The sequence below is a fragment of the Salvelinus namaycush genome, chromosome 39 (assembly GCF_016432855.1).
Source record: "Salvelinus namaycush isolate Seneca chromosome 39, SaNama_1.0, whole genome shotgun sequence".
Lineage (NCBI taxonomy): Eukaryota > Metazoa > Chordata > Actinopteri > Salmoniformes > Salmonidae > Salvelinus > Salvelinus namaycush.
Genome location: NC_052345.1, coordinates 3,954,424 through 4,024,337, shown reverse-complemented (window position 1 = coordinate 4,024,337; position 69,914 = coordinate 3,954,424). Strand labels below are relative to the sequence as shown.

At 40.6% G+C, this 69,914-nt stretch overlaps 2 protein-coding genes and 1 long non-coding RNA gene across 7 annotated transcripts; 1 reads left to right on the top strand and 2 right to left on the bottom strand.

Annotated features, from left to right (window-relative positions):
- Positions 1-9,264: 9,264 nt before the first annotated feature.
- LOC120032418 (zinc finger protein 3-like) lies at positions 9,265-17,296 on the bottom strand. Its single transcript, XM_038978522.1, has 3 exons — positions 17,192-17,296; positions 11,514-11,670; positions 9,265-10,278 (listed from the first exon to the last, which is right to left on the bottom strand). Exons 1-3 carry the CDS (start codon positions 17,198-17,200, stop codon positions 9,506-9,508), a joined length of 939 nt encoding a protein of 312 aa, XP_038834450.1. The 5' UTR covers positions 17,201-17,296; the 3' UTR covers positions 9,265-9,505.
- A 13,675-nt stretch (positions 17,297-30,971) lies between these two features.
- LOC120032412 (zinc finger protein 883-like) lies at positions 30,972-53,717 on the top strand. Of its 4 annotated transcripts, none has more exons than XM_038978496.1 (4): positions 30,972-31,282; positions 32,171-32,330; positions 32,755-34,206; positions 52,534-53,717. In XM_038978496.1, the coding sequence occupies exons 1-4, from the start codon at positions 31,244-31,246 to the stop codon at positions 53,541-53,543; spliced, it is 2,661 nt and encodes an 886-aa protein (XP_038834424.1). In that variant the 5' UTR covers positions 30,972-31,243; the 3' UTR covers positions 53,544-53,717. The 4 variants fall into 4 exon arrangements, with proteins under 4 accessions (XP_038834424.1, XP_038834423.1, XP_038834426.1 ...); XM_038978495.1 differs by having other exon boundaries at positions 32,171-32,342; XM_038978498.1 differs by lacking the exon at positions 52,534-53,717 and adding an exon at positions 41,880-43,401 and having other exon boundaries at positions 32,171-32,342; positions 32,755-34,896.
- LOC120032419 lies at positions 45,943-49,038 on the bottom strand. 2 transcript variants are annotated; one of them, XR_005473823.1, is made up of 4 exons: positions 48,970-49,038; positions 47,794-47,879; positions 47,489-47,565; positions 45,943-47,215 (listed from the first exon to the last, which is right to left on the bottom strand). It is a non-coding gene; the product is annotated as an uncharacterized LOC120032419 (long non-coding RNA). The 2 variants fall into 2 exon arrangements; XR_005473822.1 differs by having other exon boundaries at positions 45,943-47,565.
- Positions 53,718-69,914: the final 16,197 nt, after the last annotated feature.

Genomic DNA, 69,914 nt, shown 5'->3' with positions numbered 1-69,914 from the left:
CTCTCTCCTGTCCAGTTGTTATTATTAGTTGTTCTATAGGTGATAAAACCTAAAATACTACAAATGGATTCAAAAGAACAAACGTATGGATTGTAAATGGAGCAGCCATCCACTGTCAGGAAGAACATACAGAACTACAGCAGAGGATATTAGCCCAGAGAACAGTAGCGATGGAAAATGGCTACTATGCAAGGCGGACAAGTGGACGAGTACAAAGAATCGCGGGAGGATTTTGAAAGCGATCTTGAGCTTTTGGAGCTATGGATGTTTGCAAATGACATTAAAGACGACAAGAATGTCAGTGTGTTTCTTTCTGTGATCGGTGCAGAGACATATGGACTATTAATAAATCCTCTTGAGAATACAGGGGGTGCTGTTTCAACTTCGACATTTTGCCTCTCCAAATTAAACTGCCTCGTTATCAATTCTTGCTCGTATAATATGCATATTATTATTACTATTGGATAGAAGACAAATTCTAGTTTCTAAAACCGTTGAAATTATGTCTGTGGGTGGACCAGAACTCAATCTACATCGAAAATCCTGACATGACTTGCGAAGCTTTGAAACCTAAGCTCTGATCTGGGTTCAGTTTTAAAGCCTGTGTATATGCTATGGCTGGAAATGAACTGCTCCCGCCTTCCCCTGGATGTCAGTAACCAATGAGAAGTGGAATGGGGTCTCTCCGTGCTTCTCAGAGTTTATAAAAGGAGATGGAGTGACGTGACCGTTCCTTTCGACAGCGCGCCAGAACGCAAGATGGACATCAGATTTGCATGCTCAAAAGCACTAGTTATCGAACAAAGATATATCCGTCTGTGATTTAATTCGTTATAGGTGTTAGAAACATCATAACGAAGTTATTTGAAACCGATTTATATCAGTTTATGCGAGTATATTGCTATTTTTCTGAATTTCCTTAGTATTTCGTTTGAAGATTTGGACATGTGTGTGCGACATAGCTACTGTTAGCAGCTCATTCAAAAGGTGAAGGGGACGTTTTAAAACAAAGCAACCATTCTATTGGAGAAAGGACACTTTGCCCAAGATACTGATGGAAGCTCGACCAAAAGTAAGAACTATTTATCATGTTATTCCGTTTTTATGTGGAAAAATGTAATCGTGTTTGATTAGCATGTTTGCAGGCACTGGTCTGGCTGCAACGCACACTATATGTCTAGTAACGTTAATTTTAAAAATCTAACACAGCGTTTGCATTAAGAACTAATTTATCTTTCAATTGGTGTCCAACTTATATTTTTTAGTCAAGTTTATGAATAGTTTTTTTATTATAGTAGGCGCTAATCCAAGATGGCGCCGGCTGGAATGCATGCAATGTTTTGATAGATTACATCGATTTATGCTGCTAAATATGCACATTTTCGAACAAAAGCTATATGCATTGTGTAATATGATGTTACAGGACTGTCATCTGAAGAATTCTGAGAAGGTTAGTGAAAAAATTAATATATTTTGGTGGCGATAACGATATCGCCCCTTTTGCCTGGATTCAATGCTGGGGTGATGTTAGCTCATGTGGTATGCTAATATAACGATTTATTGTGTTTTCGCTGTAAAACACTTAGAAAATCTGAAATATTGTCTGGATTCACAAGATGTTGGGCTTTCATTTGCTGTAGGCTGTGTATTTTTCAGAAATGTTTTAAGATGAGTAATTATTTATTTGACGTTGGTCTCTGTAATTATTCTGGCAGCTTCGGCACTATTTCAGATTGTAGCTGCAATGTAGAACTGTGATTTATACCTGAAAAATGCACATTTTTCTAAAAAAAACTATGCTATACCATAAATATGTTATCAGACTGTCATCTTATGAAGTTGTTTCTTGGTTAGTGGCTATATATATCTTTATTTAGTCGAATTAGTGATAGCTTCTGATGGAGTAAAAAAATGGTGGTGTAAGAAAAGTGGTGTCTTTTGCTAACGTGGTTAGCTAATAGATTTACATATTGTGTCTTCCCTGTAAAACATTTTAAAAATCAGAAATGATGGCTGGATTCACAAGATCTGTATCTTTCATCTGGTGTCTTGGACTTGTGATTTAATGATATTTAGATGCTTGTATTTACTTGCGACGCTATGCTAGGCCATGCTAGTCAGCTTTTTTACTGTGGGGGGTGCTCCCGGATCCGGGATGAGTACCAAGTAAAAGCTAAAAGAGACTGATCACACCTGATACACCAAGTACTTTGCAGTACTTGGTGTATGGCCAGGCACGACTCCATGGCCAGGCACGACTCTAACACCATCATTAAGTTTGCAGACGACAACAGTGGTATTCCTGATCAACGACGAGACAGCCTATAGGGAGGAGGTCTGAGACCTGACCGGGTGGTGCCAGAATAACAACCTATCCCTCAATGTAACCGAGACTAAGGAGATGATTGTGGACTACAGGAAAAGAAGGACCGAGCACGCCCCCATTCTCATCGACGGGGCTGTAGTGGAGCAGGTTGAGAGCTTCAAGTTCCTTAATGTCCACATCACCAACAAACTAGAATGGTCCAAACACACCAAGACAGTCGTGAAGAGGGCACGACAAAGCCTATTCAGAGGAAGGCCCTAAAAATTGACAAAGACCCCAGCCACCCCGGTCTCAGACTGTTCTCTCTACTACCGCATGGCAAGCGGTACCGGAGTGCCAAGTCTAGGACAAAAAGGCTTCTCAACAGTTTTTACCCCCAAGCCGTAAGACTCCTGAACAGGTAATCAAATGGCTACCCGGACTACATACTACCTCAATTGGCCCGACCAACCAGTGCTCCCGCACATTGGCTAACCGGGCTATCTGAATTGTGTCCTGGCATCCACCACCCGCCTATCCCTCTTTTTACGCTACTGCTACTCTCTGTTCATCATATATGCATAGTCACTTTAACCATATCTACATGTACATACTACCTAAATCAGCCTGACTAACCGGTGTACAGTATATAGCATCGCTACTGTTATTTTTCACTGTCTTTTTACTGTTGTTCTAATTTCTTTACTTACCTATTGTTCACCTAATACCTTTTTGCACTATTAGTTAGAGTCTGTAAGTAAGCATTTCACTGTAGGGTTGTAAAGAACCTGTTGTATTCGGCACACGTGACAAATACACTTTGATTTGATTTGGAGTATGAGGAACTGAAGCTAGTGTTGCTAGCTCACTACAAACCAAAACCTCTGGTGATTGCAGAGAAATTTCATTTGAAAAAACGTAACCAGAAGGAAGGAGAGTATGTGTCTGATTATGCGTTAGCTTTGCGATAGCTGTCAGCTAATTGTGTTTTTGGTCCATATCTAGGAAAGGCATTGAGAGATCAGTTGGTAAGTGGACTGTGCTCTGAAGCTTTGCAGCACAAGATGCTAGCAGAGAAGGATCTAACATTCAGAAAGGCATGTGAGATGGCATTGTCAACGGAGTTAGCTTCCAAGAACACCAGGGATATTTCAGAGTAAGCAAAAGAGTAAATGCAGTGAATAAAAATGCTAAAACATTTCCCAGGAGAGGAAAAGGACAGTTCAAGGGCAGAAATGACAATGGAAAGAAACAGTATCAAAACAATGACACAAGGCAAGAGAATTCTGGTCAGCAACTGTCGGGTTAGGTTCCTTGTTCCTTGTCAATCATTGGCTTATTGGTGAAATCAGCAGTCAGATAAATGTATTCTTTAAGTGAACCAATCGAACCTTTATTAATGCAATTGAAGACAGATGTTAACAATGGGAACTCAGCATGTGTGTCTGAGTAAGTTCTGCAACCAATCAAAGGGTGCAGCTGATTATATACCTGTGATCACTCCCTGGTGGTGTGATCACCTACATCAATGTATATGTGCAGCAATAAGCTGAGGTTACCTGATAAGGTAACCTAGTACAGTAGCTTCTCGGAATTCTAAGTATCATTAGAATTTTCCACTGTCAGACGAGATCAAAGTGTCAAAACCAGACATTGTTTACATCTCAGCTCTGTACGTTGTTCCGGTCTGACTCAAGCCTAGCCTGCAGGCACATTCTTTCAACAGCGAGAGCATAACCACAAAGACTAATATAGATGCTTGTGCAACGTATAGTGTCAGAGTTTTAGACACACAGCAACAGTATCTATTATAAGGCCTGCAGCAGAACATATGAATATTAAGGTCCCCTTAATCACTAATGGGGAGGGTCTCGGAGACCCTTCCCCTACACAACCATGCTACAGTTGCAGAGGAAAACATTCTGCTCGTGGTTGCAGATTCAAAAATGAGAAATGCATGTCTGTTCTAAAGTTGGACACATTGCCTCTGCATGTAGGAACCGCAGAGCAGGACAGACACAGTATGTTGATGCTGCTGAGAGCAATGCAAGAGTAAGGAGGATGATTCAAATCAAATCAAATTGTATTTGTCACGTGCTGAAAACCACAGGTGTAGTAAACCTTACAGTGAAATGCTGAATACAACAAGTGTAGACCTTACAGTGAAATGCTGAATACAACAGGTGTAGTAAACCTTACAGTGAAATACTGAATACAACAGGTGTAGTAAACCTTACAGTGAAATGCTGAATACAACAGGTGTAGTAAACCTTACAGTGAAATACTGAATACAACAGGTGTAGTAAACCTTACAGTGAAATACTGACTTACAAGCCCTTAACCAACAGTGAAGTTGTAAGAAAAATGAATGTTAAGTAAAAAAAATAGAACAAATAATGAAGGAGTAGCAGTAAAATAACATTAGTGAGGCTATATACAGGGGGTACCGGTACAGAGAATCAATGTGCAGGGGCACCGGTTGGTTGAGGTAATTGAGGTAATATGTAAATGTAGGTAGAGTTAAAGTGACTATGCATAGATAGTAAACAGAGTAGCAGCAGCGTAAAGGGGGTCAATAGTCTGGGTAGCCATTTGATTAGCTTTTCAGGAGTCTTATGGCTTGAGGGTAGAAGCTGTTAAAAAGCCTTTTGGACCTAGACATGGCGCTCCGGTACCGCTTGCCGTGCGGTAGCAGAGAGAACAGTCTAAGACTAGTGTAGCTGGAGTCTTTGACCATTTTTAGGGCCTTCCTCTGACACCGCCTGGTATAGAGGTCCTGGATGGCAGGAAGCTTGGACCCAGTGATGTACTGGACTGTACGCACTACCCTCTGTAGTGCCTTGCGGTCGGAGGCCGATGGTGCAGCTATAGAACATTTTGAGGTTCAGAGGACCCATGCCGAATCTTTTCAGTCTCCTGAGGGGGAATAAGATTCAAAGTTGTTTGAATTGTATACAGTTTACACTACTTCCAATGGGAAAAAGGGCGTTACAATGAATGTGACATTGGATGTAAAGGATTTGGACATGCAGTTAGACACAGAGGCCGCTGTCTCTCTGGTCTCGGAACTGTGTTACCATGATGCTCTGACTCACCTGCCGTTAATTAAAGAAAACGCAGTGAGAAAATTCCTTTGCTGGGTGAGACGATTCCTTTGCGAGGTGAGAACATTCCTTTGCTAGGTGAGAACATTCCTTTACGAGGTGATAATCGACGGTGAATCAAAGTGGTTGGAAGTTTTTCACATAACTTCAATGACATCAACAAACTTCATCGAAAACCTGCGAAGGCTGTTTGCAGCCTATGGATTGTGATAAATTGTCTCTGATAATGGACCCCAGCTGGTCTTTTCTGATTTCAAACAATTCCTAAAAAACAATGGAATCAAGCAGACCCTTCCTGCTTACCATCCTGCCTTGAATGGTGCAGCAGAAAGTTCAGTCCAGATAGTAAAGCGAGCTCGGACCCCTGCTGAGCTCTTCCTGAAGCGCCAGATCCGAACACGCTTCAACCTACTCCAACCTGACTTAGCTAAAACAGTGGAAGAAAAACATGCCAAACAAAAGAAACACCATGACCATGGTAGACTACACCTTTGAGTTTTCCAGGAGGAAGAACAAGTGTGACAGGGAAAGAGAAATGGATTCAGGCGACAGTAATCTGGAGACTGCGACCTGTGATTTACCTCATTCAGGACGGAAAGAGAAAAGGTTTTAATCACTGTGTAGATTTATTGTTAGGCCTCATTAAATAAAGCTGATTATAATGTGTTATTTAATACATGGAGCTTACTAAGTGAAATCAAGCCCAGCATATACTTTTAAAAGTTATGGTTTAACCCAAAATTATTCTCATTATAAATTATACTGCATTTTACAAAACATTTTACTTAAAATCAGAACAATTACAAGGTAAATGCATGATGTGCATGATGCATGATGTGTATGAAGGGCCCGATTCAGACTTGAGATATGTAGACGTAACATGGACTTAAGTCAATAAAACGTGGACATTAGGCAATATTTTGGGTCTTAAGTCGATGTTAAGTCCTTTACTATAGGGTGTATAGTCTTGTGCATTAATGAAGCTACAGTAATGATTCCCCAATTTGTTGTGCCATCACCTATGACGACCTAAAACATTATGGGCAACATTTTCCTCTCGCTAAAACACACGCAAAGAGCTAAAACAAAACCTGCACAATGACGAGTTGGTATATTATCTTGCTCCCATTCAGATATACAAAGCAAAGCTTTAAGCCATAGCTCAGTCTCAAGCCATGAGCCTGCGACCCATGTAGAAATTGTCCAAGACCTATATTATATATAATATATATATTATATCAAACCCTATAGTAGACTCTATAGTATACTATATTAAACGCTACAGTATACCCTATAGTACATGCTATGGAGGTTGGCTTAAAACTTCTTATGGCTGCATCCTGCTACCGGGATCGATATGACAGCAGCCAGAGAAAGTGCCGGGCGCCAAATTCAAACAACAGAAATCTCATAATTAAAATTCCTCAAACATACATGTGTCTTATATAATTTTAAAGGTATTCTTGTTGTTAATCCCACCAAAGTGTCCGATTTCAAATATGCTTTTCAGCGAAAGCACTACAAACGATTATGTTAGGTCACCATCAAACCACAATAAGCACAGCCATTTTTCCAGCGAAAGATAGCAGTCAGAAAAAGCAGAAATAGAGATAAAATGAATCACTAACCTTTGATTATCTTCATCAGATGACACTCATATGACTTCATGTTACACAATACATGCATGTTTTGTTTGATAAAGTTCATATTTATAACAAAAAATCTGAGTTTACACTGGCGCGTTACATTCACTAGTTCCAAAAACATCAAATGATTTTGCATAGCCACATCGTTTCAACAGAAATTCTCATCATAAATGTAGATGATAATACAAGTTATACACATGGAATTATAGATATACCTCTCAATGCAACCGCTGTCAGATTTAAAAAAAACTTTACGGAAAAAGCAAATCATGCAATAATCTGAAACGGAGCTCAGAACAATAGCCAAATTAGCCGCCATGTTGGGGTCAACAGAAACCAGAAAATACATGATAAATGTTTCCTTACCTTTGATGAACTTCATCAGAATGCAGTCCTATGAATCCCAGGTCCACAATAAATGCTTGATTTGTTCGATAATGTCCGTTATTTATGTCCAATTAGCTACTTTGGTTAGCGCTTTTGGTAAACAATTCCAAAGTCACAAAGCGCCTCCACTATAACGTGACGAAATGTCCAAAAGTTCCGTAACAGTCAGTAGAAACATGTCAAACGATGTACTGAATCAATCTTTAGAATGTTGTTAACATACATCTTGAATAACGTTCCAACCGGAGAATTAGATTGACTTCAGAAGAGCGGTGGAACGGACGTCCTCCTCATGTGAAGGTGCATGGTGAATGCGTGATCAGCTCGTGGCAGTGATTACTCATTCCTGTCTCCTTCGGCCCCCCTTCACATTAGTCTTCAGACAAAGTTCTGTTGACTGTTGACATCTAGTGGAAGCCGTAGGAAGTGAAAACTCATCCATATCTCGCTGTAATTTCATTGAGAGCTTGGTTGAAAATCTGCCACCTCAGAAAAAATTCAAACAGGAAGTGGAACTTCTCAGGTTTTTGCCTGCCATATGAGTTCTGTTATACTCACAGACATAATTCAAACAGTTTTAGAAACTTCAGAGTGTTTTCTATCCAATATGAATAATAATATGCATATATTAGCAACTGGGACTGGGGAGCAGGCCGTTTAATATGGGCACCTCTGTGCACCTTTCATCCAAGCTACTCAATACTGCCCCTGCAGCCATAAGAAGTTAATTAAGTGTTATTACCTTAAAAATTCAAGTGCAGTATGCCTGTCCATAATGCAACTTTGCTTGAAACTTCTTGTGTTCAGAGTGCATCCAAAATGGCACTTATTCCTTACATAGTGCACTAGAGGGAACAAGGTACCATTTGGAACATTTCTACATCTGGTGAAATGTCTAATTGTTCTGTTGTAGTATCACAGAACAATGACACAGATATTTCACCGGATGTAGAAATGTGAAGCATCCGCTTGGCGTTTCCAAATATGGTAGTGAGAGGAAGCCCATCCTGAATTCAGGTCTTGTTGTGTTCAGGTCTGTTGATTGTGGTCTTTTTGGTTCTGGGTTTGTTGACTGTGGCAGCAGTGGGGCGGTTGAATTTCACATCATCAAACTGGACATCGTCATCCTCTTTCTTGGGTTGGTGCAGTTGGACAGGGGAGTACAGAGGCACTTCCTGGTTATTAAGAGAGGTGGACATTGGTGTAGTGAACGTCACCCTGCTCGTCTGTGCTGCAGTACGGGCCATGGCCATGCCTGAGACGTTGTCATAAACTGGACTGAGTCTCCCTGGAGGAGAAAAGACAGATCAACATACCTTGGGACTATTCATTGGTTCCACTGTGCCAGGCAAGATTAATCAAGCACTGATAAAAAAGATCTGAAAGAAAATAAATACATTTTGACCTCAACTCACCTGTCCATTCCCTGCTGTGACCCTTGTCAGATTTGGAGGCTTTCTTCATGTTTTTTTACACAAATGAATGAATCAGTCATTGAATAACAATCACGTTGATAAATCAAAATGATAAAGTGGAAGATAAGTCTTAGAAAGATGCTCACCTGAACCACATGAAGCCAGAGAGACAGAGGATGAGAACCACAACTACATTTCCTATAGCTGCATTCTTCTGTATGGCCCATCAGCTGCACTAAAACCTGGTAAAGGGTTTTACAATAAATATGTCTAGATCTTTTTGGAGCATACTTATTCCAGAAGAGACCTCTGTTCCAAATAAAAAACAACATATAAAAGAAGTGAGAAGCAGATAATGGATTTAATTTATTGATCTACTGAATACATGAATAGACACCTTGTATTGTTGAAACATTATTCTACATTATTTAATGGATAATATGAGTTATTTAAATAAGATACAGCTCTGAACACCCCCACCCCACCACACACACACACACACACACACAGCACTCCTACACCAATACGCTTGATACATACAGAGCTGCATATTATGCTATACAGGTTACCATGGTAATCAGACTTAGTTAACTGATAGAGAATGGGAGTTGGATGACTCTTCACAAGATGTTTTCTATTGAACTTTATTTAGGGATCTGGAACCGGTGCCGGAGAGGAGGGAGATGAAAGACGACATGTTTGTGCTTTCTGGTGGTTTTTCAGTGATGCTGAATGAGCAAACCTCTTTCCACATAGACAGGAGTAAGGCTTCTCTCCAGTGTGCATTCGCTGGTGTGTTGTCAGGTTGAAATCTAGAGCAAAACTCTTTCCACACTGATCACAGCTATAAGATTTCTCTCCTGTGTGTATTCGCTGGTGTCTAGTCAGGTGTATTGATTGATTGAAGCTCTTCCCACACTGATCACAGCTATAAGGCTTCTCTCCTGTGTGTATGCGTTGGTGTGTAGTCAGGTGGTCTGATTTCCTGAAGCGCTTCCCACACTGATCACAGCTATAAGACTTTTCTCGAGTATGTATGCATTGGTGTGTAGTCTGGGCTCCTAATTGATTGAAGTGTTTCCCACAATCAAAGCAGGGGTAAGGGCTCTCCCCTGTATGAATTCTCTGATGAGATTTTAAGGTTTTAGATGCAGCGAAACTCTTCCCACACTGAGAGCAGTGGTACGGTTTCACACCGGTGTGAATCCACTGGTGAAATATCAATTCCTTCTGTTTAGCAAAACTCTTCCCACAGTCAGAGCAGCAGTGGTGAGGTTTCTTCCCTATACCTCTATGCTGGTGTTTCTTGAGGTGTTCTGATCTGGAGAGACTCTTCTCTTTCTTGTCAGCATCATGATGTTGTTGAGGCTCCCCAGATGATAAGCCCCTCCCACTAAGAGAGCAACAATTAGGGATGTCCCCTGTGAAACAAAGACATTGAATAGTTAGGTTTTGCAAATATGGGTCCATAAACAGATGGGTCCTTCCATGAAATGAATACCCTTTGCATTCCTTTTGATTTTTTTTCCAGTAGAAATTGTGCACCAATATTGATTTTTAAATCTCTGTAATATTAAATAGTGCTCTTTAATAATGAACACATGGAGAATTCGACTAATCAGATTTTTATTATGAATAAAGACTTGCTAAAGTGACAAGTTTCTGCATTGTGACAAGTCCCTCCGTCAACCCTGTGTCACTTCTAGAAAGATTTTAACCCAACTAATACAATAATTTATCCAAGTTTTACCATTGTTGAGTACAGTTACAAGCGCAGAATAATATGATTATTGTAAGTCAATTAGTATAAGAGTTTGATTTAAATGTTGACATGCCTTGAAAGAACAATTTCCTTAATAAACCTGTTTACATGGACACATCTGAAATCAGGCTACCTGATGGGACTTGAAAAGGGCCAATCAGAATAAACATTCTACCACAGCGACCATGTTATTTTTTTGAAGCATATTTAATTCTGAGTTATGACAAATTTAGTTTGTATGTGAAAACTATTTCTAAGCTGCATACTTTCAGTTTTTCCTGAACTCACTGCACTCGGTCAAAAGAAGTTAGCTGGCGCTGCTTGTGTTAGAACATGCAGATTAAATACACCTCTATAACTCTGATTAAAGTGTTTACATGTCCTAATCATTCTAAAGATTGATCAGAAAACCAGGTGTTTTTAAAGGCGTATGCTTCCTTCTGTTATGACCTTACACCAATTAAGATCAGCAGAGTAAGGTGTTTACATGACTAATGCCAAACTCAGCCTACTGCCATAATCAGTTTAATAGGAAATGATTAGTGTGCATGTAAAGCCCTAGTTATTTGGTTACTTTGACAGTCATTTCTGAACATTATTCATTTCATGTAATTAGTGATTAATTTACATCTGTCCCTCATTTTAAGGTCAACCCTGTCACATGAACTGAACTCTTGTTTTAATTTGGTGAAACTGTTCCTACCTTTTTTGTAGCAAAATGCTTTTTTATGAAGTTGAACATGTGCTCTTTATAACAGAATGTTACAATTAGTTGAAATAAAAAAAACTTCTCAAAATTGGGTGGAACAAACAGATATTTTAATCAATATATAATCAATCAATTCATTGTTACAGAAGCAGACTGTAGTCAAATCCACACAACATGGTTCTTACTTAATGATATCAAATCTCCATGTTCCTCTTCTCCTCTCTCAGTTCCACTCTGCCCCGGTGTTTTCCTGCAGTCGACCAGACCCAGCAGTAAAGCGGTACCGGGAGACGTTTGACCTGATGACTCCAGGAGGGTAGAGGGGAACGGACTAGCTTTGTCCTGTTGGAACAAGAAATATTAAACATAGTTAATCATTAAACTAAATATTGTATTTATTTAGTCTACACTTCTGATTGATTTGGGTGCATCCCTAGAATACCTCCTTTTACCTAAAATGTCCAATCGTTCACTACTTCCCACAAATCTAATAGCATTGGGCTGGTGGAGGCATGGGCTAGTTTCCACCATATTTCTTATACCAGTCATTTCCTTTCAAACAGCGAGGAAGTGTCACAAATCCCGCTTCCTGAGTCTGTTTTTGCCTGTGTTCTGTCCTGGAGTGTTTTTCCGGTGTCCTGGAACGCACCCTGTCTGGTTGCCGGGCGACGGAGCTAGTTGGGAGATCTCTGATTACCCGCACCTGTATCCCATCAGCTATCTGCACACCTGGTCCTGATCATCACCCCTCCACTTCATAAGCTCTGACCTGACATCCATTCCATAGGCGGAAATCCTGGGGGGGACGGGGGGGACACGACCCCCCCCATCCTGGGAAATAATGATTTGTCCCCCCCAATATATCACTGTAAACATAACTATGTAATTTCAATAATATTAATAATACGCAATGAAAGCACTTGTGCTGATTATAGACACTTAATAGCGCGTTTCTAAGTTTCAAAAGATTGCGACCCCCCTCCCTTTGCCTCACAATGGTTTGATCCACTGCCAGTTCCTTATCTGGCAGGTAACAGAGGGTTCGTATCTACTGTCTGAAAGGCACTCAATGCACGTAACTGATGTGAGGTTAGTCCAGTCAATCGCGCCATAGCAATGTATTTTTTTTTAGATGTTGGCAGGGTTTACACACACACTAGCTGAATTTGCAGAGCTAGTGGGCAAACATAAACTATTAAGCTAGCTAGTACCTATTCCATTTATGTGGCGTCGTCAAAGATGGAATCTTTGCTATGGTCAGTTTATTCCAAGATCAGCATGCAGCTGTAGTGCTTCGAAGTCCCCGTGATAAGGTTAGCGATAAACTGAAGTCCAAACTGAACAGAACAGAACTACACTCTCTTATACCATTGTCTTAAATATATTTAATGGTCTCGTTGCAAAAGTTAAATTGTCGCTATGGGACTTTGAAGTACATGTGTGCCGATCTTGGAGTAAACTGACGATAGCAAAAATTATAGCAAACACCACAGAAACGGAATTGGTGCTCGCTAGCTTTGCAAATTCAGCTATTGTTGGAAGCCAGCCAATATGAAACAAACTATATTAAAATCACCAAAGGTTGCAGCATATGTTGTGTAAATGGTGAACTCATACAGCTGTCAACTCTTGTCACTGCAATCCGTTTCACATTTGCTAGTTACCTTTTAGATCGAAGCACATATAGAATGATAGAAGATAAGATGATAGAAGCCCATCTCCTACTGTAAATAACCTACACACTGTGTGTGTGTTTGTGCAGCTAGCCAGCCTGCCAGATAGAAAAATGTCAGAAAAAAGTTAAAATACAGACATCAGAGTATTTTTCAGTACACCAAAACGCAAAGTAAGAACTCTAGTAGCCTAATATCTCAAAGACTAGTTGATAAGATGTTCATTAGAAAGAAGTGAAATGCTAATGGAAATGTTTCACAATGATGTCATTAGGCAGAGCAGGCAACAGATGGCACACAGACAGCAGAGCTGGGGACAGACTGGCAGAGACAGGGAGTCTCAGGTAAGTTTGTTGAGTCTTTGTTTGGCAACATTATGAAATGATCTCTCTTTTTTAGACTTGTAAAATAGGGACATAATTGGAAAATGCCATGGATACCCCCGCTCTCAACTTAAACTGGTGACTAAACTAAGATTTGTTTACGGCAATGGTATTGCTGTTGTGATTAATTGTGTAGTTTTGGGTACCGGTAGTTACGAGTACGGCAAACACCTTATTTATTTTCTAGGAGACAGACTGTGAGTCAGTGAGGGTGGTGAAAGGGAAAGAGCCAAGGAGAGAGACTTCAGAGGACAGTGTCACAGCCACGGCAGGACCAGGTGTCCCTTGTTGCCAGCAGCACCAGTATAGGGGACAGTGGCACAGCATTGTCCAGTTACCTCAGTGATGGCACAAAACCATATCAGCCACACCCACAATTTATAGAACTGCAAACTATTGCCAACAGAGTGTTGATGTTTCAAGAGAGATGGTTTCGCGATTTCCCCTGGCTACATTATAATCCATCAATAAAAGGAGTGTTGTGTTTTCACTGTAGCCAAGGGTTTTCAAGCCAGCCATCTTTTGGCCAAAGAGCAGATGCTGCCTTCATTAGTGCAGGATTTAGGAACTGGAGAAAAGCCATTGACAAATTCACAGCACATCAAAACTGCCAAACCCACCGCCACTTTGTAACTGTAACAGCACACCAACTAAATCCAATCAGTGTCCAGTTATCCAGCGCGTGGGGTAAACAGCAGGAGGATGAAAGCTACTTTGCACTGTATGAGAAAGCAACAACATTGATTGAATCCATTGAGTCACACTCAAGATGATTTGCTGGCAAAGCAGTGGATCACTATAGGGCAGAATGTTTTTAAGTGTTGGATGGTGTGGAGGTTCAGTTTGGCGACCGTTTTGACCAGGACAGTCTAAATGTCCTGCAAAAGTTGGAAAGAGCGCTTCTCATGGGGGAGTTGGATGAGTCTCTAGATCAGTACCCTGAGCTAAACATAGATTCTCTTTCAGTGCAGATCCCTCTCTTTCACAACAAATACCCCTGTAGCAGCAGTGGAGAGGCAGCAGAGGTCCTCAGGAGGCTTCCAGTGGAGGTGCGGGGGTTGGTTGACCAAGTTGAGGTGCAGATCAGAATTTTGTCTGTAATGTACATAAAGACAGGCTGGACAGTCTTGAGGGAAAATATCTGCCAGCAATTTGTTGGATCCATTGAAACCCTCAAACATATGTTTTGTTATTTTGTTCAGTAGTGTGTATAGCAGTGGTTCTCAACCTTTTTTGAGTACTGGAACCCCTGCATATTTTGAGGAAAGCCAGACAGGGTTTTGAGTGGTCCTCAGGGACCTCCACCCCCTCTATATTATATGTAAAGTCACTGGAATCCTTGTGCTGAATACGTTCATACACACCTTGACATTACACCAGGGACCCCTAGGGGTCCACCTACCCTGTTTGAGAACCCCTGGTGTATAGTATGATATTTGTTATTATGTTTAGTAGTTTTTAGTACATGACAGTACACTTACTAATTATTTATTTTATTTAAAATTGCATACGTTGTGTGACATACTTGTCCATAGCTGTTGTTTGAAGAGTTGAGACACTGACTGAACAATAACTAAGTATTTCTGAAGGATATTTTGGTTGATTTGTTTGGGTTTTTCATTGAAGTAGTTATTTTGCTTAGAACTGTACTTATTCTGAGCGTTTTGTTCTTGTAAAGATGTTGTAATAGACTCAAACCACATATTTAATGACTATATAAATGAATCAGAAAAGGTTAAATAAAAAGGTCAGTTCAGTGCGGAGACCAACTTTGTTCTCAATGGAGATTATTTTAGACGAGATCACACCATGTTCATTGTATTTATGAAAACTGCACCCATACAGTGTACAGTACCATTACCACCTACTGACCTTGCTTGGTATTGTTGGTTGTAAATACAAATACCTGCATACATACTGGACTGATAAGGAACACTGCTATAACTATTATTAGAAGTAGTATTATAATGATTTAAACATTTTAACAAGTTGTGACAACCCTTCAGTTAACTACTGTACCTATCAATTATCCAGTAGTAGTAATTATGGTTCCTCAATATACATTTAACATATTACAACGTAGGCTATGTGTTACAGCACTACTTTTGGTGTCCCCCTCAGGAATTGCTCTTGAGAAAATTTAATGTAATTGTCCCCTCCAAAGTTGATATCAGATTTTCGCCCCTGATCCATTCCCTGCCGGATCATTAGCCATGAACAGTATGTTGTGCCAGCGTATCAGCCTCCAGTTTGATAGAGTTTGTTTTGTTGTTTTGTACGTCTTGCTTGCCTTGAACTTACCTCTGTTTGTTCTGTCTACAGTCATTCACCCGGAACACTCACCCCATCCCTGCCTGGTCGTCGGTGGTTTCTGTTACTCCCTTGGATCTGCCTATTCACTCCCATCAACTCACCTCCGCTGCCCGCTCCGCCACCTGGATCTTTCTACCTCTACGTTTAAACTTGTAAATAAATACTCACCTTCTTCCTACTCTCCTTGTCCTGGTCTGCTTCTGGGTTCTATTTTAGAAAACCGTGACAGGAAGAGGCAAAGAGAGAGGGATAACTGGGCCTAAAATCTGTCTTCTGCCATATTTGATCGAATTTAAATTTCTTAACGATTAGGTTGTAAGGAGTGTATTGATAAAAGTAAGACACTTTATATGGGAGTCGTGCCTGGTCGTCACTAGTAACTGCAAACAAAGTCAAACCACGCCCAATTCTACCATTGATCTTATTAACAACACTTCTAACTTTATGTCTAACCCTGAATAAATAAAAATACGATATAAAAGTTTGACTCTTTGGCAACTAGTCGAAACACGCAAATCTGCCCTCATTGGCTATAATGGTCCCACCTGATCATATTGTGAATTTTCCAGTACTTATTTCAGAAGGAGCCAGCAAAACTAGTGCACTCTATATGTGTTCTGGGTCATTAGACACCATTAGACATGCACCCATCTAGGGGTTTGACACAACTGGTTATTCCTGTAACTGTTATGGCCAACTATGTACTGTTGCTATGGTTACACCTCTTGGGTATTTTCCAGAATAGGGGTGTCCCTTTCAGAGGAGTTAGCAGGATGACATGTATGGTTATTCCCGTAGAGTGCCAAGGTCTGTTACTATGGTCCTACATGCATGAACCTGGCTTAAGGCGAGTGAAGGTCTATTTTTGTCTATTTCTGTGGCTCTACGGGTTCCATGCCCTAATATGAAGGCAATATGATAACGGTGGCTAAATGCCAGAGGTGATGAGCCATTAAGAGGAGTAACTGAGTGTGACCTGAGGAGAACAAATGTATAAAACGTGTGTGCCAAGACTGGAAGGCAGTTGTATTCATGAACCAGCTCTGCTTTTTTTATGAAGTAATAAGAAGTCTATTTGAACTCACATGCTTCGGTATTTGTGAAATATGATTGACCGAATATTTCCACGACAATCTTGCCTCTCTTCCGATTGCCTTCTATTTTTGAAGACATTTATTTTCTTTGTTAGAGCGGTCACTTGAGTATTTGGTCAAATAATGGATAATGTGTTAGAAATCATTGAAGGAATGTGAATATGTGCACACTGTGAGGAAGGAGAAATAATTAGGTGATAGTCACAGATTCCTAAACATGATATAGTAGTAGGCTACTTTGTTGAAGAAAAAAAAAAATCCCATCAACTTTTACCGTCATGTTTTTTTTGTCCAGCAGTTTAAACCCAAACACAGGAATGTGGAATATCAAAGATGATGAAAACTAGGCCTAGACATTTTATACAACACAGCAGGCATATAATGTTAAAACCAGACTTACCCAATCCATCGTGGAAGCTATTGTTTCTTTGTATGATATGAAATGTTGTAGGCTACAGTACAGTTTCACTACTTTGTTGTAGTGTTCAGATAATGACTAGGGAGTTTCCGAGAGAAAATTAGATTCTCAAGGCTGCAATTTATGCGCCCCTAGACCAGAGCAATCACACATCTATTTAAATATCGTAATTAAAAATAAAAATAAACGTCTCACGTAGCCTAACATTACTTCAGAAAGTTCCTGGATAACGTTTTGCGTGATCTATAAAAGTCGAGTAATGTCAAGGTAAACGTTAAACACAGCCCCTTTCACTAAGAATCCGGTTGTCTGCTATCGTCTACTTTTACCTGGCAGCCACATGGAACACATGCGCAAAGAGGGAGTTTCTGAATAGGCCTCTCATGAGGGAGTGTCTGAGAATTACTACTTCTGGTCTTTCGCTGCTGCTATAATGGTAGCTGCTGTACACTACTAGCACAGATAGGACAAGGAGCTATATATGCAAGTCATTGCAATAGGTGCATCAAACCTAATTCACAAGTAATTCTCAGGTCAAAAATAAACGTAACATGCTGACCAGACCGGACACGTCGCGTGCGCGAGCGCGAGCGTCGCAAAATAAATGTAGAAATCCATGTTATTCAATTATTGCACCCACACTGCCCCCGCCCGCCAACGAGCGTCTGCGATGCCAAGGGCTAAATGCAGATCGTGCTGCAAGTCCTGCCTCTCCCATCTCCTCATTGGTTTATAGAAGCAGGTACCCACGTGCCATCTCCTCATTGGTTATATCTACGTGGGTGATTGAAAGACGAAATGTTTTGCAAGTTGTTGTGGTAATACTATGAAAGTGTAGATGCCAATCATCTTCTAAATTCAAAGATGAAAAAGCCTGGAAGGAGGAGAGATGACTAGAAACGATTCGGTTGGCCGTTTTATGTGGGGATTAATTGTCGGGGTAGAGGACCTTGTGCATTTCAGGTAAAATAACAACTCAATGTTTATATCCCAGGGCAAATTAGCTAGCAAGTGCAAGCTAACTAGCTAAATTGCCATACATGTTTAATGCTTTTAGAACTGTCCCCAAATGAATGTCATTGGTTCAGAGTTTGTTTTGATATTTTAACCTGCGTGTCGTGATCGCGTTTGGTGTAGGGGGACAAAATAAATGTATGCACGATAGCGCACGTGCGCAGCCGGTTTGGTTTCCTTGTAAGTCCAGTGGTGGAAAAAGTACCCAAGTGTCATACTTGAGTAAAAGTAAAGATAACATAATAGAAAAATAAGTGAAAGTCACCCAATAAAATTCTACTTGAGTAGTATTTGATTTTAAATATACTTAAGTAAGAAAGGTAAATGTAATTGCTCAAATATACTTAAGAATTAAAATGTCCTTATACTAAGCAAACCAGACATCACAGTTTTCTTGTTTTTTAAATTTACGGATGGCCAGACACACTCCAAAACTCAGACATCATTTACAAACAAAGCATTTGTGTTTAATGAGTCCGCAAGATCAGAGGCAGTAGGGATGTCCAGGGATGTTCTCTTGATAAGTGTGTGAATTTAACAATTTTTGGTCCTGATAAGCATTCAAAATGTAACAAGTACTTTTGGGTGTCAGGGAAAATGTATGGAGTAAAAAGTACATCATTTTCTTTAGGAATGTAGTGAAGTAAAAGATGTCAAATATATAAATAGTAAAGTACAGATACCTCCAAAAAACTACTTAAGTAGTACTTTAAAGTATTTTTACTTAAGTACTTTACACTTTACAAGTCTTTCTTCTAAACTAAACTACAGCTAAATGTACTGTATTTTTAACTAACTCCCTTCTGTCTATAAAATAAATATGTTATTTCAAAATAACAATAAACATAATGCTTTATAGCTACAATATAGCGAACGTTAGCTAGCTAATGACAAGCTCATCTCTGCTGCGCGGATGCTTTTTTCGTTTCTCTCGTCTGGGTTTTTTGCTGTTAGCTATCACATGGACAAGCAGTAGCTTACTGCAGTAGTAAGACTACACAAATTACCAACATTTTATTTTTACACTGCACAAATCATTGAGAACAGTCAGCACTCGAATGCTAGCTAACGAACGGTCTGTGTGCTGACTACAGGTTTAACTAACGTTAGTTGATTGTAACATTGACACTGTGTGTATGCGGACAACAGGTTTAACTAGCGTTAGTTGATTGTAACATTGACACGGGCTGTGTGCGGGCTGCAGGTTTGGAGGCCAAACTAAAGATGAACCCTCTATCCTGACACCTCTGGAGCAATGCTGCAGGTAAAACATGCATGATTAAGAATTCAAGCCCAATAAGTTGTGTTGTCATGAATATATATACTCAGCTTGAGTAAAGAAAATGATAAATAATCATGAGGGACTCTCTTTTCCATGATCCTCTATTCTCCATGGCCCCTCTCCGCCCTGGACTGTCGCATAGCGACCATGCTCAGAACCGTGAGCCATTGCTATGGAGGAGGCGAGAATGATGTCACTCATTATAAGACCTTGGTTACACCTGTGACACATGCAGGGTACACTCTTAGAAAAAACGATTCCAAAAGGGTTCTTTGGCTGTCCCCATAGGAGAACCCTTTTGGGTTCCATGTAGAACCCTCTGTAGAAAGTGGAACCAAAGAGGTTCTACCTGGAACCCAAAAGGTTTCTTCAAAGTGTTCTCTTATGGAGAAAGCTGAAGAACCCTTTAAAGGCTTAGATAGCATCGTGCAGTGTTGCCATGCCCACTCGACAACAACACTTCAACCGTCAAAATAAATTGTCACGGTGCATCACCATGGCGATGATGATGATTTGTGTCAATGTGACGTCATTGCATTGGCAACCCTCAAGACTGACATAATGACATTTGGAGTTCCTGACATCATTTGTTTGGCTTCTAACTGTTAGAGAGGATGGCTGCATCTGAAATGTCACCTGACAGTATATAGGGAATATGATGCCATTTCAGACAGACTATTTGTAGGTCTATTCTAGTGTATGGATGGGAAGTTTAAATCACTGTGTACATTTATTGTTAGGCCTCAGTAAATAAAGCTGATTATATTGTGTTATTTAATACATGGAGCGTACTTAGTGAAATCAAGCCTTGCATATACTTTTGTTTAAAAAGGGATAGTTAAACCCAAAATCATTCTCATGATAAATTTTACTGCATTTTACAAAAGCAATTACAATGTTAATTGCAAGATGTGTATGAAGGGCCCGATTCAGACTTGAGATATGTAGCCTTAATATGGACTGAAGTCAATAAAACATGGACATTAGGCAATATTTTGGGACTTTAGTCCTCAAGTCTGAATAGGGTCCTACGTGAACAACAGTGTGTGTTTATAGTCTTGTACATTAATGTAGTTACAGAAATTATTTCCCAGTTTGTTTTGCGATGACCATGACACTCTACAACATTAATTGCAACAGTTTCCTCTCGATAAAACACACGCATAGCTAAAGAAAACAGTGCAATGACGAGTTTGGTATATTATCTTGCTCCCTTTCAGATATACAAAGCAAATCTGTATTACCTGTAGATATGATATATTACATGTAGATATGATATATTACCTGTAGATATGATATGTTACCTGTAGATATGATATGTTACCTGTATATTTTATATATTACCTGTAGATAATATATATTAAATGTAGATATGACATATTACCTGTAGATATTATATATTACCTGTAGATTTACATATTACCTGTATATAGGACATATTACCTGTAGATATTATGTATTACCTGTAGATATGATATATTACCTGTATATAGGACATATTACCTGTATATAGGACATATTACCTGTAGATATTATATATTACCTGTAGATATTATGTATTACCTGTAGATATGATATATTACCTGTAGATATGATATATTACCTGTATATAGGACATATTACCTGTAGATATTATGTATTACCTGTAGATATGATATATTACCTGTAGATATGATATATTACCTGTAGATATGATATATTACCTGTAGATATGATATATTACCTGTAGATGTGTCAGAGATGTTCCAAGGAAGCTGTACCCCAATTCTAAAAACTGTGTTTTAAATCCGAACTTGTACCCAGCTGAATCTCTCTCAGGTCTGTGATTCTCAGGGTGCAGTCTTTCTCTTTAGTCCCAAGGTACTCAGCACGACCTGCATACTCTGGACCGAGCTCAGGATTTTAGGTGCCTCATTACATTTCTCTTGGATATACCAGTTTGGTTCTGAGACTACATGATAACTTGGATGTTGATATGTGCAGGGCAGTTCCACTGTTGAGCCCTTCACAGCACAGATACTCTGATGGGTGTAAGTCACGTTGAAACAGTTCTGACCCAGAACACCTGAAACAGCAGGAGGCCTATTATTTATTTAATACTATGTATTCAATTATTATTATTACGCTGAACAACAATAGAATCACAACAATCAACAATAGTTACAGTTGATATAAAAAAAATCAGTCAATTGTTATAAATTAATAAGGCCCTAATCTATGGATGTCACATGACTGGGAATACAGATATGCATCTGTTGGTCACAGATACCTTAAAATAGGTAGTCGGTATCTGGTGTGACCACCATTTGCCTCATGCAGTGCAACACAGCTTCACGTTAGACAATGGATTTAATGTATTTTTGTATTGAAAATGTGTCGTAGAAATTACCAGCAGGGCCTCAAAGTCAAACTTAAATGAATAATTATTTATTATCAGCAAGCTGGAGAGGTTCCAACAAACTTAATGCACTACAGTACATGTCGGTCGGGAGCTCTTTCGGGGCAGTCCCGTTAGTTCTCTTATATACTGCTTACACAGACAAGTTATATTTGCATGATTTACATTTTTCATTATTCATAATTAACTTTTGGTTCCTGCATGTGACTGGCACCGTCTCCTATCTTAACTCATAGAACATATTCTGGGCATTCTGCCAAAAGGTCTGAGGGGGTCATGACTGTCTCCCCCTCACATCTCTACCCAGCACCTACAGGAACCAATGATTGTATGAGACAAGATGTACAATCCATCTCTCCAGACAACATTTCCATCACACATGAATATACACCTTGTATTGTTGAAACATTATTCTACATTATTTAATGGATAACAGGAGTTCTTGAAATAGATACAGCTCTGAACACCTCCACCCCACTACACACTTTCTGGTGTTTTTTCAGTGACCCTGAATGAGCAAATCTCTTTCCATATAGACAGGAGTAAGGCTTCTCTCCTGTGTGTATTCGCTGGTGTGTTGTCAGGTTGAAATCTAGAGCAAAACTCTTCCCACACTAATCAGAGCTATGAGGCTTCTCTCCTGTGTGTATGCGTTGGTGTTCAGTCAGGTCTCCTGATTGATTGAAGCTCTTCCCACACTAATCACAGCTATAAGGCTTCTCTCCAGTGTGAATCCGCTGGTGGATCATCAATTCTGTATGTTTAGCTAAACTCTTCTCATAGTCAGAGCAGCATTGGTGAGGTTTCTTCCCTATAAGTCTCTGCTGGTGTTTATTGAGACGTTCTGATCTGGAGAGACTCTTCTGGAGAGACGTCTTGTCAGCATCATGTTGTTGAGGATCCCCAGATAAGCCCCTCCCACTGAGAGAGCAACGGTTAGGGCTGTCCCCTGTGAAACAAAGATATTGAATAACATGGACATCTGAAATCAGGCTACCTGATGGGACTTTGATAAATGTAGAAAATTGTCTATCAAAATAAACGTACTACCACAGCAACCATGTTATTTTTGATAAGCATATTTGATTCCGAATTTGGACATATTAAGTTTGTATGTGAAAACTATTTCTAAGATGCATTATTTCAGTTTTCCCCTCACTGCACTTGCACAAAATAAGGATGCTTGCGCTGCTATATGAATCTGATTAAGGCTGTCATTCCCTGATCTGTTTCACCTGTCCTTGTGGTTGTCTCCACCCCCCTCCAGGTGTCGCCCAGTTTCCCAATTATTCCCTGTGTATTTATTATACCTGTGTTCTCTGTCTGTTCGTTGCCAGTTTGTCTTGTTGGTTCAAGCTTACCAGCAGTTTTCCTGTCAGCGCCTATCGTTTCCCAGCCTATTTCCTCGTCCTCCTGGTTTTTGACCTTTGCCTGTCCTGACCCTAGACCCGCCCGTCTGACCTCTATGCCTTAACCTGCCTGCCATCCTGTACCTTTGCTCAACCTCTGGATAACTGAACTCTGCCTGTCCCTGACCCTGAGTCCACCTGCTGTCCTGTACCTTTGCCTTGCCCTGGATTTCCGACCCCTGGCTGCCTTGACCTGTCTTTGCCTGCCCCTGTTGCTACCAACATTGTTACTTCGACAGTCTGCATCTGGGTCTTACCTTGATCCCATAAAGGCGTTTACGTGTCCTAATATTTCGAAATATTGCTCAGAAAACCAGGTGTTTTTAAAGGCATTGCTTCAATTGTCACCTTAAGCCAATTAAGATAAGCAGAGTAACGTGTTTACATGACTAATGTCTTGCTCGGCCTACTGCCATAACTAGTTTAATATCAAATAATGTGTGCATGTAAACATACTCGTTGTAGGAGCACTAGTTATTTTGTTGCTTTGACAAAGTCCTTTCTGAAGATTATTATCAATGTGATTAGTGACCTTCATTTTAAGGTCAACCCTGTTACATGAACTGAACTCTCGTTTTAATATGGTGAAATATTCCTTAAATATGTTTTCAAAAGAAGCATTGAACATCTAGTAAAAGCAGGTGAGCTGGTTCTATTCTTTTTGTCAATTTACTGCTGTTTTATGGTGTAAAACTGAGCATCTCAACCCTCTCCCCATACATAGACATGCTAGAAATGTTTTACAATTACATTTTTTTGTGAAGATTGCATTCAATTGCCACTCCTTGTTTCACAAAGCAACCTTCCATTCCCCTGTCATAAGCGGTTTTATGGTTCATTTTAATTTACTATTTTACCAATGTAAGATCGTGGTTATGTTTCACTATATTGGATCACGCCAATATATTGGTATCACTCCGCGGCGGAGGGATACATCCGAGGTGAGGATTTACAGATTCACTCCCGTGTACACCTGTGTCACGGCTGGGGTCCACCCCTATATATAGACCCAATGGCTGCGACACACGGCCATGGGTCTTTCATTTTCTCGGCGGAAGTCCATATGGTTTGAGGTACAAACTTTCTGAAGTTCGCTTGGTAAGTCACTGGTAAGCGTAATATCCTGCGTGGAAGTATACTCACTGGCTGTTTGCAGCCTGGAGCAGCTGGCCACATGGAAGCCTCTCCTCTTGAGTGCTACACTCGCTGCGCGCGGTTGATCAGTATCTTCCGCCCCTGGTTTGTGGTACTTGTGTTTCATTAGCGTTACACTACGACTCCGTGTGCATCCATTAGTATGGTGGCTCTTGCTGACACAAACTGTATTTACCTTACACAACCTGCCCACTGGCTTGTACTATGTGTGTGTTGTGAATTGCTTTAACATGCTGCTCCCCGCGCCAGGTTCTCTGCTAATTACCCTGCTGGGTTTTTTTCTTGTTCTTTCCCCTGCAGAGTGTAAGAGTATCATGCTGGGCTTTCCACTACGTTGAGACATTAACTTTGGAGTTCCTTAACGAAGTTACTCCATATGGTGCTGTTTTTACTGCTTGGATAATAAACCGGCTAGGTAATATTGCAGTTGGCCTAAAACAAAAAAATCAAATCCATTACTTGGTTTCTGTTTTTTTGTCTGCCTGTTTTTCACACACGGGTCTTCCCCGTTTCTTTACAGAGGTACTGGGTAATTATCCCTCATCGGGTTCCTATTCCTCCATGCGGGTCACGACATAGCTCTCCCAGGGCGTTGGACCTCTGCTCCATGGCCTTGCTGGCTTGGCTGAGCTTATGGCTTCCCTTTGTGACAGGTGTGATAGTGGCGTCCCCCCTGGGCATCCGCATACCTCGTGTATGCACTACCTGGGTTTGAGCCACGCGGAGAGGGCGGTGGAGCGCCCTACTGGATGCCTGTTTTGTGTGGTGTTCTCAGCAATCGCGCCAGGCACAGGCATTGAGTCCATGCGCGAGTGGGTCGGCCAGGTTCGGGCTCAGGCTGGGGACGAGCTCCCTCCCTCAGGAGTGGTGCGCCAGCGAGCTGTTAGTCCATCTACTGGGTCCAGTACCCCTCTCAGGAAGTGTAGCCGGAGCCACCTCAGGCAGAGCCCATCTGCTGCCAGGCCTGGACGGGGGCAGGAGTCGGACTGCTGTGGCCACCTTGAGAGGGCGCATGCCCTGCGTCAGGAGGTTGATTGCGTCGATGGCGATGACAGCTTTTACCTTTTGGCCAGTGATAGGCTGTTCCTGGAGGACGATGCTGGCACTGCTCACCACCGTGAGCGGGGCTACCAGGCTGACAGGTCATCAGAAGCTGGCAGCGGGGCTTCATCGCCTCCAGCGGCCCGAGAGACTATGAGGAGCCTACTCACTCGGGTAGCCACTGCACTGGACATCAAACTGGTGGACAGTGATGACTTTCCATCTGTCCCCATCTCTGCTGAGTTCCGCGAGGCCTTGCAGGAGAGCTGGGTCTCTGCCAGGGGGCTCACCGACTCAAAGCAGAGACTGGACCATGGAGTTATGTTGCGGGCGTGGTGTATCTCGGCCTCCGGGAGTTCCCGACCATGGACACCATGATAACTGCCATGGTCCTCCCGGACCAGGAGATTATAGAGCGGAACCCGCGACTGAATTCAGGACCCTCCAGGGTCTTTAATGTGGACTTGTAAGCTACATATGGGTCCCTCTGTTCTCTTGACCGCCTTACCAACGCGGCTATGCTACTGCAGTCATGCGGGGTGCAGTATGTCCTCCAATACCTGCAGTCTCTCTTGGATGAGGGCTTGGCAGCCTCTACACTGTGGGTATTTGGCCTCTATATCTGCCTGCCATGTGGGGTGAATAGACAGGCCAGTGGGGCGCCATCCCTTGGTCTCCAGGTTTATGAAGGGGGTTCGTCGCCTGCGTCCAGCTAGGACGCGCTCAATGGCGAGCTGAGATCTGGATGTGGTCTTGGCAGCTTTGGCAAAGCCGTTTTCGAACCGTTGGAGTCTGCCTCCCTGAAACACCTCTCTACGAAGGTGGCTTTCAAGGAAGCAATTACTTCCATGAAGAGGGTGGGTGAGCTCCATGCTCTTTCAGTAAGTTCTGAGTGCTACCGGATGGACCCCGATGGGAGGAGTATATCTCTTCGCCCCAACTCTTCATTCTTCCCGAAAGTTCTGTCAGACAGGCATGTAAGCATCCCTTTTATCCTGTCTGCTTACGACACCCAGGAGTGGCAGAAGAGTCTGGGAAAGTAGATGCACAAAGTAGATGTCCTTAACCGACTTACCAAAACTATAGTTTGTTCTTGACGCTAGGGGTCAGATTTCTTTAAAAAAAAATAACGTTCCCAAGGTAAACAGACTATTTCTCAGGTCCAGATCGTAGAATATGCATATAATTTACAGATTAGGATAGAAAACACTCCAAAGTTTCCAAAACTGTCTGCCCAACGCCATCTGAGCTGTCCGTCTGCCAAGCGCCGCCTGCGCTGCCTGTCTGTCCTGAGCCTTCAAAGCCGCCCGTCTGTCCTGAGCCTTCAAAGCCGCCCGTCTGTCCTGAGCATTCAAAGCCGCCCGTCTGTCCTGAGCCTTCAAAGCCGCCCGTCTGTCCTGAGCCTTCAGAGCCGTCCGTCAGTCAGGAGCCGCCAGAGCCGTCCGCCAGACAGGAGCCGCCAGAGCCGTCCGCCAGACAGGAGCCGCCAGACAGGAGCAGCCAGAGCCTTCCGCCAGACAGGAGCAGCCAGAGCCTTCCGCCAGACAGGAGCAGCCAGAGCCTTCCGCCAGACAGGAGCAGCCAGAGCCTTCCGCCAGACAGGAGCAGCCAGAGCCTTCCGCCAAACAGGAGCAGCCAGAGCCTTCCGCCAGACAGGAGCAGCCAGAGCCTTCCGCCAGACAGGAGCAGCCAGAGCCGCCCGCCAGACAGGAGCAGCCAGAGCCGCCCGCCAGACAGGAGCAGCCAGAGCCGCCCGCCAGACAGGAGCAGCCAGAGCCGCCCGCCAGACAGGAGCAGCCAGAGCCGCCCGCCAGACAGGAGCAGCCAGAGCCGCCCGCCAGCCAGAGCCGCCCGCCAACCGTGACCAGCCAGAGCCGCCAGCCAGCCGTGACCAGCCAGAGCCGCCAGCCAGCCGTGACCAGCCAGAGCCGTCAGCCAGCCGTGACCAGCCAGAGCCGTCAGCCAGCCGTGACCAGCCAGAGCCGTCAGCCAGCCGTGACCAGCCAGAGCCGTCAGCCAGCCGTGACCAGCCAGAGCCGTCAGCCAGCCGTGACCAGCCAGAGCCGTCAGCCAGCCATGACCAGCCAGAGTCATTAGACAGTCCGGAGCTGCCCCTCAGTCCAGAGCTGCCCCTCAGTCCGGTGCTGTCCCTTAATCCAGGTGGGTTAATTTGGAGGGTCGCCATTGGGAGGAGGCTACGGAAGCGGGGATTGACTATGGTGAGGTGGGGACAACGTCCAGAGCCAGAGCCGCCACCGTGGACAGATGCCCACCCAGACCCTCCCCTATAGGTTTAGTTTTGCGGCCGGAGTCCGCATCTTGGGGGGGGGGGGGGGGGTACTGTCACGTTCCTGACTTTATTTTCCTTTGTTTAGCTTTGTTTAGTTGGTCAGGACGTGAGCTGGGTGGGCAGTCTATGTTATTTGTTTCTTGTGTAGGTTCATTTGTTAATTAGCCTTATATGGTTCTCAATCAGGGGCAGGTGTTTGACGTTTCCTCTGATTGAGAACCATATTAAGGTAGGCTGTTCACACCGTTTGTTGGTGGGTGATTGTCTTCCGTGTCTGTGTATGTACCACACGGGACTGTTTCGTTTGTTTAGTCTGTTCCTGTTCGTGCGTTCTTCGTGTTTTTGTAAGTTCTCATGTTCAGGTCGGTCTACGTCGTTTTGTTGTTTTTGTAATTTATCAAGTGTGCTTCGTGTTCGTCTTGTTTCAATAAATTCATGTATTCCACAAAAGCTGCGTTTTGGTCCGATCCCTGCTCCTCCTCAGACGAGGAGGAGAACAATCGTTACAGATACGATAGGTGTATTAACAACAAGCTAAGCAGTGTTTTGGTATATTTAACTTGTGATTGCATGATTATAAATATTTTTTGTAATATTTTTGCATTTGGCGCCCTGCAATTCTAGCGGTTGTTTAGGAAAGTGATCCCGTAAAAGGGATCCGTAGCACAGAGAAGTTAATTGAAATGCATTCCAGGTGACTACCTCATGAAACTGGTTGAGAGAATGCCAATAGTGTGCAGAGGGTGGCTACTTTGAACAATCTGAAACATAACATATATTTTGGTTTGTGTAACACTTTTTTGGTTACTACATGATTTCATAGTTTTTATGTCTTCACTATTATTATACAATGTATCAGTAGGTGTGTCCAAACCTTTCACTGGTACTGAATGTCGGTTGACATTTGGGATGCAGCTATCCTCTCTAACAGTTAGAAGCCAAACAAATTATGCCAGAAACTCCAAATGTCTTTGTCAGTCTTGTGGCTTGCCGATACAATGACGTCACACAATTCATCAACACCATGGTGATGCGCCAGGACAATTTCTTTTGACGGTTGAAGTGTTGTCGTCGAGTGGGCGTGGCAACACTACACTTTTAGAAAATAAAGGTGCTATCTAGAACCTTAAAGGGTTCTTTGACTTTCTCCATAAGATAACGCTTTGAAGAACCCTTTTCACTTCCATATAGAACCTTTTTGGTTCCAGGTAGAACCCTTTTGGGTTCCATGTAGAACCCTTTCTACAAAGGTGTTCTACGTGGAACTCAAAAGGGTTCTCCTATGGGGACAGCCGAAGAACCCTTTTGGGATCCTTTTTTCTAAGAGTGTACCCTGCATGTGTCACAGGTGTTAACAAGGTCTTATAATGAGTGACATCATCCTCGCCTCCTCCATGGTGGCTACACTGTCGCTCCTGGCAACGGTTCAAGGTTCTGAGCATGGTCGCTAGGCGACAGTCCAGGGAGGAGAGATGCAGCTCGGAGAGGGGCCTCAGAGAATAGGGGATCATGGAAAAAAGAGTCCCTCATGACATCACAGACTGTACCAGGGCAGGGAGAGGAGACGCAGACAGAGACAGTAGGGTGGAGCGAAGGATCCTAGAGAAGGTGAGAGAAATGGAGTGAAAGTTGAGGAATAAATGATATTTTTTCATTTATCATGTTGTCTCCTCTAGCTGAGTATATATATTCATGATAACACAACTTATTGCGCCTTAATGTTTAATCATGTACCCATGTTTTACCTGCAGCACTGCTCCAGAGGTGTCAGGATAGAGGGTTCATCTGTAGAGTGGCCTCCAAACCTGTAGTCCGCACACACAGTGTCAATGTTACAATCAACTGACGTTAGTTAAACATGTAGTCAGCACACAGACAATGTCAATGTTACAATCAACTAACGTTAGTTAAACATGTAGTCAGCACACAGACAATGTCAATGTTACAATCAACTAACGTTCGTTAGCTAGCATTCGAGGGCTGACTGTTCTCAAATATTTGTGCAGTGTAAAAATAACATTTGGGTAATTTGTGTAGTCTGACTACTGCAGTAGGCTACTGCTTGTCCATTTGCTTGCTAACAACAAGAAACCCAAACGAGAGAAACGTGAAAGCATCCAGGCAGCAGAGATGAGCTTGTCATTAGCTAGCTAATGTTAGCTATATTGTAGCTATAAAGCATTATGTTTATTGTTATTTTGAAATAACATCTTTATTTTATTGTATACAAGTTATATACAAGTTATATACATAGACAGAAGGGAGTAAGTTATAAATACAGTATATTTGGCTGTAGTTGGGTTTAGAAGAAAGACTTACGCAGTTGTGTAAAGTACTTAAGTAGCACTTTAAAGTATTTTTACTTAAGTAGTTTTTTGGTGGGAATTTGTACTTTACTTAAGTATTTATATATTTCACAACTTTTACTTTTACTTCACTACATTCCTAAAGAAAAGTATATACTTTTTACTCCATACATTTTCCCTGACACTCAAAAGTACTCATTACATTTTGAATGCTTAGCAGTACAGAAAATGGTAAAATAAACACACTTATCAAGAGAACATCCCTGGTCCTCCCTACTTCCTCTGATCTGGCAGACTCACTAAACACAAATGTCTTGTTTGTTAATTATTTCTGAGTGTTGGAGTGTGCCCCTGCCTATCCGTACATTAAAAAAAAACAATAAAATTGTGCCATCTGGTTTGCTTAGTATAAGGACATTTTAATTATTCATACTTTTACTTTTAATACTTAAGTATATTTGAGCAATTACATTTATTTTGATACATAAGTATATTTAAAACCAAATACTTTTAGACTTAAACTCACTGCTACTTTTACTGACTATCACTTGTACTTGTCATTTTCTATTACTATATCTTTACTTTGACTCAAGTATGAGAATTGGGTACTTTTTCCACCATTGGACTAACGTTTATTTTTGACAGGAGAATTACTTGTGAATTAGGTTTGATGCACCCATTGCAAAGACTTGCATTAACAGCTCTTTGTCCTATGTGTGCTGGTAGTGTAGAGCAGCTGCCATTATAGCAGCAGCCAAAGACCGGAAGTAGTAATTCTCAGACCCCTCAGGAGAGGCCTATTCAGAAACTCCCTCTTTGCGCATGTGTTCCAAGTGACTGCCAGGCAAGGGTAGACGACAACAGACAACAAGATTCTTAACGTTTTCTTGACTTTACTCGACTTTTCTAGATCACGGAAAATGTTATCCAGGAACTTTCTGAAGTAATGTTAGGCTACATATGACGTTTATTTGCTCGAACTTAATTCCGTTTTGATATTTAAATAGATGTTTGATTGCTCTGGTCTAGGGACGCATCATTTGCAGCCTTGCGAATCGAATTTTCTCTCCGCAAATCCCTAGTCATTATCTTTACACTACAACAAAGTAGTCAAACTGTACTGTAGCCTACAACATTTCATGTCATACAAAGAAACAATAGCTTCCACAATGGATCGGGTAAGTCTGGCTTTAACAGTATAGGCCTGCTGTGTTGTATAAAATGTCTAGGCCTAGTTTTAATCGTCTTTGATCTTTCACATTCCTGTGTTTGGTTTAAACGTCTCGACCAAAAAAACATCACGGTAAAACTTGTTGGGATTTTTTTCTTCTTCTTCAAAGTAGCCTACTACTATATCATGTTTAGGAATCTGTGACTATGAACTAATTATCTCTCCTTCCTCCCAAAGTGTTCACATTCCTTTCGAACACATTATCCATTATTTGGCCATATACTCAAGTGGCCGTTCTAACAAAGAAAATAAATGTCTTCAAAAATGGAAGTCAATCGGTAAAGAGGCAAGATCAGGTGGGACCATTATAGCCAATGAGAGGGCAGACATGCGTGTTTCCACAGCCACAAACGTCTTTATTGCATTTTATTTTATTTAAGGTTAGGCATAAAGCTAGAAGTGTCGTTAAGGTTAGGGTGAAAATCACATTTTAATAAGATCAATTGTAGAAATGGGCGTGGTTTATGGCCTTGTTTGCGGTAACTATTGAAGTCCTGGCACTACTCCCATATAAAGTGTCCTACTTTTATCAACAGCCTAATCGTTACGAAATGCATATTAGATCAAATAAGGCAGAAGCCAGATTTTGGGCCCAGTTATCCCTCTCGCTACACCTCTTCATCGCTGTTTGAAAGGAAATGACTGGTATGAGATATATGGTGGAAACTAGCCCATTCCTCCACCAATCCAATGCTCTTAGATTTGTGGGTTGTAGTGAACGATTGAACATTTGAGGAAAAATGAGATGTTCGAGGGATGCACCCGAATCAGAGGTTTAGACTAAATTAATACAATATTCGGTTTAATGTTAATCTATGTTGAATACTTCCAACAGGACAAATCTAGCCCGTTCCCCTCCACCCTCCAGGAGACAACAGGTCGATCGCCTCCCAGTACTTTACTGCTGGGTCTGGTCATCTGCAGGAAAACACCAGGGCAGAGTGGAACTGAGAGAGGAGAAGGAGAAGAGGAACATGGAGATTTGATTTCATTAAGTAAGAACCATGGTGTGTGGATTAGACTACAGTCCGCTTCTGTAACAATTTAATTGATGAAAATATCTGGTCGTTCCACCCAATTTTAAGAAGTGTACCAAAAAAAAAGTTTGATTTCACATAATTTTAACATTCTGTCAAAAAAAGCACATGTTCAACTTAATAAAATACATGTTTTGCCATCTCAAGAGGTTTAATGAAATATAAATCCTATAGTAAGAGGAAATCTGATTAATTGAATTCTCCATGTGTTCTGTATTAAATGGCACTTTATTTAATATAACAGTTTTAAAATTCAATATTAGTATGCAATTATTAAAGGAAAAATGTCAAAGTTCCCCAAAAGGCATTCATTTCATAGAAAGACATCTGTTAATGGATCTATATTTGCAAAATGTAACTATTCAATGTCTTTGTTTCACAGGGGACATCCCTAATCGTTGTTCTCTTAGTGGGAGGGGCTTATCATCTGGGGAGCCTCAACAACATCATGATGCTGACATGAAAGAGATGAGTCTCTCCAGGTCAGAACACCTCAAGAAACACCAGCAGAGACGTATAGGGAAGAAATCTCACCACTGCTGTTCTGGCTGTGGGATGAGTTTTGCTAAACAGATGGAATTGATGAATCATGAGCCGATTCACAATAGAGAGAAACCGTACCACTGCTCTCAGTGTGGGAAGAGTTTAGCTGCATCTAAAATCTTAAAATCTCATCAGAGAATTCATACAGGGGAGAGGATTTACACCTGCTTTGATTGTGGGAAATACTTCAGTCGTTCAGGAGACCTGACTGCACACCAACGCATACACACAGGAGAGAAGCCTTATAGCTGTGATCAGTGTGGGAAGAGCTTCAATCATTCAGGATCCCTGACTAAACACCAACGCATACACACAGGAGAGAAGCCTTATAGCTGTGATCAGTGTGGGAAGAGCTTCAATCAATCAGGATCCCTGACTACACACCAATGCATACACACAGGAGAGAGACCTTATAGCTGTGATCAGTGTGGGAAGAGCTTCCGTCATTCAGGATCCCTGACTACACACCAACGCATACACACAGGAGAGAAGCCTTATAGTTGTGATCAGTGTGGGAAGAGCTTCACTCATTCAGGATCCCTGACTAAACACCAACGCATACACACAGGAGAGAAGCCTTATAGCTGTGATCAGTGTAGGAAGAGCTTCAATCATTCAGGATCCCTGACTACACACCAATGCATACACACAGGAGAGAAACCTTATAGCTGTGATCAGTGTGGGAAGAGCTTCCGTCATTCAGGATCCCTGACTACACACCAACGCATGCACACAGGAGAGAAGCCTTATGGCTGTGATCAGTGTGGGAAGAGCTTCAATCATTCAGGAAACCTGACTGCACACCAACGCATACACACAGGAGAGAAGCCTTATAGCTGTGATCAGTGTGGGAAGAGCTTCAGTCGATCAGGAGCCCTGACTGCACACCAACGCATACACACAGGAGAGAAGCCTTATAGCTGTGATCAGTGTGGGAAGAGCTTCAATCAATCAGGAGCACTGACTACACACCAACGCATACACACAGGAGAGAAGCCTTATAGCTGTGATCAGTGTGGGAAGAGCTTCAATCATTCAGGAGCACTGACTACACACCAACGCATACACACAGGAGAGAAGCCTTATAGCTGTGATCAGTGTGGGAGGAGCTTCAATCATTCAGGATCCCTGTCTACACACCAATGCATACACACAGGAGAGCAGCCTTATAGCTGTGATCAGTGTGGGAAGAGCTTCAGTCGATCAGGAGACCTGACTACACACCAACGCATACACACAGGAGACAAGCCTTATAGCTGTGATCAGTGTGGGAAGAGCTTCAATCGATCAGGAGACCTGACTGCACACCAACGCATACACACAGGAGAGAGGCCTTATAGCTGTGATCAGTGTGGGAAGAGCTTCAATCGATCAGGAGCCCTGACTACACACCTACGCATACACACAGGAGAGAAGCCTTATAGCTGTGATCAGTGTGGGAAGAGCTTCAATCAATCAGGAGACCTGACTACACACCAACGCATACACACAGGAGAGAGGCCTTATAGCTGTGATCAGTGTGGGAAGAGTTTCAATCATTCAGGATCCCTGACTAAACACCAACGCATACACACAGGAGAGAGACCTTATAGCTGTGATCAGTGTGGGAAGAGTTTCAATCATTCAGGATCCCTGACTAAACACCAGCGCATACACACAGGAGAGAAGCCTTATAGATGTGATCAGTGTGGGAAGAGCTTTGCTCTATCCGGTAACCTGACTACACACCAACGCATACACACAGGAGAGAAGCCATATAGCTGTGATCAGTGTGGGAAGAGTTTCAGGAAGATAGAATACTTGACTATACACCAGCGCATACACACAGGAGAGAAACCTTATAGCTGTGATCAGTGTGGGAAGAGTTTTTCTCAAAATTCCACCCTGACTACACACCAGCTCACACACACTGGAGAGAAGCCTTACTCCTGTCTATGTGGAAAGAGATTTGCTCATTCAGGGTCACTGAAACAACACCAGAAAACACAAACATGTCATCTTTCATCTCCGGCACCGGTTCCAGATCCCTAAATAAAGTTTCAATAGAAAACATATTGTAAAGAGTCATCCATCTCCCATTCTCTATCAGTTTACTAAGTCTTATTACCAAGGTAACCTGTGTAGATAATATGCAGCTCTGGATCCATATGTATCCAGTGTCTTGGAGTGGGAGTGGTGTGTGTGTGTGGTGGGGTGGGGGTGTTCAGAGCTGTATCTTATTTCATTAACTCCTGTTATCCATTAAATACTGTAGAATAATGTTTCAACAATACAAGGTGTGTATTCATGTATTCAATAAATCTAATCCATTATCTGCTCAACAACGTCTGCTTATCACATTAATTATATGTTTTTAAAATCTATAATTTTTTACAAGGATCGCAGGCCTTTTGTATAAGTTGTTTGGTCATAAAAGATGTTCACATATTTATTGTAAAACCTTTCACCAGGTTTTAGTGTAGCTGATGGGACATACGGATATACAGAAGACATAGGACTATTATTGTAGTCAAATGATGTTCTGTGCTCGATACCACAGTCAACAAACCCAGAACCAAGAAGACCACAACCAACAACAAGACCTGAATACAAGATGATCTTTGATGCGTCCCAAATGGTACCTTGATTACTCTAGTGCACTATGTAGGGGATAGGGTGTAATTTTGTTTGCACTCTGAACACCGAAAGACCTGAACACAAGATGACTCTGCCTGGGATTCAATCAAAGTTCCAAACTGAACTTGCATTTGAAAGGTAATAACGATTGTAATCATCAGGGAAATTGTCTTTAAAAGCTGCGTTGTCGGCAGCTCAGAAGAAAGAAGTCTTTATATTTTATTGTTACTTTTTATTATTCAAAAGAGGCTTTAATATAGTATACTATAGGGTTTAATATAGTATACTATAGGGATAAATATAGTATACTATAGGGTTTAATATAGTATAATATAGGGCTTGGACAAGTTCTACATGGGTCGCGGGCTTATGGCTTGAGACTGAGCTGTGGCTAAAAGCTTTGCTTTGTATATCTGAAAGGAAGCAAGATAATTTACCAAACTCGTCATTGCACAGGTTTTGTTTTAGCTCTTTGCGTGTGTTTTAGCGAGAGGAAACTGCTGCCCATAATGTTGTAAAGTGTCATGGGTCATGGCACAACAAACTGGGAACCATTATTTTTTAACCTTAATTTAACTAGGCAAGTCAGTTAAAAACAAATTCTTATGTACAATGGCGGCCTACCCCGGCCAAATCTGAACGGCGCTGGGCCAATTGTATGCCGCCCTATGAGACTCGGCCGGATGTGATGCAGCCTAGATTCAAACCAGAGACTACAGTGACGACTCTTGCACTGAGATGCAGTGCCTTAGACCGCTACGCCAATTGGAGTCTATTACACCATCCATCCACCAGACTAGAATAGACCTACACATAGTCTGTGTGTGAAATGGCATCCTATTCCTTATATACTGTCAGGTGACATTTCAGATGCAGCCATCCTCTCTAACAGTTAGAAGCCAAACAAATGATGTCAGGAACTCCAAATGTCATTAAGTCACTATTGGGGATTGTCGATGCAATGACGTCTCACAAATCATCATCGCCATGGTGATGCTCCATGACATCATTTATTTGGATGGTTGAAGTGTTGTAGAAGAGTGGGCGTAGCAGCACTACACTCTTAGAAATAAAGGTGCTATCTAGAACCTTAAAGGGTTCTTCTGCTGTCCCCATAGGAGAACCCTTTGAAGAACCCTTTTGAGTTTCAGGTAGAACCTCTTTGGTTCCAGGTAGAACTCTTTAGGGTTCCATGTAAAACCCTTTCAACAGACCAGATGCTTTTTAACTTTCTGTGGAGAAACCGTCACCATCACATTAGGAAACTGTTGCAATGAACACTTATGAGTATGGTGGGCTGAATTTTATGGACATTCCTCCCTTAAATAAAACTTTTAAGATCAATTTGATAAAACACTTCATAGACCTACTTCTATGTGGAACTTTATGCCTTTTCTACTTTTGGTGCTCTTAACTTCATGTTGGTTTGCTATTGACAAAGTTCCAGTGAAACTCTTCTTTTCATTGACAGGTTTTCTAGTCATGGTCCTTCATTTAGAAGCATAATTTCTCTCCACACGTATATTATATCTGGAATAATCAGCACATATTGTGTAATAATAAATCTTTGTTTTTAGAATATTGGTTCAGAAATAATATCCTATTGGTGAGACAACTTGTAAATGCAGAGGGTCTTTTACTTCACTATGACTCATTCTTATCACTTTACAAGATCCCTACAACGCCTAAAGAGTTTACAATTGTTTTAGTCTCCATTCCCTCAGGTGTTGCTTTATTATTCAGGAACATGTTAAGACCCTCAGAACCTACCTTCGATTACCGCTGTTGACTCAATAGTAGTAAAGATTTGTTTTTGTTTTGGTCCATTCAACAACAGAGCGATACTTGCCTTGTATCAACAGGATTTTGTATCTATCTATATACCTAATGTCATGCCTTATTGGAATCGTTTTATTGATAATATCTGTTGTCTCACACATACGTACTTACTAACACAATTAAAGAAGTTTATTATAAAATGATTCATTCATATTACCCTGCCAACCACTACATGAAGTTAAAAAAATAGATACATTCAAATTGTACCTTTTGTAATGACCACCCAGAAACAGTGTTGCATCTTTTTTTAATGGTATTCAAGTAAATAATCTGTGGCAAGACATCAGTAGATTTATAATGGAACAAATTCATGAAGATTTGACACAATTATGGAGAGATGTCCTGCATGAATTCTTTACCTATGATAAAAAAACTATTTGGATGGATATTTGTATTTTTTGTTCACTCGCCGTACAGTAGGTGGCGGCAATACGCCAATAGGTGTAGTCTGCCATAAAACCTTAAAGAGGAACAAGACAACAGCTTAACTGTATTGTTGTAGCTGAAAACAGTTAATATCATACAAAGAAACAGTAGCTTCCAGAATGGGTCGGGTAAGTCTGTTTTTAACAGTATAGGTCTGCTGTGTTGTATAAAATGTCTAGGCCTAGTTTTCATCATCTTTGAACCTCCACATTCCTGTGTTCGGTTTAGTTCTGTTTGGAGCCGCAGGTAGTGTAGTGGTTAGAATGTTGGGCCAGTAACCGAATCCCCGAGCTGACAAGGTAAAAATATATTGTTCTGCCCCTGAACAAGGCAGTTAATCCACTGTTGATGGGCCGTCATTGTAAATAAGAATTTGTTCTTATTAACTGACGTGTCTAGTTTAATAAAGTAAAAAATAAAATACAAAGTAGCCTACAACTATATATTTTGTATTTATAATGGATCCCCATTAGCTGCCAAGGCAGCAGCTACTCTAACCTGGGGTCCAGCAAAATTAAGACAGTTAATACAATCATGTTTAGGAATCTGTGACTATGACCTAATTATATCCTTCCTCCCAGTGTGCACATGTTCACATTCCTTCACTGATTTCTTATATATTAGCCATTATTTAACCAGATATTCAAGTGGCCGTTCTAACAAAGAAAAGAAATGGCTGCAGTCCAAACACGTTGTTTTTCCCTCGGGGGTATCTCCGTCGAAACCGGATGCAGTTTGATTGCCATCTTAAGGGAGGTCTAATTCCCTAACGTTGGCTCGATTTTTTTATTTTTTATTAACAACAAATCAATACAGAAAGTACATAAGGGAACACAAGTATATATAGATTATATATAATGGACAATCGAGCTAGGGGGTACAATATCACATTACAATTACACAAGGACCTTAAGGGACATACATACACTTACAATTCGATTTAGCTTGAAGGAGCGAGTGAACAACTTTGGCACTTGCGGGGTTGATATGACCCACAATTCAATGCAAACTGTACATGTCACATGTCAAACTCTGGTGGCCGCGAAGTGTCAAATTTAATCAACAACCTGCACTCAAGGCATCTCAGCAAAATATGAAGCGAGCTTGCTAAAAAAAAATATATATATATATTGATTTTACCTTTGGAAAATTGGCTTAGTTTCGTAGTGATGAGTGCAATTCTGACATGTATTGAATAAATTACCAAACGATGGGTAACTGTAGCTAGCTACCTTGACAGGAGTGCTAGCTAGATACGTTAGCTTACAAGGTACATTGATAGCTTTAGGTTGGTTGTTTTTAAGTTAAACTTCAAGATTTCCACCAAGGACGTTGCCTCTCCGATCATCACTCCATCGCTTGGGCAAGGGACATTTAAGGTACACTCGGATGTAAAACGTCATTCAATGGCCGAGGGCTGTTGAGTTTAAAACGCAGCTGGAAGGCAATCGGGAAGAGGCAAGATCAGGTGGGACCATTATAGCCAATGAGAGGGCAGATATGCATGTTTCCACTAGTTGCCACAATGTCAAACGTCTATATCGTATTTTTATTTATTTAGGGTTATGCATAAAGTTAATGTTTTCAAGGTAAGGGTTAAAATCACATTTAAAAAGTACCAGTTGTATAAATGTGCGTGGTTTGTGGTAACTAGTGATGACCTGGCACAACTCCCATACAGTGTTTTTTTCCCCCCGAAGTTGCCGGGATGTCACGTGTCTTACTTTTACCAATACACTCCTAACAACCAACTCGTTACGAAAATGTATATATGATCAAATAAGCCAGAAGCCAGATTTTGGGCCCAGTTATCCCTCTTGCTTCTCCTCTTCCGTGTTGTTTGATATTAAATGACTGGTATAAGAAATACGGTGGAAACTAGCCCATGCCTACCAATCCAATGCTCTTAGATTTGTGGGTTGTAGTGAACGATTGAACATTTCAGGTAAAAGGGGATATTCAGGGATGCACCCAAATCAGAGGTTGAGACTGAATTAATACAATATTTGGTTTAATGATCAACTGTTAACTTCTTGTGGCCAACAGAACAAAGCTAGTCCGTCCCCCTACACTCTCCAGGAGTCCCCAGGTCGACCCCCTCTCCGTACTTTACTGCTGGTTCTGGTCGACTGCAGGAAAACACTGGGGCAGAATGGAACTGAGAGACATGAAGGAGGAGAGGAACATGGAGATTTGATTTCATTAAGTAAGAACCATGTGGATTAGATTACAGTCTGCTTCTGTAACAATTAATTCATTAATTATATATTGATTAAATATCTGGTCGTTCCACCCAATTTTGAGAAGTGTAACTTGGTCCCCCCAAAAATGTTTGATTTCACCTAATTTTAACATTCTTTCATGAAGAGCACATGTTCAGCTTCATAAAAACATGTTTTCCCATCTCAAGAGGTTATATGAAAATACATATTTTAGTAAGTGCCAGTGTGCTAAATAAAGTAGCAGGGGATTACTGAGAACAACAAAACCACTAGTTTACAATGGTGAAATAGTCCTTTAAATCAGCCATACATTTGCTTATGACAGGGGTAATGGGAGCTAGTTTTGTTCCACAGGGAGTGAAAATTGAATGCAAGCTTCAATTCTACCATATCAATTTATGGGTAAAATGGTTCACTTGTTCAGTTTTCTACAAAAAACACCAGAGAATTGATAAAAAGACTAGAACCAGCTCACCTGCCTTTGCTCTATAAAAATGACTATTTGATGTTCAATGTTTCTTTTGCCCAAAAATGTAAGGAACAGTTTCACCATATTAAAACATGGGTTGACCTTAAAATGAGGGACAGATGTAAATTAATCACTAATTACATTAAATAAATACTGTTCAGAAATGACTGTCAAAGTAACCAAATAACTAGTGCTTTACATGCACACTAATAATTTCCTATTAAACTGATTATGGCAGTAGGCTGAGTTTGGCATTAGTCATGTAAACACCTTACTCTGCTGATCTTAATTGGTGTAAGGTCATAACCGAAGGAAGCATACGCCTTTTAAAAACACCTGGTTGTCTGATCAATCTTTAGAATGGACATGTAAACACTTTAATCAGAGTTATAGAGGTGTATTTAATCTGCATGTTCTAACACAAGCAGCGCCAGCTAACTTCTTTTGACCGAGTCCAGTGAGTTCAGGAAAAACTGAAAGTATGCAGCTTAGAAATAGTTTCACATACACACTTTATACTGTTTCAAATTAACATAGTCGCTGTGGTAGAACGTTTTATTTTGATTGTCAATTTTCAGTATTTATCAAAGTCCCATCAGGTAGCGTGATTTCAGATGTGTCCATGTAAACTGGATTATTAGGGAAATTGTTCTTTCAAAGCATTTCAATGTTTTAATCAAACTCTTATACTAATTGACTATTCACAATAATTGTATTATTCTGCACTTGTAACTTTACTCAACGTTGGTAAAACTTGGATAAATTATTGTATTAGTTGGGGTAAATTTTTTTCTAGAAGTTACACAGGGTTGATGGTGGGACTTGTCACAATTCAGAATTGTCACTTTATCAAGTTTTTATTCATATTATTTCATAACAGATTTAAAATGTAATACTGGTGCACAATTTCTACTGGAAAAATATGAAAGGGACGCAAAAGGCCTTAATTTCATGTAACGCCCCATCTGTTTATGGACCCATATTTGCAAAATCTAACTATTCAATGTCTTTGTTTCACAGGGGACATCCCTAATCGTTGCTCTCTTAGTGGGAGGGGCTTATCATCTGGGGAGCCTCAACAACATCATGATGCTGACATGAAAGAGAAGAGCCTCTCCAGATCAGAACACCTCAAGAAACACCAGCATAGAGGTATAGGGAAGAAACCTCACCACTGCTGCTCTGACTGTGGGAAGAGTTTTGCTAAACAGGACTTGACTATTCATGAGCAAATTCACACCGGAGAGAAACCGTTCCACTGCTCTCAGTGTAGGAAGCGTTTCGCTGCATCTAAAACCTTAAAATCTCATCAGAGAATTCATACAGGGGAGAGGCCTTACCCCTGCTTTGATTTTGGGAAATACTTCAAACAATCAGGAACCCAGACTAAACACAAACACACAGGAGAGAAGCCTTATAACTGTGATCAGTGTGGGAAGAGTTTTGATCAATCAGGAGCCCTGACTAGACACCAACGCATACACACAGGAGAGAAGCCTTATAGCTGTGATCAGTGTGGGAAGAGTTTTACTCGAGATTACACCCTGACTGTACACCAGCGCATACACACAGGAGAGAAACCTTATCGCTGTGATCAGTGTGGGAAGAGCTTTAATCACTCAGGAGACCTGACTATACACCAACGCATACACACAGGAGAGAAGCCTTATAGCTGTGATCAGTGTGGGAAGAGTTTCAATCAATTAGGACACCTGACTAGACACCAGCGCATACACACAGGAGAGAAACCTTATAGCTGTGATCAATGTGGGAAGAGCTTCAATCAATCAGGAGACCTAACTGCACACCAGCGCATACACACAGGAGAGAAGCCTTATAGCTGTGATCAGTGTGAAAAGAGCTTCAATCGTTCAGGAAATCTGACTACACACCAACGCATACACACAGGAGAGAAGCCATATAACTGTGATCAGTGTGGGAAGAGTTTCAATCAATTAGGACAACTGATTACACACCAACGCATACACACAGGAGAGAAGCCTTATAGCTGTAATCAGTGTGGGAAGAGCTTCAATCACTCAGGAGTCCTGACTAGACACCAACGCATACACACAGGAGAGAAGCCTTATAGTTGTGATCAGTGTGGGAAGAGCTTCAATCATTCAGGTACCCTGAGTGAACACCAACGCTTACACACAGGAGAGAAACCTTACAGCTGTGATCAGTGTGGGAAGAGCTTCAATCACTCAGGACACCTGACTATACACAAACGCTTACACACAGGAGAGAAACCTTACAGCTGTGATCAGTGTGGGAAGAGCTTCAGTCAATCAGGAGACCTAACAGCACACCAGCGCATACACACAGGAGAGAGGCCTTATAGCTGTGATCAGTGTGGGAAGAGCTTCAGTCAATCAGTACACCTGACTATACACCAACGCATACACACAGGAGAGAAGCCTTATAGCTGTGATCAGTGTGGGAAGAGCTTCAATCGTTCAGGATACCTGACTACACACCAGCTCACACACACCGGAGAGAAACCTTACTCCTGTCTATGTGGAAATAGTTTTGCTCATTCAGGGTCACTGAAAAAACACCAGAAATCACAAAAATGTTTTCTTTCATCTCCCTCCTCTCCGGCAGCGGTTCCAGATCCCTAAATAAAGTTTCAATAGAAAACATCTTGTAAAGAGTCATCCATTTCCCATTCTCTAACAGTTTACTAAGTCTGATTACCATGGTAACCTGTGTAGCATAATATGCAGCTCTGGATCCATATGTATCAAGTGTCTTGGAGTAGGAGTGCTGTGTGTGTGTGGTGGAGTGGGGTGTTCAGAGCTGTATCTTATTTAATTTATTCCTTTTATCCTTTAAATAATAATAGAATAATGTTTCAACAATACTAGGTGTGTATTCATGCATTCAGTAGATCAATATATTAAATCCATTATCTGCTCAACCACATCTGCTTCTCACTTCTTTTATATGTTTTTTTATATGGACCAGAGGCCTCTAGAATAAGTTTGCTCCAAAAAGATCTAGACATATTTATTGTAAAACCATTTACCAGGTTTAAGTGCAGCTGATGGGCCATACAGAAGAATGCTGCTATAGGAAATGTAGTTGTGGTTCTCATCCTCTGTCTCTCTGGCTTCATGTGGTTCAGGTGAGCATTTTTCTAAAGACTTATCTTTCACTTTATCAGTTTGATTGTTATTCAATGACTGATTCATTAATCTGATTCATTAATTAAAAAACATGAAGAAAGCCTCCAAATCTGACAAGGGTCACAGCAGGGAATGGACAGGTGAGTTGAGGTCAAAATGTTTTTTTTTTTTTTCAGATCTTTTCATCAGTGCTCGATTTATTTTGCCTGGCACAGTGGAACCAATGGAATCGTCCCAAGGTATGTTTATCTGTCTTTTCTCCTCTCCGGGGAGACTCAGTCCAGTGTATGACAACGTCTCAGGCAGCACAGACGAGCAGGGTGACGTTCACTATGCCAATGTCCACCTATCTTGCTCCAATAACCAGGAAGTGCCTCTGTACTCCACTGTCCAACCTCCTCAACCCCAGAAAGGGGATGAGGATGTCCAGTACGTTGTTGTGAAATTCAACAGCCCCAGTGCTGCTACTCGGTGAGCAGGTCCAGCTATTACAACATCTCAAGAGAATTTTGAAATGAGATGGTACTTGTGCTTGACATGTTGGAATGCATACAATACTTGTATGTTATGCAGACCAGCAGTTGTTTCGTTTAAATGTATTAACATCTAGATGATTACTTAAAATGAGACCCCAGAAGTGAAGATTGATGATGACGTAGCGTCTCCTTTCATAACAGACCCCCGGCACAAGAAGCTGAGGAACCCTCTGTGCTCGATACCACAGTCAACAAACCCAGAACCAAGAAGACCACAACCAACAGACCTGAATACAAGATGATCTTTGATGCGTCCCAAATGGTACCTCTAGTGCACTATGTAGGGGATAGGGTCTAATTTTGGATGCACTCTGAACACAAGATGACTCTGCCTGGGATTCAATCAAAGTTCCATACTGAACTTGCATTTGAAAGGTAATAACGATTGTAATCAGGGAAATTGTCTTTTAAAGCTGTGTTAGCAGCTCAGAAGAAGTCTTTCTATTTTTGTTACTTTTTATTATTAAAAATCGGGTCTACTATAGGGTTTAATATAGTATACTATTGGGTTTAATATAGTATACTATAGGGTCTACAATAGGGTTTAATATAGTATACTATAGGGTCTACTATAGGGTTTAATATAGTATACTATTGGGTTTAATATAGTATACTATAGGGGCTACTATAGGGTTTAATATAGTATACTATTGGGTTTAATACAGTATACTATTGGGTTTAATATAGTATACTATAGGGTCTACAATAGGGTTTAATATAGTATACTGTGTGGCTTTCACAAGGGCGGTAGTAGCACTGGACTTTGGTAGGTAGGCATACTGATTTGTGCACTCAGATAAAACTGTTGGCATTAGTTATTTATTTTTATTAAGCTCTCCTGGATTTTTCCAAGGCATGAAGTTTGACTGGAGGCCCATCTCTCTCTCTCGTTGTACATGGTTTTGACACTGGGTAAGGGACACACATTGGCAATCTTCCAGGCAGCAGGAACAGTCCCCAGCCAGTAGTAGGTGTTAACAATGTGTGTCATGACAGGTGCTAGATCTTCTGCATGCTCTTTAAGTAGCCAGGCTGGCATGCCAACAGGCCCACATGCTTCAGTGGGTTCAGTCTGGTTAGAGCTTGCTTTATCTGGCTAATGCGGCACAGCTCAACCTGCCTTGTAGGCATGGGGAGGGGGAAGGTGGCAAGAGGTGTGGTGCTTGTGTAACAGATGTATAATGTACTCTCCATGCGTTGTGTTTTCTCAAAATAAACGGCCAGTGGTCCCAGTTGAGCATCATTTATTTCTGTTGTTAAATGGGAAACAGCACGTTAGTTGTGCAGGGCTTAACAGTATTGATGGCTGTCGATGGCAAAATCCCTTGCATCACATTTTCCTACTGGGCGAACAAAATACAAAAATACAATACAAAATATAACATGTGTAAATACCTGTTGTTAAATGGGAAACGTTAGTTGTGCAGGGCTTAACAGTATTGATGGCTGTCGATGGCAAAATCTGTAGCATGAAGACAACTGTGTTAGCAGTGGCTTATGTGACCATGACATCGGTGTATGCCAGCTAACACACTTATTTACAGCAATCATATGCCAAAGCACATTCCAGAAAGCCCCTCAATCCCTAACAGGCACCATATACCCACACATGTATAAATCAGTAACGTACAGCAAACTTGTACACATTGTAAAATAGAAAACAGTATTCAGAACGCGACCTACCCCTTGCATCACATTTTTTGACCTGACGTTCGCGATCTCCCCCTATCTGCAAGCGGGGCCAATCACAACACACCTTATTATCATCAGAGTTGAACTAACCAATAAGAATGCTTGAACATTAAATACACATTTCTTTAGAGGCAAGTGGAAACATAACCAACCCTGTTACACTTGTCCATGCTTCAGCAAATAATACATTAAAAACATCGTTGTCTTCAATTCCCTCGACCTGTTTTCTTTTGTCCCAGTCCTTTGTTAATGTAGTCCCACAATTCCTTAGGGGTTTTCTTATTTAGGTCCTGGATTTCAGTTTTGTAGTAGTTTGTCTTTGATAAGCGTTTGCACTGTGTTCCTGTATTTTCTCCATTCCATTGTTTTGCCCCATCTGTAGTGCTGCATGTTATACCTGCAGCACTGCTCCAGAGGTGTCAGGATAGAGGGTTCGCTTTTAGAGTGGCCTCCAAACCTGTAGTCCGCACAAATACAGTGTCAATGTTACAATAAACGAACGTCAGTTAGCTAGCATTCGAGGGCTGACTGTTCACAAATATTTGTGCAGTGTAAAAATAAAATTGTGTTAAATCGTGTAGTCTGACTATTGCAGTAGGCTACTGTTCATGTGCTAGCTAATAGCAAGAAATCCAGACGAGAACGTTAAAGCATCCAGGCAGCAGAGATGAGCTCGTCATTAGTTCGCTAACGTTTGCTATATTGTAGCTATAAAGCATTATGTTTAATGTTATTTTGAAAGAACTATTTTATTGTATACAAGTTACATAAATAGACAGAAGGGGGTTGGTTAAAAATGCAGTATATTTGGCTATAGCTTAGTTTAGAAAAAATACTTACCTTAATTTTCGACCGGATAACAAATACCATATAGGGATACGTTACAATTTAGAATAACAAACATCTTATGAAACAGCTGTGAAAACCAATATAGCAATATTTTAGATTTAAATACATAACCATTGATATTTTTTTGGTACGTGTCAATTTACTTTCAGATTTGTTTGTACATTCACATGGCAATAAGAGTGAAATACAGAATTCTGGTGTGTGGAATAGAGTGGGTCTTGTGTGTATGGGAGGTTCTGCCTGTCACTTGTTTTTCCAGCAGGTAGTGGACTCGAAGAGGGAAACTGCAAAGTCCAGGCGCTGCTGCCCTCTTTGTTCTGAGTGTTTGTAGTGCTAGTGTTTTTAGCTAATCTGTGCAGCTCACATTATGTGCCCAGTATGATAGTTGTCGTGCTCTTTCTTAGTAGATAATGACAACATGACAATAACAGTAGCTGATGTAATGAAAAGTTGGAGGGTTGTTGGTAATGGAGGACATCAGATGCATCCATGTCTGGGTGTTAGGCAGAACCCCTAGGTCCTGGAGAACAGGAGCAGAGAAAAGGGAGCAGGGTAGGAGACAGACGTAAACAAGCAAACACACAGGTTAAATGATTATCAGGTATGTAATAATAGTTATTGAATGATTTAATTTAAAATGTTTGATTAGACATGCAATGTTAATGGCAGACAGAAAAGAAAGGATACACGTCTAATTTTTGATGTCAGTGGGGTTGGTATGATCCCTGGAAAAGAGATGAGTTGTGAGAAACTCCAGGGTGGCGGCATGACCACTGGAGTCAATAATTATTACCTGGTCAAAAACCTCCACATTCTTCTCAGTCCGTGCCTGAAGGTGATCTTCGAAGGCATTCTGATCTGCTTTGACAACTTCCACATCAGGTGGAGTATCAGTGACAAAGTACTTTATACAAAAAACAGCTAGATAAAAACACTAAGTCAATGAAAAAAAATATATACTACAGTATATGCAATAATGTTATATACAATTGCATTGTTTACGTCAGTTAACTGCTGCGGATCCCCTCCATATAGCGGGCGCTAGAGTCAATACTCTGGAGGCCTGGACACTGCTGTGTTGTGTGAAATGATAATTACCTTCAGATTGTCCTTCCACCATTCCTGGTACCCGTCAAGGGACTCGCCCGTTGGTCTGTTCATCCAAACGTGTAGTCACCATACATCTACACATTAAATATAAAACTCACTGTACTATCAGTGTCAAATTCGAAAAAACTCAAAATTACTGGACGCCTATGCGAAACAATGCTACTGTGACCTTCCTGGTCCCGTTCCTCAAGTCAGTGAGTCAACCAATGAAGGAGTAATGGATGGATAGTTCATTTATTTCCAAAGCTGCAATCATGGGACACACAGTATGGATAAATGATGAGTAGTCGACGGGATATAAATAGCACTCCTAAAGTAGATGCATTTTCAAGTTAGCTGCCAACTTCAGAGGGAACGTTAGCTTGCATAAAACCCACATGGCAAACTGAGATTCGGCAAATATCAGAGTGGTTTATTTGACGCCAAACCAACAACATTAGTTACTAATAACATAAATTGCGATTTAAAAGGTGGACTTTGTAATGTAATGTCAACTTTATACATTTCTATCCCGGGATCATTCAACGTTCAACTCACCCACAGCAATTCTCCATAGATCTACTGTGGATTACCTAGAATTCCATACCTTTATCACTGAGTGTATTTGACAATTTAAGCACACTGATCCACCAGGAGGTGGCATAATACCCATTTTATGCAGGAATTTAATAACTTAATTACACTGTTACACTACAACCATTACATTAATAATGACATTGACTAAAACCAACTAGGCTAGAGCTAACTACTAAAGCGCTCAACCAAGCTAAATTTGGTTAGCATCAAGCTAGCGAACTGTTAAACGCTATTTTCGTACAAATATTAACACTAACACATTTTTTTGTGACATCACATATTTAAATATATTACCTAAAGTAAACTGAGCCTTTGTTCATAGAAAATAAAACAAATTGGATCTAAAAAGTTGAAGAAGAAAAAAGTACAGCAAGTTTGGACGCCATGTTGATCCCTTCTTATTCATATAAAGTTTAAACCATTAACGTTAGCAGTTTAGCCTAACTCCATTAACTTACAATGGAGAAAATACCAACCCGTTTTTCGCTGTTAAAACTGCCCTCAAACGTCACCAAAATCATGGACTAAGTAATTAACCATGTTACCTCAATATTTTTAAGTCATATTGCATTTTCGCTCATTACATACCTGAATTAATAGGGTAAAATTATGAGACGGTGAAACGTTCGTTTTCAGAACTAGTCAAAGTCTCCATCATGAAGAAGAAATGTTAAATATATCACTAACTCACTTCATTGACGTCACAGCTCCCCTAGCGGCAGTAATTATGTACTTACATTAAATGCAAATGAGAGTCATTCCTGGGAGACAAAATAAACAAAATAAAACATCCAAAATATGACCGTACATATGTGACCGTACAAAAACGACCATATGACCGTACAAAAACGTGACATTAAGCCTTAAAATGGAGTCTCAGGTTGTAGAGGGGTATTTTGATCAGAATTAAAATTGTATTTGATTTTACTAGGCACGTCAGTTAAGAACAAATTCTTATTTACAACGATCCTGGACGACGCTGGGCCAATTGTGCGCCACCCTTTGGGACTCCCAAACACGGCCAGTTGAGATACAGCCTGGAATCAAACCAGGGTCCATAGTAACGCCTCTAGCACTGAGATGTAGTACCTTAGACCGCTGCGCCACTCGGGAGCCCCGAAATACAATCTGCCCAAATATTTAAATGTTCTGTTGAGGAGCTCAGAAAAGTACATCCTCACATGGCGCCGCCCCTCTGGGAATTTGGGGATTAACAACATTTTTGTTTTTGTGTATGATGATGATGGTGGTACTGTATCCCCTCCTCCCGCATTCATTTCCCACAATGGACTTTTCCCCCCCGTTCACTACCCGTCCAGTAGGTGGCGGCAATACGCCAATAGGCGTAGTCTGACATTAAACCTTAAAGAAGAAGAAGATAACAAAGTAGCCTAACTGTACTGTTGTAGCCGACCACATTTCATGTCTTACAAAGAAACAATAGCTTCCACAATGGATCGGGTAAGTCTGGTTTTAACAGTATATGCCTGCTGTGCTGTATAAAATGTCTAGGCCTAGTTTTCATCATCTTTGCACCTCCACATTCCTGTTTTCGGTTAAATGTCGTTACAAAATAAAATAAAAGACAGTAAAACTTGTTGGGATTTTTTTTTACTTCAACAAAGTAGCCTATTTAGGAATCTGTGGCTATAACCTAATTATCTCTCCTTCCTCACAAAGTGTGCACATGTTAAAATTCCTTCACTGATTTCGAACACTATCCATTATTTGACCAGATGTTCAAGTGGCCGCTCGAACAAAGAAAAAAAATATAAAAAAATGTAAGGCAATCGTGAAGAGTCAAGATCACGTGGGACCATAATATGCAATGAGGGCAGATGTGCGTGTTTCCACTAGTTACCACAGCCACAAAGTCAAATGTCTATATCGTGTTTTTATTTATTAGGGTTAGGCATAAAGTTAGAAGTGGCGCAGTCTAAGTCACTCCGTGTCAATGCTAGAGGCGTCACTACAGACACCCTGGTTCGAATCCCATAGGGCGGCGCACAATTGGCCCAGCTTCATCCGGGTTTGGCCAGTGTAGGCCGTCATTGTAAATAATAATTTGTTCTTAACTGACATGCCTAGTTTAAATAAAGGTTAAGTAAAAAAGTAGTATGGTTAGGGTTAAAATAAAATCCATTGTAGAAATGGGCGTGGTTTATGACTTCTATGACTAGTGACGACCAGGCACTACTCCCATATAAAGTGTTCTACTTTTATCAATACACTCATAACAACCTAATCGTTACGAAATTTATATTCGATCAAATAAGTCAGAAACCAGATTCTGGGCCCAGTTATCCCTCTCGCTTCGCCTCTAAATTGCTGTTTGAAATGAAATGACTGGTATGAGATATATGGTGGAAACTAGCCCAAGCTTCCACCAATCTAATGCTCTTAGATTTGTGGGTTGTAGTGAACAATTGAACATTTCAAGGAAAATGAGATTTAATAAGAGATGCACTCAAATCAATCAGAGGTTTAGACTAAATGAATACAATATTTGGTTTAATTATACACGTTTTAATACTTCTTGCGGCCAACAGGACAACGCTAGCCCGTTCCCCTCCACCCTCCCGGAGTCCCCATGTCAAACGCCTCCCAGTTCCGCTTTACTGCTGGATCTTGTCGACTGCAGGAAAACACCGGGGCAGAGTGGAACTGAGACAGGAGAAAAGAAGGAAGATGGAGATTTCATTTCATTAAGTAAGAACCATGGTGTGTAGATTAGACTACAGTCTGCTTCTGAAACAATAGCGGAGGTGCATAAAGATGGCGGCCCGCATGTACTTACCACAAATTCCTTGTTTTGCTGAGTTCACTGTATTCTACATTGCTCTTTTTTTCTTTTTTTTTTACTGTTTTTTGGTATGGTCATTAGCGCAGTAAACATGATCCCAATTTTTGCTTCAAGACGGCGGCGATTTGAAAAATCAAAAAAGTAGATTGTGCTGATATATTGGAACATTGAACCATGTCGCACACCGTAGTTCCAAAACTCAGTAGATGGTGCTAAAACAATGATGTCATATCAGAATTCTGCCATCTCTTTGCACTTTAGTCATTCATTGATTAATGATATATTGATGAAAATATCTGGGTAGTTCCACCCATTTTTAAAAGTAACTTAAAATTAGGTGAAATATATATATTTAACATTGTCATAAAAAGAACATGTTCAATTTCATGAAAAACATGTTTTTCCCATCTCAAGACATTGAATAAAAATATAACTATACTAAGTGCCTATGTGCCAAATAAAGTAACAGGGTTGACAGTAAAATAGTCATAAATCAGCCACCAATTCACTTGTGACGGGGAATCAGCCACCAATTCACTTGTGACGGGGAATCAGCCACCAATTCACTTGTGACGGGGAATGGAAGCTTGTTTTTTTGCAACAGTTAGTGTCAATTTAATGCAATCCAGAAAATGGAATTGTTCAAAGATTACTAGCATGTCTATGTATGGGTAAATGGGTTGACTTGCTCAGTTTTCCACCACAAAACAGCTTAAGTTGACAATCGAAGTAACGCTGTTAAAAACACCTGTTTCTCTGAGCAATTTTTCAATTTATTAGGACATGTCAAGGCCTTCATCAGATTCATAGAGGCATATTTAATCTGCATATGTTCTAGCATGAGCAGCGCAAGTTTCCTTCATGCTTCTCAAAACTAACATGTTTGCGGTGGAAGTACATTTATTTAGATTGCCAATTTTCAGCATTTATCAAAGTTCCATCAGGTAGCCTGATTTCAGATGTCCATATTATTCAATGTCTTTGTTTCACAGGGGACAGCCCTAATCGTTGCTCTCTCAGTGGGAAGGGCTTATCATCTGGGGAGCCTCGACAACATCATGATGCTGACAAGAAAGAGAAGAGTCTCTCCAAATCAGAACACCTCAAGAAACAGAAGCAGAGACGTATAGGGAAGAAACCTCACCACTGCTGCTTTGACTGTGGGAAGAGTTCTGCTAAACAGAGGGAATTGGTCATTTACAAGCAGATTCACACTGGGAGAAAAATGTACCGCTGCTCTCAGTGTGGGAAGAGTTTTGCTGCATCTAAAACCTTACAATCTCAGAGAATTCATACAGAGGAGAGGCCTTACCCCTGCTTTGATTGTGGGAAGAGCTTCAGTCAATCAGGAGCCCTGACTACACACCTACGCATACACACAGGAGAGAAGCCTTATAGCTGTGATCAGTGTGGGAAGAGCTTTGCTCTATCTGGAAACCTGAGTACGCACCAGCGTGTACACACAGGAGAGAAGCCTTATAGCTGTGATCAGTGTGGGAAAGGCTTCAATCAATCAGGAAACCTGACTATGCACCAGCGTGTACACACAGGAGAGAAGCCTTATAGCTGTGATCAGTGTGGGAAGAGCTTTGCTCTATCCGGAAACCTGACTAGACACCAGCGCATACACACAGGAGAGAAGCCTTATAGCTGTCATCAGTGTGGGAAGAGTTTCAATCAATCAGGAGAACTGACTAGACACCAACGCATACACACAGGAGAGAAGCCTTATAGCTGTGATCAGTGTTGGAAGAGCTTTTCTCTGTCCGAAGACCTGACTAGACACCAGTGCATACACACAGGAGAGAAGCCTTATAGCTGTGACCAGTGTGGTAAGAGCTTCATGGATTCAGGTAGTCTGACTAGACACCAGCGCATACACACAGGAGAGAAGCCTTATAGCTGTGATCAGTGTGGGAGGAGCTTCATGGATTCAGGTAGTCTGACTAGACACCAGCGAATACACACAGGAGCGAAGCCTTATAGCTGTGATCAATGTGGGAAGAGTTTTGCTCAATATTCCACTCTGACTGCACACCAACGCATACACACAGGAGAGAAGCCTTATATCTGTGATCAGTGTGGGAAGAGCTTCAATCGTTCAGGAGCCCTGACTACACACCAACGCATACACACTGGAGAGAAGCCTTATAGCTGTGATCAGTGTGGGAAGAGCTTCAATCATTCAGGAGCCCTTACTAGACACCAGCTCACACACACTGGAGAGAAACCTTACTCTTGTCTATGTGGAAAGAGCTTTGCTCGTTCAGGGTCACTGAAACATCACCAGAAAGCATCTCCCTCCTCCGGCACCGGTTACAGTTCTCTGAAGATAGTTTCAATAGAAAACATATTGTAAAGAGTCATCCATCTCCCATTCTCTAACAGTTTAAGTCTGATTACCATGGTAACCTGTGTAGCATAAAATGCAGCTCTGGATCCATATGTATCAAGTGTCTTGGAGTAGGAGTGGTGTGTGTGTGTGGTGGGGTGGAGGTGTTCAGAGCTGTATCTTATTTCATTAACTCATATTATCCATTAAATAATGTAGAATAATGTTTCAACAATACTAGGTGTGTATTCATGTATTCAAAAGATCAATAAATTACATCCATTATCTGCTCAACATCTGCTTATCACATTCATTTTATGTTTTTATTATCTATGATAATAAAACATGTATAAGGAGCATAGGCCTCTTGTATAATTAGTTTGGTCCTAAAAGATGTTCACATATTATTGTAAAACCCTTCACCAGGTTTTAGTGTAGCTGATGGGACATGGAAGTACAGAAGACATAGGACTATTGGTGTGGTCAAATTATGTTGTTGTATTTATTTTAAAGGATTTTAATAGTGATATCTTTCAACTTTCCTTATTGTATTTTAAGTGTGCTCCAGAAAGATGTTCACACATTTGGTTGTTAGGATGAGGCGTCAAGGCGTCATCAGTACTTATAGGTCATGTCAACCACAGATCTCACACTTTTCTGTTTTTTCACGACCAGTAACATCTCCCCTACCAAACTCCTCTCTCTTCACTCTGGAAATACACTTGATAATATTGTTTTGGAAATTCTACACAGGGGTCACTCGAAGTCAAACTTAAATGAATCATTGTTTATTCACAGTTAACTGGAGAGTTTCCAACCAACTCAATGCACCATAGTACACATCGATCTGGAGCTCTGCTGGGGCAGTCCCAGCAGTTGTCCTATATACGGCTAAACTAAAATCTACAGAACATGAATTGGTTCCTGCATGTGACTGGCTGTTATCCCTCAGGCTCAGTTTCCCAAGAAACTGATCAATGTCTCCTATCTTAACATCCAGAACATATTCTGGGTGTTCTGCCAACTGGTCTGAGGGTCACAGTCACCTGCATGAACCAAAACCGAGTGAGAGAAGAGCGAGCACTCTCTTCAGAAATAAAATTCCAGCCCAATATCCTATACATTACCATTCTACTTATTTTTGGTGAGTTGTTACGTGGAACAATGCTTGCATGAAAATATTGTAAAACATTATCTGGAATGTGGTTTCATGTTTTCTTGTTTTGTTTTACATTGCTGATTGCATATTCATTTTTAAAATATGTATATATTTTTTATGTTTAATTGTATTATGTAGAAGAGACCAATATGTTGTTGGTGCCCTATGTCCCAATACTCAATGTTGTAGTCCTGGTCCTGAGAATAGAGACCAGGATATGTTGTTGGCCTGGGTCCCAATACTCAATGTTGTAGTCATGGTCCCGAGAATAGAGACCAGGATATGTTGTTGGCCTGGGTCCCAATATTCAATGTTATGGTCCTGGTCCTGAGAATAAAACAGGTTTAAAACTACAACAGAGAAACACGTGTCTTACAGTGCTACACATCTGTTATAATAAGTGCTTTTTCCTGCTTAATTGAAGTATCAGGTGTAGTTTTTCACCAGTTATAAAGTGTGTTTGTTGTCTCTTTATGTTTCTAGGCTGCAGGGAGGGAGATGCAACAACAGCCTTGAGAACAACTGGACTCAAATAGAACTCTGTTCCAAGTTGCTGTCAGGTAAAAGTAGACGATAGCAGACAACAAGATTCTTAATGTAGCCTTGAGACAGGAATTCTCCCCCGGCAACCCCCTAATCCTTATCTGAACTCTGTGACAACAAAGTAACTGTACTGTAGTTTACACATTTCTTGTCTTCGTAATGAACACTGAAAAAACAATAGCTTGGACAAAAAAAAACATTACGGAATAACTTGTTGGGATTTTTTTATCCTTCAGTAAAGTACCCGTCTGCTATATCATGTTTAGAAATCTGTCATATTACTTATCTCACTTTCCTCCTAAAGTGTGCACTTGTTCACCTCCACTGATTTGAAAGTCAGATTATTAATTATATGACCAGATACTCAAGAGCTTCCGAGTGGCTCAGCGGTCTAAGGCACTGCATCTCAGTGCTAAGGCTTCACTGCAGACCCTAGTTCGATCCTGGGCTGTATCACAACCGACCGTGAAAGGGAATCCCATTGGGCGGCGCGCAATTGGACCAGCGTTGTCCGGGATAGGGGAGGGTTTGGCCGGGATAGGCCGTCATTGTAAATAAGTATTTGTTCTTAACTGACTTGCCTAGTTAAATAAAAATATTTTTAAAATACTCAAGTCGCCAACCTAACAATGAAAATAGATCCTCTTCTGTGAAGTTTATCAGCGGTTGGCTTCCAACGCTATGGTGCATAACCCACCTAATGTACTAGAGTGTGGGCCAGTGACAGGGATCGAGGAACTAAATCCTATCTGCCAGCCCCGTTTCTCTTAAAAAATATAAATATTTGCGACTGTATCTAACGATGTTCTACTCAGTATGCTTATTAAACTCAATTCTTACTCGCACACACTGGAGAGAAACGTTGTGGAAAGAGCATTGCTCATTCAGGGTCACTGAAAAAATACCAGAGAGCACAAACGTGCAAAGGTGGAAAAAGTACTTAATTGTCCTACTTGAGTAAAAGTAAAGATACCTTACTAGAAAACGACTCAAGTAAAAGTGAATGTCATCCAGTAAAAATACTACTTGAGGAAAAGTAAAAGTATTTGTTTTTAAATATACTTAAGTATCAAAAGTAAATGGAATTGCTAATATGAACTTAAGTATCAAAAGTAAAAGTATAAACCATTTCAAATTGCTTAAATTAAGCAAACAATATGGCACTATTATTTTTGTTATGTTTATGGATGGATAGCCAGGGGCACACTCCAACACTCAGATATAATTGACAAATTAAGCCTTTGTGTTTAGTGAGTCTGCCAGATCAGAGGCAGTAGGGATGACCAGGGATGTTATCTTGTTAAGTGTGTGAATTGGACCATTTTCCTGTCAAAATGTAACAAGTACTTTTGGGTGTCAAAATATATGGAGTAAAAAGTAAAAGTTGGCAAAAATATAAATAGTGAAGTACAGATACCCCAAAAAACTACTTAAGTAGTACTTTCAAGTATTTTTACTTAAGTACTTTACACCACTGTAAACTTGTCATCTAAATGGAAAATGTCATAGTGAACAGTTTGTGTATAGAGGGGGATGTTGAGGTGGGTGGGGGTGTTCAGAGCTGTATCTTATTTAATTAACTCCCATTACCCATTAAATAATTGTGTAATGTAGAATAATGTTTCAACATTACAAGGTGTGTATTCATGTATTCAATTGATCAATAAATTAAATCCATTATCTGCTTAACAACATCTGCTTCTCACTATGGACCAGAGGCCTCTTCTAGAATAAGTTTGCCCCAAAAAGATCTAGACATATTTATTGTAAAACCCTTTACCAGGTTTTAGTGCAGCTGATGGGACATACAGAAGAATGCAGCTATAGGAAATGTAGTTGTGGTTCTCATCCTCTGTCTCTCTGGCTTCATGTGGTTCAGGTGAGCATCTTTCTAAGACTTATCTTCTACTTTATCATTTTGATTTGTTATTAACGTGATTGTTGTTCAATGATTGACTCATTCATTCACTTGTGTAAAAAAACATTAAAGTCAGCAGAGAATGGACAGGTGAGTTGAGGTCAAAAAGTATTTGTTTTCTTTCAGATCTTTTAACAGTGCTCGATTAATCTTGCCTGGCACAATGGAACCAATGGAATATTCCCAAGGTATGCTTATATTGTCTGTCTTTTCTCCTCCAGGGAGACTCAGTCCAGTGTATGACAACGTCTCAGGCATGGCCATGGCCCCTACCGTGGCACAGACTAACAGGGTGATGCTGACTACGCCAATGTCCACCTATCTTGCTCCAATAACCAGGAAGTGCCTCTGTACTCCACTGTCCAACCTCCTCAACCACAGAAAGAGGATGAGGATGTCCAGTATGATGCTGTGAAATTCAACTTCCCTAGTGCTGCGACCCGGTGAGTAAGTCCAGACATTACAACATCTCACATACATTTTTTATTAGATGGTACTTGTGCTTGACACTTAGGAATGCATAAAACACTTGTATGTTAAGCAGACCAGCAGTTGATTGGTTTAAATGTGTTAAAATCTACATGATTACTTAAAATGAGACCCCAAAAGTGAAGATTGATGATGACATGTTGTGTCTCTTTTCATAACAGACCTACGGCACAAGAAGCTGAGTAGGACACCCCTCTAGTCATCAAACCCAGAACCAAGGAGACCACAACCAACCACAAGACCAGAATACAAGATGATATTGTCTGCATCCCAAATGGTACCTTGTTCCCTCTGGTGCACTATGTAGGGAATGGGGTGTCATTTTGGATGAAGCTGAACACCAGAAGACAAGATGACTCTGCCTGGACTCCCAATCACGGCCCGTTGTGATACAGCCTGGAATCAAACCAGGGTCTGTAGTGTCACCACTTGCACTGAGACACAGTGCTTTAGACCGCTGCGCCACTCGGGAGCCCTACTATAGGGGCTTGGACAAGTTCTACATGGGTCGCTGGCTAATGTCTTGAGACTGAGCTGACTGAACTTCTTTGTATATCTGAAAGGGAACAAGATAATACACCTAACTCGTCATTGCAGTTTTTTTTTTTTAGCTCTTTGCGTGTATTTTATCGAGAGGAAACTGTTGCCTATAATGTTGTAGAGTGTCATGGTCATCGCAAAACAAACTGGGAAATAATTTCTGTAACTTCATTAATGTACAAGACCATAAACCCACACTGTTGTTCACGTCGGACCCTATTCAGATTTGAGAACTTAACATCGACTTAAGTCCCAAAATATTGCCTAATGTCCATGTTTTATTGACTTATGTCGACTTAACATGGACTTATCTCAAGTCTGATTAGGGACCTTCATACACATCTTGCAATTAACATTGTAATTGCTTAGATTTTTTGTCAAATGCAATATAATTTATCATGAGAATGATTTTGGGTTAAACCATCCCTTTTTAAACAAAAGTATACGCTGGGCTTGATTTCACTTAGTACGCTCCATGTATTAAATAACACAATATAATCAGTTTTATTTAATGAGGCCTAACAATAAATGTGCACAGTGATTTAAACATCACATCCATACACCAGACTAGAATAGACTTACAAATAGTCTGTCTACAAATAGTCTGTCTGTCTATAAAATGTCGGTTGACATTTGGGATGCAGAAATCCTCTAACAGTTAGAAGCCAAACAAATGACGCCGGGATCTCAAAATGTCCATATGTTTTTTAAATGTATTTATTTAAAAAATATATATTTTTGTATATTTTTTAATTTTTTATTATTTTTATTATCAACATCAAATCAATACAGAAAGTACATAAGGGAACACAAGTATATATAGATTATATACAATGGACAATTGAGCTAGGGGCTACAATATCACATTACAATTACACAATGACCTTAAGGGACATAAATATACTTACAATTCTAACAGCTTTTTTGTTAGTAGAGTATTTAACTGTCTTAAAATACAGTTCAATTTCTTTTTGTAGGGTAAGAAAATGTGTTTTTTTGTTTGTAAATTTACATGTGTATATGAAATTTGGCCAAAAGAATAATGAAATGAATGACATAAAAATGTTCCAGCTTATTTCTATCGTATGTGAAGAATCCAAACAGTACATCTCTCCACAATAGTGTAAAATCTTCATAAATGTGTTCAATTATAAACCTACTGATGTCTTGCCACAGGTTTCTTACATGAATACAATGCCAAAAAAGATGCAACACTGTTTCTGGGTGGTCATTACAAAAGGAGCAATTTGAGTTGATGTTTTCCTTAAACTTCTTCATATAGTGGTTGGCAGGATCATATTTATGAATAATTTTAAAGGAAACTTCCTTAATTTTGTTAACAAGTAGGTATGTGTGTGGCAACATCCAAACTTTTTTCCAACAGATGTTAGTCTTGTGGATTGCCGATGCAATGACGTCACACAATTCATCAACGCCATGGTGATGCGCGGTGACAATTTATTTCTTTGGAAGTGTTATAGAGTGGGCGTGGCAACACGCTTAGAAAAAAAGGTGCTATTTATTTTTATTTTTAATTTCACCTTTATTTAACCAGTTAGGCAAGTTGAGAACAAGTTCTCATTTACAACTGCGACCTGGCCAGGATAAACCAAAGCAGTTCGACACATAACAACACAGAGTTACACATGGAGTAAAACAAACATACAGTCAATAATAAAGTAGAAAATAAGTATATATATAATGTGAGCAAATGAGGTGAGATAAGGGAGGTAAAGGCAATAAATAGGCCATGGTGGCAAAGTAAATACAATATAGCAATTAAGACACTGGAATGGTGGATTTGACAGTAGATGCTATCTAGAACCTTGAAGTTTCTTTGGCTTTCTCCATAGGAGAACCCTTTGAAGAACCCTCTTTGGTTCCAGACAGAACCTCTTTGGTTCCGGGTATAAACATTTTGGGTTAAGGATTCTACCTGGAACTCAAAAGGGTTATCCTATTGGGACAGCCAAAGTACCCTTTTGGAATCCATTTTTCTAAGAGTGTACAGTGCACAATGGCGGACTGGCCGTCGGGAGCACCGGGTAATTTCCCCGTGACCTGAGGGTCGTTTTGGCCTGCGGTGAATAGTCAACTTGACCAGCAATAATATAGCAAGCAGGAATGAGTTGAGGGAGAATCCACGCATCAGACGAGACTCTCACTCACTCGCTGCAGTGTCCTCGCACCAAAAATGACATCAGGCCTCTCCGCAACGCACATAGCAACCGTCTACCTGCCTCTCAGATAACATTTTAGACAAGTCGCACGGCGAAATGGACAGTCAGAAGAGGAAAGGTGGAGCAGAGAGGCAGATAATAAAAAAGAGAAAGGCCCTTGCCACAGACGCTGCAAAATAAGCGACATGTTCGCCAGGTAGGGACCAGGTCAGTCAAAACACTAGCTAAACCACACACACTGACACACACACACGACACCCAGCATGGCTAGCTAAGTTATTGTAGCAACAAGTTACTACAATAATATACAGCTCTGGGAAAAATTAAGAGGCCACTCCAAATTAATAGACCACAATAAAAAAAAATCCAGAGCTGTATTAATGTAGCCTACTGATACACTAATGATAGTGAATATGATAATAGAGTCTTTTCTTTGCAAAGGTGGAGAAGGAAGCAGCAGCAGCACTAGAGCTTCAGGTGCTCCTGCAGAACTGGAGATGGTGGTCAGTTCAGAGTCAGACTCAGAGCAGGAACCTTCAGGTACAACTTAAGAGCACAAACCTAAACATGTAGGCTATGATTTTACATTAATATGTACTTTATTTATGAGATTATCAGTAGGACTGTAATCGGAGGGCATACAATCGATGACTGCACAAGTAATACACGTTTAAGTTTAGGTTATTTACAATGTTAATCTCATTCTGCAGAGCAACCAGATGTGCAGAGAGAGAGGTTCAGAGCCCAGTACAGGGAAAATAGAAAGGGACAGCGAAAGCACTGAAAATCCATTTGATTATTTTGCCCATCCTCAGTCCAAGGATTTTGACTTATTTTTTCAGTACCACCCAAAATAAACCCCTCAAAGAGTCATTCCCAATGTATTCCAATCCAAAGATGGCACAAACAGAAAATGGCTGACATACAATGAAGTAACTCACTCCCTGTTCTGCTCAGTATGTCTTGCATTCTCAAAACCTTCAGCCAGTGATAGTGCATTTGTCAAAGGAGGCATGCAGGCCTGGAAACATGCCCATCAGAGTGTACAGGAACATGAGAGAAGCAAGACCCATAGAGAAAGTGCAGAAGCCTTTTTCCTCAGAGCCAGCAAAGCAGACATCTGTACCCTTCTGAGTGATAAGCAAATGTCAGTTCAACGAGACCTGGTCACAAAGAGGAGGCAGGTCATGGAACGTGTGATTGATCAAAGAGGAGGCAGGTCATGGAACGTGTGATTGATCAAAGAGGAGGCAGGTCATGGAACGTGTGATTGATGTAGTTAAAGTTATTGGTAAATGTGGGCTGAGCTACAGAGGACACAGACATGAAGCTGCATATAACTTGGAAAACATGGCCAACAATCATGGCTAGTTTTTTGAGCTTATATTGTCACTAGTGGTAATTACTTCCTGGTTACTCTGAAGCAGCTATGCGATGACTCTTCCTTAACAGGCTGACAAGGGTGAAGGAACATTTGCTGTGAGTTAAAGCTTTTGTACAGAGGCATGTTTTTGGGACTTTCATATTATACTTGCAGTTATGTAGCCAATGTTCAATTTCATTGACTCAGTGTATAGATGTGTTTATTGTGTGCTGTTGGCTTTATGGACACCAGTGAGGGAACATTGTAATCTACATTTTTTTGTAGAGGAGTTCTTTTTTGACTTTTGTATTATACTTACTTACATTGTTGTAGCTTATGTTTAAGTTTGGTGAATATGTGTGTGTGTGTGTGTGAAGTTTTTTGATACTTTTGATATGCTTGATGCTTGAATATAAAGATAATAATTTGAACATTTGAGCTAACTCTGTATATCTCATTCTCTTTTTAAAAAGTGTAGGCTAATTGTTTTGTGTGTCTAGCCTTGTACATTTGTATGTGCTATGATTGGTGTATTCCTAGTGAGTTTTTGAGGGTGCACCCATAGTATACCTTGAAAACTCAGTGTTCAGAGAGGCTACTTGTTGGTCAGTCCCAAATGTTTGTATTTTGTAATATGGATAACTTTCTTCCCAGATGAACATAGTGTCCAAATGTATAACTAGTTTGGTACCCGTTACATCAACAAATAGGGTTAGCCTAAAGTATTAGCGGTCTGGTGGTTTGCGTGAACAGGGTGGCCTGGGATGTAACCAAGGTCTTATAATGAGTGACATCATCCTCGCCTCCTCCATGGAGGCTACACGGTTGCTCCTGGCAACGGCTCAAGGTTCTGAGCGCGGTCGCTAGGCGACGGTCCAGGAAGGAGAGTGGCCACGGAGAACAGAGGATAATGGAAAAGAGAGTCCCTCATGACATCACAGACTGTACGGGGGCAGGGAGAGGAGACGCAGACAGACACAGTAGGGTGCAGCGACGGATCCTAGAGAAGGAGAAAGAGAGCGAGAGAGAAATGGAGTGAAAGTTGAGAAAGAAGAGGAATAAATTATATTTTTCATTTATCATGTTCTCTCCTCTAGCTGAGTATATATATTCATGATAACATAACTTATTGCATCTTAATGTTTAATAATGCACTGATCCAGAGGTGTCAGGATAGAGGGTTCATCTTTACTACTGCCTCTGATCTAGCGGACTCACTAAATACAATTTTTTTTTTGTAAATTATGTCTGAGTGTTGGAGTGTGCCCCTGCCTATCCGTAAATAATAAAAAAACAAGAAAATTGTGCCTTCCGGTTTGCTTTGTATAAGGACATTTGAATTATTCATACTTATATTTGAACAATTACATTTACTTTTGATACTTAAGTATATTTAAAACCCAATACTTTTACTCAAGTATTATTTTACTGTGTGACTTTTACTAGAGTCATTTTCTATTAAGGTATCTTTACTTTTACTTTTTTTCTCAAGTATGACAATTGGGTACTTTTTTCACCACTGGACTTAGGTTTATTTTTGACCGGAGAATTACTTGTGAATTAGGTTTGATGCACCCATTGAAAATACTTGCATAAATAGCTCTTTGTCCTATCTGTGCTGGTGGTGAACCGCAGCTGCCATTATATCAGCAGCGAAAGACCGGAACATTTCATTCCCAGACACTCCCTCCCGAGAGAGAGATAGGCCTGTGGAGATTCTCCCTCTTTGCGCATGTGTTCCAAGTGGCTGTCAGGTAAAAGTAGACGATAGCAGACAACAGGATTCTTAGTGAAAGGGGGTGTTGTTGAACGTCTTCTTGACTTTACTCGACTTTTGTAGATCACGTAAAATGTTATCCAGGAACTTTCTGAGGTAATACTAGGCTATATGAGACGTTTATTTGTTCTAACTTACGTTTTGATATTTAAATAGATGTTTGATTGCTCTGGTCTAGGGGCGCATCATTTGCAGTCTTGAGAATCGAATTTTCTCTCGGCAACTCACAAGTCATTATCCGAACACTACAACAAAGTAGTCAAACTGTACTGTAGCCTACAACATTTCATTCCATACAAAGAAACAATAGCTTCCACAATGGATCGGGTAAGTCTGGTTTTAACAGTATAGGCCTGCTGTGTTGTAACCGTGTAAAATGTGTTCGGTTTAAACCGCTGGACAAGAAACCATGACGGTTAAACGTGTAGGGATTTTCTTTCTGCAAAGTAGCCTAATACTATATCATTTTTAGGAATATGTGACTATGACCTAATAATCTCTCCTTCCTCCCAAAGTGTTCACATTCCTTCACTGACTTCGAATACATTGTCCATTATTTGACCAGATACTCAAGTGGCCGTTCTAACAAAGAAAATAAATGTCTTCAACAATGGAAGGCAATCGATAAAGAGGCAAGATCAGGTGGGACCATGATTGCCAATGAGAGGGCAGATATGCGTGTTTCCACTAGTTACACAGCCACAGACTCAAACGTCTATCGTATTTTTATTTCGGGTTAGGAATAACGTTAGAAGTGTTGTTAAGGTTAGGGTTAAAATCACATTTTAATAAGATCAATGGTAGAAATGGGCGTGGTTTATGGTTTTGTTTGCTGTAACTAGTGACGACCAGGCACTACTCCCATATAAAGTTTCCTACTTTTATCAATACTCTCCTAACAACCTAATCTTTACGAAAGATCCATCAAATAAGGCAGAAGCCAGCTTCTGGGCCCAGTTATCCCTCTCGCTTCGTCTCTTCCTCGCTGGTTGAAAGGAAATGACTGGTATAAGAAATATGGTGGAAACTCTGACTGTCCCAAGCCTCCACTAACCCAATGCTATGAGATTTGTTTGTTGTAGTGAACGATTGAACATTTCAGGAAAAATGAGATTGTCTAGCGATACACCCAAATCAACTAGAGGTGTAGACTAAATTAATCAAATATTTAGTTTCATTTTAATCTATGTAGAATACTTATTGCGGCCAACAGGACAAAGCTAGCCCGTCCCCCTCCACCCTCCCGGAGTCCCCAGGTCAATCGCCTCCCTGTACTTTACTGCTGGATCTGGTCGACTGCAGGAAAACACCAGGGCAGAGTGGAACTGAGAGAGGAGAAGAGGAACATGGAGATTTGATTTCATTAAGTAAGAACCATGGCGTGTGGATTAGACTACAGTCTGCTTCTGTAACAATTAATTGATGAGTTATATATTGATGAAAATATCTGGTCGTTCCACCCAATTTTAAGAAGTGTAACTTGGTTAAAAAAAAGTTTGATTTCACATCATTTTAACATTCTGTCATAAAGAGCATGTGTTCAACTAAAGAAAAAACAAGTTTTCTCATCTCGAGGTTAAATAAAAATAAATACTTTAGTAAGTGCCAATGTGCCAAATAAAGTAACATGGTTGACTGTAATGGGGGACAACTAAAAACAACAAAACCGCTATTTTACATGGGTATATTAGTCCTTTAAATCAGCCATGAATCCGCTGGTGATGGGAATGGAAGCTAGTATTGTGCAACAAGGAGTAGCAATTGAATGCAATTTTCACAAAAAAAGTTATTGTTCAAATATTTCTAGCATGTCTATGTATGGGGATTCCACCACAAAACAGCAGTAAATTGTCAAAAACAGTAGAACCAGCTCACCTGCTTTTACTCTGATTTGACTATTAGATGTTCAATGTTTATTTTTCAAAAAATAATTAAAGAACAGTTTCATCATATTAAAACAAGAGTTCAGTTAATGTATTTAACCTTTATTTAACTAGGCAAGTCGGTTAATAACAAATACTTATTTACAATGATGGCTTAGGAACAATGGGTTAACTGCCTTGTTCAGGGGCAGAGCGACAGATGTTTACCTTGTCAGCTCGGGGATTTGATCTAGGAACCTGTCGGTTACTGGCCCAACGTTCTAACCACTAGGCTACCTGCTGCCCCAAACAGGGTAGACCTTCAAATGAGGGACAGATGTAAATTAATCACTAATCACTTGAAATAAATAATGTTCAGAAATGACTGTCAAAGTAACCAAATAACTAGGGCTTTACATGCACACTAATAATTTCCTATTAATCTGATTATGTCAGTAGGCTGAGTTTGGCATTAGTCATGTAAACACCTTACTCTGCAGATCTTAATTCGGTTATTACCTTACACCAATTAAGGATTCACCTTTAAAAATACCTGGTTGTCTGATCAATCTTTAGAATGATTAGGACATGAAACACTTTAATCAGAGTTATAGAGGTGTATTTAATCTGCATGTTCTAACACAAGCAGCGCCAGCTAACTTCTTTTGACCGAGTCCAGTGAGTTCAGGAAAAACTGAACATTTGCAGCTTTATTTATCCGAACTCAGAATCAAATATGCTTAAATTACATTGTCGCTGTTGTAGAACGTTTATTTTGATAGCCAATTTTATGCATTTATCAAAGTCCCGTCAGGTAGCCTGATTTCAGATGTGTCGATGTAAACAGGTTTATTCAGGAAATTGTTCTACTTTCCAAGCATGTCAACGTTTAAATCAAACTCCTATACTAATTGACTTACAATAGTCATATTATTATGGCTTGTAACCGTACTCAGATGGTAAAACTTGGAGTAATTATTGTATTAGGTGGGTTAAAATCTTTCTAGAAGTTAAATAGGGTTGACTGAGGGACCTGTCAAAATGCTGAATTGTGTAACTTTAGCAAGTCTTTATTCATATAAAAAATTGGATTAATCGAATTCTCCATGTGTTATGTATTAAAGGGCACTTTATTTCATGTAACATTGATTTAAAATGGAATATTGAGGCACAGTTATTACTGGAAAAATATCAAAGGGATGCAAAGGGCATTAATTTCATGGGAAGACCCATATTTGCAAAACCTAACTATTCAATGTCTTTGTTTCACAGGGAACATCCCTAATCATTGCTCTCTCAGTGGGAGGGGCTTATCATCTGTTGAGCCTCAACAACATCATGATGCTGACATGAAAGAGAAGAGTCTCTCCAGATCAGAACACCTCAAGAAACACCAGCAGAGAGGTATAGGGAAGAACCCTCACCACTGCTGTTCTGACTGCGGGAAGAGTTTTGCTAAACAGAAGGAATTGATCATTCACCAGAGTATTCGCACTGTTGAGAAACCGTACCACTGCTCTCAGTGTGGGAAGAGTTTCGCTGCATCTAAAATCTTAATATCTCATCAGAGAATTCATACAAGGGAGAGGCCTTACCCCTGCTTTGATTGTGGGAAATGCTTCAAACAATCAGGAGCCCAGACTAAACACAAACACACAGGAGAGAAGCCTTATTGCTGTGATCAGTGTGGGAAGAGCTTCAATCAATCAGGAGACCTGACTAAACACCAGCGAATACACAGAGGAGAGAAGCCTTATAGCTGTGATCAGTGTGGGAAGAGCTTCAGTCGATCAGGAGACCTGACTACACACCAACGCATACACACAGGAGAGAAGCCTTATAGCTGTTATCATTGTGGGAAGAGCTTCAGTCGAACAGGAGACCTGACTACACACCAACGCATACACACAGGAGAGAAGCCTTATAGCTGTGATCAGTGTGGGAAGAGCTTCAATCAATCAGGACACCTGACTACACACCAACACATACACACAAGAGAGAAGCCTTATAGCTGTGATCAGTGTGGGAAGAGTTTTGTTCGAGATTCCAATCTGATTGCACACCAACGCATACACACAGGAGCGAAGCCTTATAGCTGTGATCAGTGTGGGAAGAGCTTCAATCAGTCAGGACACCTGACTACACACCAACGCATACACACAGGAGAAAAGCCTTATAGCTGTGATCATTGTGGGAAGAGCTTCAGTCGAACAGGAGACCTGACTACACACCAACGCATACACACAGGAGAGAAGCCTTATAGCTGTGATCAGTGTGGGAAGAGCTTCAATCAATCAGGACACCTGACTATACACCAACGCATACACACAGGAGAGAAGCCTTATAGCTGTGATCAGTGTGGGAAGAGTTTTGCTCTCGATTTCACCCTGACTACACACCAGCGAATACACACTGGAGAGAAACCTTACTCCTGTCTATGTGGAAAGAGCTTTGTTCAGTCAGGATCACTGAAAAAACACCAGGATGCACAAATGTGTAGTTTTTTATCTCCATCCTCTCCTGCACCAGTTTCAGATCTCTAAATGAAGTTTCAATAGAAAACATATTGGAAACAGTCATCCATCTCCCATTCTCTAACAGTTTACTAAGTCTGATTACCATGGTAACCTGTGTAGCATAATATGCAGCTCTGGATCCATATGTATCAAGTGTCTTGGAGTAGAAGTTCGGTATCTTATTTCATTAACTCCTATTGTCCATTAAATAATGTAGAATAATGTTTCAACAATTGTAGGTTCATATTAATGTGTGAGGGAAATGTCTGAAGAGAGGGCCTTGAATTGTACATCTTGTCTCATACAATTATTGGTTCCTTTAGGTGCTGGGTAAAGATGTGAGGGGGAGATGGTCATGACCCCCTCAGACCTTTTAGCAGAATATGTTCTATAAGTTAAGATAGGAGACAGTGCCAGTCACATGCAGGAACCAAACGTCAGTGGTGAATTAATTATGAATAATGTAAATCATGCAAATATAACTTGTCTGTGTAAGCAGTATATAAGAGAACGGGACTGCCCCGAATGAGCTCCCGACCGTACTATGGTATTTTAAGTTTGTTGGAACTCTCCAGCTTCCTGATAAAAAATAATAATTAATTTAAGTTTTACTTTGAGTCCCTGGTGTTCATTTCCATGACACATGTATTCAATACAAAAATACATTAAATCCATTGTCTTACGTGAAGGAGATGTCGCACCGCATGAGGCAAATGGTGGTCCCACCAGATACTGACTACCTTTTTTTTTTTAAGTATCTGTAACCAACAGATGCGTATCTGTATTCCCAGTCATGGGAAATCCATAGATTAGGACCTAATTCATTTATAACAATTGACAGATTTTTTTTGTATGAACTGTAACTTAGTAAAATCTTAGAAATTGTTGTATCTGTGCTGTGAAGGGCTCAGCAGTGGAACTGCCCTGCACATATCAACATCCAAGTTATCATGTGGTCTCAGAACCAACCAACCAACCAACTCAGAACCAACCAACTGCTATATACAAGAGAAATGTAATGAGGTGCCTAAAATCCTGAGCTCGGTCCAGAGTATGCAGGTCGTGCTGAGTACCTTGGGACTAAAGAGAAAGACTGCACCCTGAGAATCACAGACCTGAGAGAGATTCAGCTGAGTACAAGTTCAGATTTAAAACACAGTATGCAGAATGGGGGTACAGCTTCCCTGGAACAACTCTGACTGTCACAGGTAATATATCATATCTACTTCTTCTACTACTACTAATACAGGTAATATATAATATCTACTTCTTCTACTACTACAACTACTAATACAGGTAATATATCATATCTACTTCTTCTACTACTACAACTACTAATACAGGTAATATATAATATCTAATTCTAATAATACATTAGAATCATTCAGAGCTGCAGGTGAAGGTGTCTTCCTCCACAGAGGAGAACACTGACCTGTAGCACCACCTGTCTTCTGACTGACAACCCCAACCCCACCTACATCTGGTACAAGAACGGACAACATCTCCATGACCCTACTTCCCAACAATACTCCTGTAATACTCTAGTGGTCTGGTGTTACTCTACAGACAGTTACTCCTGTGCTGTAAAAGACCATGAGGATTTTCTCACTCCTACAGTGTGTGAGTCTGGACTCACCTATAATAATCATCTTAAGTATCAATCATTAAGGCCTGTGGACCAATAGTAGAACATGTGGGGAAAAACAGACAAATCTGTAACACTCGTAGAAATTATACAGAATAATAGAAAAGGTAGAAAATGGCTGATGGTATGTTATCTTGTTCTACTGTTTTAGAAATTTTATTTTTTTTAAATCCATTTTAGAATAAGCCTGTAATTTAACAATGTGAAAAAGTCAAGGGGTCTGAATACTTTCCAAATGCACTGTATGTGTCTATATTTTTTTATTCATTTTAAATGAACCACTCCAATACATTTAAAACACTTGAAAATAGTCTCATTATCGTTTGAGGAATACATTCAGATACACTTTGTTTCAGGTGTTCATGGTCAGAGCTGTTTGAATGTGACTTACACCAAGAGGAGTATT

Excerpts from the sequence above, each read along its gene's own strand:
- LOC120032418 (XM_038978522.1), bottom strand. Across the intron at positions 10,279-11,513 it reads TGGAGATTTGATATCATTAA|GGGACATCCCTAATTGTTGC; the intron begins GTAAGAACCATG and ends TTTGTTTCACAG.
- LOC120032412 (XM_038978498.1), top strand. The coding sequence starts at position 31,244 with ATGTCATACAAAGAAACAATAGCTTCCACAATGGATCGG. Across the intron at positions 32,343-32,754 it reads TTCATTAAGTAAGAACCATG|GGGACATCCCTAATCGTTGT; the intron begins GTGTGTGGATTA and ends TTTGTTTCACAG. Across the intron at positions 34,897-41,879 it reads GTCACTGAAACAACACCAGA|ACAAACACACAGGAGAGAAG; the intron begins AAACACAAACAT and ends CCCAGACTAAAC.